Here is a 72,089-nt window from a genome sequence, read left to right on the forward strand (position 1 = left end):
AGAATTTTGAGGAGAGGAGATAATGCACGGCTGTTCCAACTGATAGAGAGTCTGAAGTTGTGCAATCTCTAATAAATATAAGTTATGTGATCTTATTGATTGTTTCGAGGTTGTCGGGTCAACTTATGGTAAGTTACATACTAATTATAGAAATTTTAATTTGTTCTTCAAAATAGTTTGATATAATGAGTTGTGCTACATTAATTCACATTTCTCATGCATAATAGTTTGTCATTTTGTCTGAATTATAAGACCGAAATTGATGATATAGATGCATTATTATTTAGCCGATGCAGTTCCATTGAGAAATTTTACATATTTTCATACTCTTATCTCTTGATGCGGGTTTAACTTTCCATATATTTTCTAGTGATGAGTTGAAAGTTAGGTTTTCATTTCAATGTTTGCAACTGGAATGGTACGTTGTAACCGTTCCGCTAAATCCTTGTGATTGTTTAGTGTTTATACGATTTCCGGTCTTCTCAAACATTGTAATTAAAACGTGAATAGCACGGAGAATAAATGAGATAACAATCAAATGATAAACTATAAAATGAATTAATGTAAAAGACAACCGTAATTTCTTATTTAAAACTTATTATACATATTGATATTCCACTTGGCATCAAAACAACTTTATTCATTACATCCAGAACTTGCTGCACAAAAAAATTCAAAGTTAACCAGAGATGTCAATGGCCTTGACCTCAGGTTTTTTCACCTCCTCTTTTAGCACAGTCACAGTCAGCACCCCATTCTCCATAGCCGCCTTCACCTCCTCCAATTTTGCATTCTCCGGCAGCCTGAATCTGCGGATGAACTTGCCAGAGCTCCTCTCGATGCGGTGCCACTTGTCGTTCTTCTCCTCTTTCTCCTTGCTTCTCTCTCCGCTGATCTGAAGAATATTCCCGTCTTCAACCTCAACCTTCACTTCCTCTTTCTTCAATCCAGGAACATCCACTTTAAACAAGTGTGCCTCCGGCGTCTCTTTCCAATCGATCCGAGCATTGGCCACGGCGGTTGTTTCTCCGGCGGAGGAGAATGGGAAGCCCTGAAATGGATCCCAAACATCCAATGAAAATGGATCAAACGCGTTGCTCCGGCGGTTGCCAAAGAAGCTTGGTATCAGAGACATTTTATGCAAAAAATAATACTGTAAGATGAACTTCTTGATATTTCGTTTCTTATTTTCGATGGGAATTTGGTTTAAGGAGCTCGCGTATTTATATGGGTGATCAGACGATTCTTGCACATTCCTGAAATTTTGAGAGCAAAACAGATTTCGGTAAAATTAAAATTTCTGTACAATTCAAACATCTTCTAGAACATACTTGTTCTTTCCATGGGCCTTGACTTTATATTTTGGGCTCATTAGTGAAGAAATTGAGTTTATATATATAGTTAAGAAATAGTAATATATCCACCTCTTAAATTTTTCTTTGTGCTAACTTTTTAGAAATTTTATTTTCAATACCACCCTTATCTTAATTACCATAATTTGTTTCAAATATTCTTTTTTTCTCTATTTCTATAACAGTTATCAAATTCCTAAAAATGTGCTTCCAAATTCCAAACATTTACTACCAAATAAAAAAAAAAAAAGGGGAAATGGCAAAAATGGACATGACAGGGGATTTAAATGCACATTGGTCCACAAAAAAAAATAGTCTTTCAAATAAATTCATCCTCATGTCTTTAGTCTAGTCTGAAATATCAATGTTATCAGAACCGAACCGGACAAAAAATCGGATAGATTTTCGGGTCACGGTTGGACCGGTTCAACCGGGTTCGACCCAGGTTTTTTAATTTTTTTAATTTATTAATTTTTTTAATTATTGTATTAATTTTAAACTTTAAAAATACAGTATTCCTATATATCTTTTATATATTTTACATGTCTTTTCCATTTTAATATCATATGACATATATCTCACTTCATTTTGTTTTATTTATATTTTTATTAACATTTTTTATATCTCTCATTTGACATGTCTCTTTCTCTCTCTTCCCACTTTCTTTTTCCTTTCTCCTTCACGCAGCAGCCCCTCTCTCTCTCTCCTCTTCCTTTCTCTCTCCTCTGTAAATCTAAAAACCTTCCTTCTCTTCTTTTCTCTTCTTTTTTTCTCCTTTCTTTCTCCATTTCGGCCTCCGACCACTGAATTCAGCTCACCACCGCCCAGATTCGCCCACCTAATATAGTCTTTTCAATCGAGATCCGTCCACCTCCAGCCTCTGACCACCGGATTCAACCCACCGCCGCCCAGATCCGCCCACATAACAGCCTTTACGGCCGTGATCCATCCACCATATACTTTTTTTGATAAAAACCGGGGTCATTAACCGGTTCGCCAGTTTCCGGGTTTCGTTCATTTTGACCCCGGTTTTTAATTTCTCCGAGTTTGGAGTTCAAACCGGACCGCCTAATTGTTGGGTCTCGGTCGAACCGGTATGACCGGCCGGTCTGCTCCGGTTCCGATAACATTGTGAAATATCCTCCATAATATATTTTTTTATCAATTCCATCCATCATACTCTAACTTCCTTAATATTACATATTGACCCCGAATTTAAACAAATATATCACATTAACCCCCATTTTAATATTTTTTTGAAAAAATATATTTTTTTTCTAAACTTTTATTTCCTGCCAGATTCCGGTGTTGACCGGGCGGTTCTCCGGCGTTGAAGTTTTTTTTCTTTTTGAAAACTCTTATTTTTCTGAAATTTTTTTCTAGCTATTTTTTATTTTTATTTTTTTGAAATTTTTTTTTCTTAGAAAACAATATTTTAATTAATATTACTGTTTTGGCTGTTAAATTACTGTCTCATACAGTAATATTACTGTTTGGGACAGTAACATTATGAATATTATTTTCCCGAATAGTAATATTACTAATATTGCTGTCCCAAACAGTAATATTATTGCATGAGATAGTAATATTACGGTCGGAGACAGTAATATTACAGTCGAAGAAAAAAAAATTGCAGGTCAAGACGATAAAATTGATTAATACATTAATATTACTGTTGGAGACAGTAATTTAACAGCCAAGACAGTAATATTAATTAAAATAATTTTTCTTAAGAGAAAACAGAATTTCAGAAAAAACAAAAGGTCAATTAACAGTTAATTTATTGTCTCCGACAGTGAAATAACTGCTGGAAACAGTAATTTAGCATCCAAGACAGTAATATTAATTAAAAAAATTAAGAAAAAAAAAGGTCAATTAACAGTTAAATTACTATCTCCGACAGTTAAATAACTGTTGGAAACAGTAATTTAGCAGCCAAGTCAGTAACAGTAATTAAAATATTATTTTTAAGAAAAAAAAAATTGAAAAAAAAATGTCAACGGCGGTTGACCTATCGGAAAAAAATTTCAGAAAAAAAAAGTTTTCAAAAAAAAAAAGTCAACGCCGGAGACCGACGGTCTGTGGTGGTGGCCGGTCAAGATTGGGGTCAAAATTGGTTAATTGCTGAAATTGGGCTAAATTGAGGTGTAAATCATGAAATTTGAGTTGAATTGGGTTTCAAGGGATTGGGGTAATTTTGGTATATATAAAAGGGTTTTCCTTATTTGCAAATAAGTTTGAATGAACTGGAAATATTTGAAACACAAAAAATTTGGATGTCCCTTTTTTAATTAAGTGCCCTTGTGATGGACCTTTTTGAGATAAACCCAAAAACAAATTGATTTTTTTTTTCGGACTTTATTTAGCATTTTCATTATTATTTTTTATTTTTTACTATTTATTTAATAAAAAAATATTTTTTCAATTTTTTTAAAACAAAAAATTGATTTTTTTTCTCGACAGGTTTACGACGCCGGATATGACTATAGTTGAATATGACTACATGTGCCTATATTAACTGTATCATATTCTTTCTTTATATTGCAATTTTTTTACATTTTCAGCTTAAAAATTCCGATTATATACTGTAGTACAGTCATGTTTACCAAATTATATAAAACAACGAAGATTCCCTATTGCTTACAAAAACAATACAATCAACATCCACACAAAAAATTACAATTTGAATCTTGTTAGTACAAGTCCACTTCAAACGAGAAGATAGAACATATTCGAATATGACTACAATCATATTCAACAATAGTCATATTCGTATATGACTACAGTCATATTCGAATATTTGAATATGACTATAGTCATGTCGCTGCTGCTGTTCAGATCTGAAACTGTATTTTCAGATCTGGAGAAAAAATAAAACTCAAAATCAAAAAATACATAAAACGATAGAAAAAATAAAGAACGAGAGGGAGGGGAGTCGACGACAATGGCGGTGGCGGCGGTGGTGAACGTAAGAGAGAGTGAAAGAGGCGGCGACGGTGGCGGTGGTGAGCATATCAGAATTCTTTTTTTTTTTTTTTTTTTTTTTGAGAAATCGAAGATAACGAAAAAGAGAGAAAGAGCCTTACATGGAACGAAGGAGGCGGTGGTGGCGGCAACGAGCGGCGACGGTGGTGGTGGTGTACAGATCAATGTGGAGACGATGGTGTAAAGAGAAAAATCGAGAGAGAACACGGGAGAAAGAGATTGTTTAGGTGGAGACGAAAGAGGAAGCAGCGGCGGTGGTGGCGCGGCGGCGGCGGTAGTGGAGGTGGAGGAATGTTGGAATTTTTGGAAAGTTGAGGGATTTAGGTGGAGATGTGAAGAAGAGAGAAGATGAAAGTGGTAGAGGTGGGCAAATAATTAGGGTTATAGCAGTTGAGGTTATGCTTGTCTTCTCACACTAGTCTAGGGGGTTTCACTAATTAAGAATGAAATTTAGGTGTAGGCAAAAGTCTTTAAAAGTCAATTGAATTTAGTTCAAAATAATTTTTTTTAAAGTTAACAAATGCAATTTAATATTTTTACTAATATTTTTTTAGGATGTTTAGTGTCAAATATTTTTTTATTCATCAATCATTTTGAAACTATAAAGTGCAAAAATAAAAATACATTTCATATATCAACATATTTCAAAATTATATTTTTTTTATTAAAATAAAATATTTTACGAAAAAATTCATTCAACTATTCCGTTATCAAGTTATCTGAAAACCATATTTTCTTCCAAATATTTTCACCTCCTATTTTCAACCAGTCACCATAAAAGATCCATCAATCGAATATTTAGTGATAAAAGTTTTTTTTTTTTGTTAAGAAAATATAGTTTTTTTTTTAAATAATCTGGTGTAATTTTATTTTTTCGCACTTTGTCCACTCGAAATTAGGTTGGAAGTTCAAGAATATAACAATTTATTTTATGTTTTGCACCCAAAAAAAACACCAATGAAAAATGAATTTTACTTTATTATTCAATTCAGGGTGCATTATGGATAATTTATTGTGTTTTGAGGGTGCAAAGTGCTATTATTATTTTTCAAGAGTGCAAAGTGTCAAAATGGTATATTTTAAGGATGCAAAACGGGATTAAGCCATATATATATATATATATGGACAAATTCACTTCGCACCCTAAAACTTTTAAAAAAATTCACTTTCACCACTACAAATTAAAAAAAGAGACGGCCCCCCCTACAAAATATATTATGTTGCACTTTGCCCCATATCCAAACTTAAAAGATTTTGTTGAAAAATAGGAGTATACTCATCAATGCTTTTATCTCAAGTCAATTTGATATCCTTAACAAGTTTTGTAAAAATATCAAGATTTTCATCAATGTCGGAATAATTACATTTTTGGTCCCTATATTGTACACCAAAATTCATTTTAGTGCTTATATTCTTTTTGCCACAATTTTAGTCCTCAAATAAACTATTTTTTTCTTTACTTTCAGTCCACCGTTTAATTTTAGAGTTACTTTGGATGGAAAAAACACCTGTGGAGCACGTGACAATACACTTCAACCCCGCTTTTTACATATATAGTTTATTAAGCTCCAATTTCACATTATTCTTACAATTTCATCCAAATCCTAATGAAATTCAAAAAAAATCTATTAAAAGGGTGAAATGACAAAAATACTCTAGGAGGGTTTTTAGCAATTTATACATTATATTTTATTCACAAATGTTATTTATTTCTTAATTTTGTATTTTTTAACCCAAAACACTATAATGAATTTGACTATACCAATTTTTTAGATGTTTTTATATTTATAAATATTATTTAGTAATTATTAGAGAGAGAGAGAGAGAGAGAGAGAGAGAGAGAGAGAGAGAGAGAGAGAGAGAGAGAGAATTACACATGTACTGTAATTGAAGAAATATTGTTTTTAGTTGTGCATACAACGAAATCAATTTTGCCTAATTTTATAAGTATTATGTTAGTTTTTATTTCATGGTGAAAATATTTTATTATTCTTTAACAATTTTAAATAGTATTTCAATTTTTAAAAAATAAAATGAAAAATAAAAAAATCAACTAAAAATAAATAATAATTAAAAAAGGAAAAAAAGAAAAAAAAGAAAAAAAGGAAGAAAGTGTGATACATCATACATTGGTCTTCTTCCGCAGCAGCACCCTCACCCCACAACCAACAACCAAACTACACCACCGATGATCAGGGCCGGTCCGGCGTATTCGGGGGCAACGCCCGCAATTTTTTCCCCCATCTTAAGCTTAATGAAATAATATAAATAAATTATTTAACAAAAACCTTATAAATAGAAGTTGGAAAAAAATTAATGTCTAGATAAAAGACTTTTCTGCAAAGCAAATGTTAGAATTAAAAAAAAAAAAATTCATATGTATTTTTAAAATAAATTTATAAGAAAGAATAGAAGAGTAAATTCTTTTGAAAAAAATAGAAGAATATTTTTTTAAACAATATTGTAGATTTATATGCCTATAAATTCAGTTAATCCTAAGTTGTAACAGCTTGAGTTGTCGAAACAGTATTTAGTTACAACTATGAACTATAATTCTTGTGTTAACACAGTTATATTCTACTGAAAGCAGATAAAAGGATACAATTTTTGTGTTAACACAGTTATATTCTACTGAAAGCAGATAAAAGGACACAAGAATTAATGTGGTTCAGACACAGTTGTGTCCTACATCCACGTGGACCTCCAAACACGGTTTCACTAGTTCAAATTTACAGTGTACATTAATATGACTTATTAAAACAATTAAGACCCCCTCTTTAATTCATTATGCCGTTCTTGTACACAACTTGAATTTCGTGTCTCTTCCAACAGCAACTCCACACCGCGTACCTCGAACTGCTTTCAGAAACGCGGTTGATCTTCCTTGAGATCTTAACAGCAAATCTGTATCTGTTGACACATGCAACGATGGCACAATCCTGCTCAGCATATTCTTGGAGTATTAATTATTTAATTAAGTACTATTTAGTAAGTTAAATTCATCATGGATAAAATTAAATTTAAATGCTAGTTATTTAAGTACTAGCCATGTTCTGGAGAAGTTGCTTACGCTCAACTCCAAATTGTCTCTCTATAGAAATGGCAATTTACTTTATCGCCAAATCTCAATTTTTACAATTAGGACATATGTAAATTTGATTTATCTTTCTTAAAAAATAGCTACATAAATATATAAAATCACCTCCAAACTCAAGTTTTTATTAATTAGTCCAAATTTATTTTGGTGTTTCTATTTGATGGGTTCGATTTATAGGGACATAAAGATGTGGGAAGATTTGTTGGTTTGTTTTAATAAGACACGTGCAACGCACGTGCACCTGTCTAGTTTCTCAAAAGTTTCGATAATTTTGGTTTTCTGTTTCGCCTCAGCGAAACAAATAGTTTGAATAGTATAATGGCGATTCGAGAAATGCTTAGACGGTCTTTATCATGTGAAAGGAGATCAAATGAAGTTCCAAAGGGTCATTTAGCAGTTTATGTTGGGCAGAATGAGAAGAACTGCGTCTTGTTATTGCGTCATCATATTTGAACCATCCTTCTTTTCAAGAATTGCTATTTCAGGCTGAAGAAGAATCCAGATTCCATCATTCAATGGGTGGACTTACTATTCCTTGCAGTGAAGAGTCATTCATTCATCTCACCTCTCACTTGAGTAGAGCTTGATGTATATATGTACTATGATGTAGAAGAAAAACACACTTGATCGGTAGATTAGTTAGTCTAACATAACATAGACTTTTCATTTCTTTTTTATTTTTTTTTTATTTTTTTAATTTTCTTGTCTTGTAAAAATATGTTTCCTTGGACAAAATTAGAGTATGAATATTGCTGATCCATTTTAAGATGAAAAATCATCTGGTTTTGATTTGTTGCTACAAATTATTTATGGACTCAATAGTTTAAATATTTCTGTTTAGTTTGGTTTTTTGATCAGTTCTATTAGTGAGGACTTACATATATTATATACATTTAAGGACTATGATTGCAATATCTATGCCAACATGCTCAGCTCACACAAAATTACGCCAAAAGGAACATATGTTGTACTTGTCTCATCAATATAACAAACGATAGTATTTGATCAAGGACTAAACTGTTTTCATAATCAAGCTGTTTTCGGCTATGCTAAAAAGAGGCGTATGCTGCTTGAATTGCAGCGGAAACACGGTATTCTTTAGCAAAAGGCGAAAAAATAGTTCAATATGCTCTCAGTACTTGCTGAGTGAACTCGAACATATTACTGCCATTTCATTTATTCTCTGGCTATAAACTATTATTTGGTTGTTTTCCTATGGAATTCATTTTCCGAGCCAAAATAAAAGTATTGGCACTTAAATACTCTTCTGCAAATTCAAATGTTGGGGGTTGCCTTTTATATATCCTGACAAGTACAGTTTAGTAGCATATAACAAGTTTTCTTTTCTTGGTTGTGGGTAAAAATAATAGGCAATATATTCATGTATCAAAGTGGCTCAAAACTAATATACATTAAAATCTTCCATAGGTATTACGATTAATTTGTGCTGGAATACAATTTGTATCCGACAAGTATCTTCTGTCTTTACAAAATATGTAAAGAATCTAGCTAACAAAAGTTATATGTTCTAAGACCATGGACATATATTACGCTCTGCTCAAGCGAGATGTTAGATCAACGAATAAATCCTCACTGCAAGGAATAGTAAGTCCGCCCATTGGATGGTGGAATCCGAATTCTTCTTCAGCTTGACATAGTAATTCTTGAAATGAAGGATGATTCAAATATGATAATGGTATTACAAATCTCTTCTTTTCACTTTCTCCGATGTAAACAGCCAAATGTCCCTTTGGAACTTCAGTTGATCATTTTTCAGCCGATAAAGACCGCCTTAGTATTTTGTGAATAGCCATCGATTCTTTGTTAAACTAAATCTTTATGAAGCCGAAGATGAAAGAAAATTAAGGAATGTATGAGAGTTTTATGAAGCAAGTGAACTAGCTATGAGAAGTTGAAAGCTGGTTGTGAATTTAGATGTGTCGTATAAACATATATATAGATGAAGTTGTAAATCCTATACCCAAATTAGCTGGATTGAGTGGTGATGAAAATGCCAAAGGATAAGTGGTGGCTGGAGAAGTTAGAGAGACAAAAGCACATGAAGAATCACATGCTTTTGTCCATAAATTAGAGCAACATAATGAATTGGTTGTCAACTGTGAGGGACCTTATATCATTCCTAACACCACCAGCAAGAAAACGTCACATTGTCCCGCTGCATTGAATGGCCTAATTAGTAGATATATCGAAAAAATAGAGATGATGGTTCAAGGGGCCGTGTTGCCAGAGTTGGTAGGATACAACATCTTCTATCACATAAATTCTTGTAGGCTTGAATTCATTTCATTTTTTAAAGACAAATCCATGTGACTTCATATGCTTATTTCTTTTCGATTGTCATAGAGCAACCACATTTACGTTGACTATTAGAGAATATTATATTATAGAAATCTCCTAATATTAGGATTCTAGTATGATTCGGTTACCTAGATTAGTTAGGATTTAGTTACCTAGTCAAACTCTATTACCTTGCAATATTTCTCTATATATATTCCATGTAATCAACCCATAACACAATGGGGGTTTCTATTCTATTACGTATTATTATTTCTCTCTTTCTCCTATTCTATTATTCCTATATGGTATCAGAGCACCAGGTTTAGGTTTTTTTAACCTAGCCGCCTTCCTTCTCCATGGCGGTGATAACCTAGCCGCCTTTCTTCTCCATGGCGGTGACCACCCAATTTTCTCCCTCCCCCATATAGGAAGAATAGAATAGGAGAAAGAGAAAAATAATATTACGTAAAAGAAACCCCCATTGTGTTATGGGTTGATTACATGGAATATATATAGAGAAATATTGCAAGGTAATAGAGTTTGACTGGGTAACTAAATCCTAACTAATCTAGGTAACCGAATCATACTAGAATCCTAATATTACAAGAGTTCTATAATATAATATTCTCAATATTCTCTAAACACGCCCCCGCAGTCGAAACGTGACGAACGTGAAGACTGGACATTCACTTGCTAGCACGCTCCCGCAGTCGAAACGAATAAACTTCAAAACGAATAAACTTCAAACGTGAAGACTGGAAACTTCAAACGTGAAGACTGGAGAGAAACCGCGAAACACATCGCTAGAGAATTCCTCTGTTGAAATATCTGCCAAATTTAAAAATAATAATAATAATAATAATAATAATAACGGGTGAGAGAAAAATAAGAACTTCTTTTTTTTTTTTTTTTTTTTTTTTTTTTAATCGAGATAGAGAGAAGAGATGAGAGAGGGGTCGCCGGCCATGGAGAAGAAGAGAGGCAGCGGCTAGAGAAGAAGAAGAAGAAAAAGATAGAGAAGATACACCACCGAGAGAGGGAGAAAATTCGGTTTGGTGGTCGCCGACCATTGAGAAGAAGAGAAGCGGCGGCTAGGTTTTAGGCCATGGAGAAGAAGAAGAAGAAGAAGAAGATAGAAAAAGAAGAAGAATAAGATAGAAAAAGATAGAGAAGCACCACCGGGGGAGGGAGAAAATTCGGGTGGTGTTCATAAAAAGATAGATAGAAAAGAAAAAAAAATAAAGAAAAATATTAGAGTACCACCACCGGGGGAGGGAGAAAATTGGGTGGTCACCGCCATGGAGAAGAAAGGCGGCTAGGTTTTCACCGCCATGGAGAAGAAAGGCGGCTAGGTTAAAAAACCTAAACCTGGAGCTCTGATACCATATAGGAAGAATAGAATAGAAGAAGAAGAGAAATAATAATACGTAGAATAGAAACCCCCATTGTGAAGACTGGGGTTACATGGTATCAGAGCCAGGCCAAATGAAAGGTCCTGAGTTCGAATCCCACCGCCACCCAATTCAAATATTTCAAGTGCAAGGCTTCAAATGTAATTCGCCTGCACTTGAGGGGGCGTATTGGAGATATTAATATTAAATGATACATTTCACTAACAGCTTAAGCTTTTGGTTGAGATGGTCATTCAATATGGTATCAGAGCACCAGGTTTTTTAACCTAGCCGTCTTTCTTCTCTATGGCGGTGACCACCCGTTTTTCTCCCTCCCCCGGTGGTGGTACTCTTAATATTTTTCTTTTCTATCTTCTATGAACACCACCCGAATTTTTTCTCCCTCCCCCGGTGGTGCATCTTCTCTTTCTTCTTCTTCTTCTTCTTCTTCTTCTTCTTCTTCTTCTTCTTCTTCTTCTTCTTCTTCTTCTTCTTCTTCTTCTTCTTCTTCTTCTTCTTCTTCTTCTTCTTCTTCTTCTTCTTCTTCTCCATGGCCTAAAACCTAGCCGCCGCTTCTCTTCTTCTACATGGCCGGCGACCACCAAACCGAATTTTCTCCCTCTCTCGGTGGTTGGTGTATCTTCTCTATCTTTTTCTTCTTCTTCTTCTTCTTCTCCATGGCCTAAAACGTAGCCGCTGCCTCTCTTCTTCTCCATGGCCGGCGACCCCTCTCATATCTTCTCCCTCTCTCTCTCTCGATTCATACACACAAAAAAAAAAAAAAAAAAAAAAGAAAAAAAAAATCTTATTTTTCTTTATTATTACTATTATTATTTTTTTTTTAAATTTGGCAGATATTTCAACAGAGGAATTCTCTCTAGCGATGTGTTTCGCGGTTTCTGTCCAGTCTTCACGTTTGAAGTTTCCAGTCTTCACGTTTGAAGTTTATTCGTTCCGACTACGGGAGCGTGCTAGCAAGTGAATGTCCAGTCTTTACGTTCGTCACGTTTCGACTGCGGGGGCGTATTAGAGAATATTATATTATAGAAATCTCCTAATATTAGGATTCTAGTATGATTCGGTTACCTAGATTAGTTAGGATTTAGTTACCTAGTCAAACTCTATTACCTTGCAATATTTCTCTATATATATTCCATGTAATCAACCCATAACACAATGGGGTTTCTATTCTATTACGTATTATTATTTCTCTCTTTCTCCTATTCTATTATTCCTATATTGACCATGTTATGTCAATATAAGAATTCATCATTTCTTTCTATCCTATATATGCAACACCATTTCTTGGTTACAAACAACAACTCCTGATCAAAATACTCTTATCTTTCTCAGCTTTCACTCATTTCAAATACCTCTTTGTTTTTACTTGACCAAAGCGGAATTCACTTCACACAAACGAAGATGGCAATCCGCCAAATTTTGAGACGATCGTTATCCAACGACAGAAGTACAGCTGAAGTTCCAAAATGGCATTTGGCTGTTTATGTTGGAGAGGGCGAGAAAAAACGATTTGTAATTCCATTATCATACTTAAACCATCCTTTGTTTCAAGATTTGCTATTTCAGGCAGAAGAAGAATTCGGATTCCATCATCCAATGGGTGGTATCACAATTCCTTGCAGTGAAGATCTATTTATTGATTTAACCTCTCGTTTGAGCAAAACATGATCGATATACATGTTTAGGAGGATCACAATTTTGTAAAAATTAGTTCTTGTTTGTTCTCATTTTGTAGACAAATATGATAGTTTATCAAGAGAAGAAAAATGTATAGAAGCACAGAGTTAGAGTATAAAATCAATGAACCATTTTAAGAAGCAAAAGTATTGTGTGGTTTGAGTTGAAAATACTAATTCCATATGAACTCAACAGTACGTTCAAATCAATCTTTATTAACTTGCGTTTTTTTTTTTTATCTTATCAAGTAGGGGAATTTGACAACCACCCCGAACAGAGCATACAATATTCCCCGGGCATGGAATCAGCCATTACAGACGACCCAAAAGCGTTTGTTCTTACAGAGGTGTCTTTTGTTCGAACTCTCGAGATTCCATGGAAAATCCCATACGTACAGTTGTGGTAGCTGTAGATCTCAATCGATGCAATCGGAAGTAAAATTAATGCGGTAAAGTGATCTCGACTCAGAGTACAAGGGGTGGAAAATGGATTTTGCCTTACATTTTATCCACATGTTAAAAAATAATAATTTAATTTAATTACAAGCAAGCTTTAAATACATAATCATGAATCTTTCTACTTAACAATGACAAAATTAAACATGAATTATTGGGACCATGGTTCGCCGGAACGCAATGGGGACGGACCTCCTGTTCCGGATTCGGTTACGGAGAAGAATTGTATTGTGAAGTGGTCCCCATAGCAAAAGGTTCTGTCTAATTTTGCCGTTTGTGGATTTTGGATGCACAGTGGATGGAATTCGACGCTAGAGAGTATTTGCGAAGGAGTACCGATGATTTGTTCGCCTTTTTTAGGAAATCAAATGGTCAGTTCGAGGTATGTGGATGGTGCTTGGAAAACCGGGATTAAATTGGAGAAGTGTTGGATGGAGAGATGTGTGTCTTAAGGAGAAGATTGATGTTTGTGTGAACTCGGGTTGTTCTTCATGTGTGGCACTTGATGGTTTGGTTAATCTCATTTCATCTTTTGTTAATGGTCAACCACGTAAGACCAAATTAAGAAAAAAAATTTATGTTTGGATAATTACAATCACTCTTCTGAACTATGTATTGTTTTACATGTTCAGCCTAACATTATCGAATTTACCTATTGAAGGGAGTTTTTCGTAACACAATACGTAACTAAGAGATAGTTGTAATTATCCAAACAAGAGTCATTTTTTTCATAATTTAATTTAACCTCAAAGAAATAGTGGTAATTTGCCCGTAAAATAGCCATAATAAGTTCCCATTGTTTTAGATCTAAAGAAAATACCCCTACAACATATATGGCTTTAAGCGACGTAAGAAAACCGTCGGGAGTAGTTTTCCCGACCGTTTTAGACCGTCAGGAGACCGTCGAGAAAAAAGGCGTCGTATAAAGTTTCATGAGTAAAAAACCCGTCGGGAATGTTTTTTTCCGACCCTTAAATAACTGTAGGGAATACTTGTACATTTTTTAGAACTCTTCTTTTTCTGCCAATTGTAATCCAATTCCCTGAATCTTGTTGCCATCAATTGTTGAATATAAAAAATCGAAGACAACGAAAACTAACTGGCCAATACTAAATAAGTATTTACATCTTAAGATGCCAAATATATATTGCAAATTCCAAACATTTGCTGGTTTATCTAAATTTCCACAAAATATAGACAAACTTTAATAAAATTTGCAAGTGACCGTCATAAATACGTGTTTATACAACGGTTCTAAAACTGTCGGGTAAACAAAGGGTCGTAACCCCAAATTGTTGTAGTGATACTGATATAAGAGTTTAGAATCTAGAAATGATTAAATGAATTAATGTGAAAAGCAACATGTATTATTTATCAGTTCGGCTTTATTCCGGAATTTCTATTGTCACAAAACCCAAAAGAAATACTCCCTCGGTTCCACAATAACTATCTTTTTTTAAAAATATTTTTGCTCCATATTATCTGTCACTTTAGATTTCCAATACCGCATTAAATGCATTTTTTCCTGTTTTAACCTTATTAATTCAACTATAAATATTAACTCTCTCTTATCACATCATTAAATAATCAAGGTTATTTTAGTCTTTCTAATATATTTTACCTAAAATGAAGACACATTTATTGAGCTTCTTAATCCTTGTGCAAAACTAAAAACGACACTTAATAAGGAACGGATGGAGTACACCCCAAATATACGCCATTGCCATTGATTATTCATTTACGACCAATCAATCCAAAAATCAAAGTTAACCAGAGATGTCAATGGCCTTGACCAAAGGCTTCTTCACCTCCTCCTTGGGCACAGTGACAGTCAGCACCCCATTCTCCATAGCCGCTTTCACCTCCTCCAATTTAGCATTCTCCGGCAGCCTGAATCGGCGGATGAACTTGCCGGAGCTCCTCTCGATGCGGTGCCACTTGTCGTTCTTCTCCTCTTTCTCCTTGCTTCTCTCTCCGCTGATCTGAAGAATATTCCCGTCTTCAACCTCAACCTTCACTTCCTCTTTCTTCAATCCAGGAACATCCACTTCAAACAAGTGTGCCTCCGGCGTCTCTTTCCAGTCGATCCTAGCATTGGCCACGGCGGTGGTTTCTCTGGCGGAGGAAGGGAGATTGGCGACGGCTGAGGAAAATGGGAAGCCCTGAAATGGGTCCCAAATATCCAATGAAAACGGATCGAAGACGTTGCTCCGGCGGCCGTTGCCAAAGAAGCTTGGAATCAGAGACATCTCTGCAGGAAATAATACTGGATGGATGATTTGGTGGTTTATGAAGAATTTGATAGTTTTGCAGATAACTCAGTTTGTAATTTTCGATGAGATTTGGTTGAAGGAGCAAGCGTATTTATATGGGTGATCAGATGATTCTTGCACATTCCTGAAATTTCGAACATCTTCCAGAACATACTTGTTCTTTCTTTGGGCCTTAACTTTATATTCGTGGGCTCATTACCGAAGAAATTGAGTTTTTGTGTATATATTATATAGGGGGCAAAATGCACTTTGCCCCCTAAAAAAACTCATAATTCGGACTTTCCCCCACAAGAAATCAAAAAAGACACTTTCCCCCTTCCAAATTGTGCCCCAGTTGCACTTTGCCCCAAAATTCGAATTCCGATGTATTTTTCACCGAATTTCAAATGTCTCCGTTCACTTAAGGGATATATACGTCATTTTAGGGTATATATGTTTTTCTTTTAAAATTTTCACTTGATTTTAAATTTCTCCAAGTTATATTAAATTTATATTTTTCCATTTGTTTCTTTAAGTTGCAATATTATTAAAACTTTATTAAATAATAATGAAAATATATGTAACATGAATAACAAATATGAAAATATTTTTTGAATTACGCAAAGTTGAATATATTGCATTAAAAACTATAATTTGTAAATGAAAAAAACTAAACAAACAAATAAAAACTTTCAGGGAAAAATACATTTTGCACCCTTCAAAAATTTCAAATGGATGGAAAAGATGATTTGACGCATATACCCCTAAGTGGATGGAGAAATTTGATTTGCGGTAAAAATATACACCATAATTCTAATGTTGGGGTAAAGTGCTACTGGGACAGAATTTTGAAGGGGGTAAGTCTCTTTTTCGGTTTCTTAGGGGGGAAAGTGCGAATTATGAGTTTTTTAAGGGGGCGAAGTGAGTTTTACCCTATATATAGGGCAAATGGCAAAGAGGGACATGACAAGGGAGTTAAATCCACATTGGTCCAGACAAAAAATAATCTTCCAAATACATTCGTCCCCGTGTTTTTTGTCTAAAATACCCTCCATAATATAATTTTTATCAATTCCATCCATAATGCTCTTACTTCTTCAATATTACACATTGACCCCAGATTTAAACAAATATATCACATTAACCCCTATTTTCATAATTTTTTGAAAAAATAATTTTTTTTTTCAAATAATTTTTTTTTAATTTTTTTCCGGTTAAATTTCGGCGTTGACCGGGCGGTTCTCCGGAATTATTATTATTATTTTTGAAAACTTTTTTTTTTCTGAATTTTTTTCCGGACGATCAACCGCCGTTGATTTTTTTATTTTATTTCTTTTTAAAAAAAAATCATACAAAAATTATTTTAATTAGTATTACTTTCTTGGCTGCTAAATTACTGTCTTCAACAGTAATTTAACTGTCGGAAACAGTCATTTAACTGTCTTAGATAGTAAAATTAGTGTATCTGACGTTCACTTTTTGTTTTTATTTTATTTTGTTTCTCTCTAAATTATTGTATTAACAACAAAATTATTGTCTAAAATAGTAATATTTAATACCAAAACAGTAATATTACTTATATTACTGTCCCAAAATAGTAATATTATTGTCCCAAACAGTAGTATTACTGTCTGAGACTGTAAAATTACTGTTTGAGATAGTAATATTATTAATATTACTTTCCCGAACGGTAATATTATTGTACCAAACTGTAATATTAATGCATGAGACAGTAATAGGTTGGATACAGTAATATTACGGTCGAAGACAACAAAATTGCAGGCCAAGACGATAAAATTAATTAATATAGTAAAATTACTGTCTCAGACAGTTGAATTACTGTTGGAGATAGTAATTTAGTAGTTAAGACAGTGATATTAATTAAAAAATATTTTTTTTAAGAAAAAACAAAATTTCAAAAAAAAAAAAGAGTCATTGACAGTTAAATTACTGTCTCCGAGATTTAACTGTTGGAGACAGCAGTTTCGCAGCCAAGATAGTACTATTAATTAAAATATTTTTTTTAGAAAATAAAATAAAGAAAGTCAACGCCAGAGACCCGGCGTATGACCTGCCGGAAAATGACAACTCAGAAAAAAAAAATTCAAAAAACTTCCAAAAAAAAAGTCAACGCCGTAGACCGGCGGTTTACCTGCCAGAAAAAATTCAGAAAAAAAAATTTGGAAAAAAGAAAGAAAGAAAAACTCAACGTTGAAGACCGGCGGTCAACGGCGGCTGACCGCCTGACCGGCGGTCTCCAGCGGTGGCGGGTCAAAATTTGGATCAAAATTGGAATAATGGTCAAACTTAGTTAATTTGTGAAATTTGGCTAAATTGGGGTGTAAATCATGAAATTGGAGTTGAATTGGTTTTCAAGGAAATGAGGGTAATTTTGGTATATATAAAAGGGTTTATTTGGGATAACCCCCTTGTTCATATTTTCTAATGAGGTAGATCCAATTAATTTTTCCCTTTTTGAGATACACCCAAATTTGCCAACTTGGCAAAATATATTATGTAATTTCCCTTTAATATTTTGTTTTATTTTTTAACGGTATTTACTTCCTTAACTACGTGATATGAGATTGCTGATACGTTGCCTAAAATCACGGAATAAAATTACGTGAGTATATTGGCGGTTTCTATCAAATCTTGTACAACCGGTTTTGAAGAATTTATCCAGCGTTTCATCGTTTTCCATCGAATTTGAAGATAGAGTCGGATTTGAGCGTTCATCGTTTTTCATCGTTTTCAATCGGGTTCGGATTTGAACCGGTTTTGAAGAATTTATCCAGCATTTCATCGTTTTCCATCGTTTTTTCACCGGCGTGGAAATAGGTTCGGATTTGAGCGTTCATCGTTGTCCGTCGTTAAGCGGGTATGAATGTGTTTTTTTTAGTTTTTTTTCGGTTTTTTTTTCGTTTTTATTTTTCGCTGTATTTTTTCGTTTTTATTTCGCTATTTTTTCGCTGTATTTGTTTTTAAGATTTGTGTTGATACGTTGATTATATTGGTAGTAAAGTAGATCGTTTCTTAAAAAAATTACGTCGTCACATATACATCCTTATTTTGGCTGATGATGTTTGTTTGGAAGAGGATTCACAGAGTTAGCAGAGGATGGTTCACGCAGTCGGACCAGAGTTGTTTTATATGAGTGTCGTAGTTGGTTTACGCAATAATCGAGAGTGATAGTTGGTTTATTTGTTTATAACAGTTGATTTTAGTGTGCTCGGTAGTACATTGAAATACATTTTCGTAGTCTTTTTCAACTGATTGTATGGATTATGCATTTTCAAGTTTATTTTTGATGATGTTAATTTATTGTCATTCAAATGTATTTGCAGTCTATTTAATCATTTTTAGTATTCATGATTTGCAGTTGGTTTCATGATTTTAGGTTCATATGATGCTGAAGTTGTTATTTCTGATGATGATGGAACAGGGGGTGGGGGTGAACTAGTTGGAGCCGTTGATGCCACTGGAAGTGAGGTATTGAATGCAGGCTTTGTGCAGTTTTTCGAAGAAGAAGTCGACTGCATTCCTGATGATAGCGACGATGACATAAACTAAATGAATTCAAATGATTCCGATGGTTGTTATTTTCCAAACCACCCTAAGATTTGATATGTTTAATTAATGTCGTGTTTACGATGTAATGGCTCGGTAACTTCGGTTAAGTGTTAAACCGTTGTAATACAGTAGTATACTATTATGAATACCGTATGATACTACCATTATCATTTTATTATACTATTATGAGATTATTAATGTACTAGAGTTTTTTAACTCGACATATTGGTTTGATTGTGTTATGATGTGTTTTAAGTATTTTATCAAAACCCTAGATTGAAATTATGAGATTATTAATGTACTATTTTATTGGTTATGTTGGAATTACTTTACGTTGGTTTTGTTCTCAATGTTCTTGTCATTTCAGTGGTATATTGTTTGTAACACAATTTCATATCACTACTATAACCGTAATATACTATCATAGCAGATTAATGTACTATATTGAAATTATTAATATACTATGTGGTTGAATAATACGGGATCCATATTCGATTAACGAGATCCATAGTCGAATTAGATCAATGAGATAGTCTATTACATGATATGGGGTAGTCTAACAATATTAAAACACAAATCCGCCGCCATCACTTATCAGATCTAGGATTTTGTTGATTCTTCGGCCCAATAGTCAAATAACTAAACCCATAGTCGAATTAGATATATGGGATAGTCTATTAAATGATATGAGATAGTCTATTAATTTTAAAACACAAATCCGCCGCCGTCACTTCTCAAATCTAGGGTTTTGATAATTCTTCGGCCCATAGTCGATTAACAAGATCCATAGTCAAATTATATCAGTGGGATAGTCTATTAAATGATATGGAATAATCTATTAATACAGATGTAATTCGACTATGCATCTCGTTAATCAACTATGGGCCGAAGAATTATCAAAACCTTAGATTTGAGTAATCCTAGATTTGAGTAACCCTAGATTGGAGCAGTGACGGCGGCGGCGACGGCGGCCAACGACGATATCACTCCTAAATTGATTGTTACGACCTTGGAGGCGGGAGCGGCGGAGGTCTTGGTCGTTTTTGGCGGTCTTGGAGGTGGAGGTGGTCGGATGTGGTGGTGGTGGAGGACTAAGCGGTGGTGGAGGTGTTGCTTATGGCCAATATCGTTGATATCGTCGTTGGCCACCAGCGACAACAGTGACGGAGGTGGCGGCGGTCGATTTATCCAAAACATATCAACATATCGATTGATGATAGCATTCAGCGAGTGGCGACGACGTACCTACGGCGGCTTGGTCGGAGTGCAGAAAATCGTCGATCCACGCCGTATAAATTTCTGGTTTTGGGAGGTTTGCAGATTTTTGGTAGTGGGTTTGTGGGGATAGTGTTTTAACGGGAAAATAGGGAGGGATTTGATATTATTTCAAAAGGTAAAGTAACGGGATTTGTGGGATTTGATTGAGGGTACTTATGTAATTTAGAAAAGTTTGGGTTTTTATCAAAATGGCAAATTTAAGTTTGGGTCTACCCCTATTATTTGAATGTCTAAGGGGGTTATATCTAATAGACCCTATAAAAAGGTTTACCTTATTTGCAAATAAGTTTGAACGAGCTGAAATTATTTGAAAGACAAAAAAGTTGGATGTCCCTTTTTTAATTAAGTGTCCTTGTTATGGCCCTCTTTGCCACTAACCCTATATATGGACAAATTGCACTTCGCCCCCTAATAATTTCAAAAATTCGATCATTCCCCGTACAAATTAAAAAAAGGAGACTTTTCCTCTTGCATTATATCTTTATGTTTCACTTTGCCCCAAAGTCAAACTTCCGGCGTATGTTTGTGCTAGAATTGACGAAACTCCATCCGCTCTGGTATTGCCTTCATTTTAGTCTTCCCACCAAATCCAAACTCTAATATTATTTTATTTTCACAACAACTGTCAAACACTACACTCTCATTTCACCAAATTATTTCAAAACACAAAATTAGGGATTTTACTTCGGGAATTATGAGAATCTTTCATTGTTTCTTCGATTAAAAAGCTATCCCGATGGCCCGTCACAAGGGTTCATAAATCATGAGAGAATGAACATGTTATGATTATTGGGCCAATCCAGTGGGCGTACAATTTCTTTACCTACTGGCAACGAGCCCAATATTGAAGATAACTACCACCGAGGCCCAATCACCTTCAAATAAGGTTTGGGCCCGACAATCTCAACTAATTAAACTTCAGCCCGATCAGTGAGGTATAAATAAATGTTTTAAGTCATTCCTTAAGGTACGTTCATTATCCGAACCATACAACTGCTCGTATTCTCTACGATTTTGCTATCCGCACACCTGACATGAGCGTCAGAGGGGTTTCCGTCAGACAACCCCCGACTTAGTTTACGTGTTCTCTGGTCGCAGGTATCTCAAGGTCATCAAGCTCGTGAGCCAGTGATCCCCTATGTTCTTCCAGCTCTACTACTTCAGGTGATCTAATTCTAGCATCACTAGAACACAAAATTGGACACAAGTAATGTGTTGCTTCAATTCGATTTTTTTTTTTTTTTTTTGAAATTTTGGGAGAGAAAAACCCTAATTTTTTCAATCCTCATGTGTAAAATTCATGGGTTATATGTAGGGGTGTGAACGAGCCGAGCTCGAGCCGAGCTCGCCTCTTTTGGCTGGCTCGAGCTCGAGCTCGAGTTTATTTTGTCGAGCTCGAGCTCGAGCTCGAGCTCGTCGAGTTCTTCTTTTTCTGGCTCGAGCTCGAGCTCGTGTTAATTTTGTCGAGCTCGAGCTCGAGCCCAATCCCTTTTTTTTTTTTTTTTCTTTTTTTAAATATTATTTTATTATTATTTTATTATTAAAAAATATTTTAAAAAATTACAAAATAAACACAAAATTGTGATTATATATTTTTTTAATATTTGTATTTATTTCTATAATATTTTATATTATTATACATTTTCAAATAAAAGTAACATATAAAAAATAAAAAAAATAAAAAAAATAAAAAAATATTATTAAATCCGGCTCGCGAGCCGGCTCGCGAGCTGATGAACAACTAAAATCGGGCTCGAGCTCGGCTCGTCAGAAAGCTCGAGCTCGCGAGCTCGAGCTCGAGCTCGAAAACCTCGAGTCCGAGTTCGAGCTTTTTACGAGCCTAGTTATATGAATGGGAGTTTAGTTGGGTATGACAAATTACATATATACCCTGAAATGGTGGCAATCCCCTCTGAGTGGATGGAGTTTGGTCAATTTCGGTAAATAAATACGCTAAAAGTTAGACTTTGGGGCAAAGTGCAACATAAATATTTTTGCAATGGGATGTCTCTTTTATTAATTTATAGGTGGAAAGTGCGAATTTCTAAATTTTCAAGGGAGCAAATATATATATATATATATATATATATATATATATATATATATATATATATAAGGACAACATGTTATTCCCCCTAGAAATTTTACATTTTCGCACTTCCCCTCCTAAGGACATCTCTAAAGTGGAGAGTTAAAATCATGAATGCTATATCTATTATATCTCATCAACAATGTTATAGCAACTCAATTTTTACTATCTTCACCAATCATATTATTTATATTTTAGCATTTTATTATATATTTTTTTTCTTATTTAAAACAAAACTTAAATAATTAAACACACACACACACACACACACACACACACATATATATATATATATATATATATATATATATATATATATATATATATATATATATATATATATATATAAATATATATATATATATATATATATATATATATATATATATATATATATATATATATATATATATATATATATATATATATATATATATATATATATATATATATATATATATATATATATATATATATACCAAATATATTATTTAAGCCCACTTATTCAAATCCCCATCACGTCTAACTTGCCCTCATCTTCTATTTCTCAACTTCGTTATGTTCCTTGAAAAAAAAAAACTTTGTTATCTCCCACAGTTGCACTGATAGCGGTTAAATTGGCACCCACGGCAATCGTTTAGCATTTGACAACTTCTCTCTCATCTTAATTTTCAAATTGGATATCAATTAGAAGTCGATTGTGTAAATTTGGTAATGGATTTGATATTCATGTTTCTTAAATTTTCATAGCAATTTAGCCTTCACGATTCGCTTTGGAATTATCTTCTGAAAGTGGGGGAAAAAATATTTCAAATTTTCATCTTAAATTTCTTTGGTAGCAAATTTTCACTCAACGCGTTTAAGCCCCATCAAATTTTCTGGCCTCGCACTGTATGTATGTATGTATGTATGTATAATATTATAAAAAAAATGTATTCTACAAATAGTTTTAATCAAATATACATATATCAAAAATACAAAATATAAAACAATTCAAGTTTTAATAACCATAAAAAAAAGAGCTCATTGCAAATACCACCCCTGTGTAATCTCTAATGTCAAATTATTATTTATTATAAAATGTAACATAAGCAATTAAAAAGCATATAAAAACACTATAAAAAAAGCATACAAGAACTTTTAATATTACAATATATATTTAATTATTTTAGAGAGAAGTTAGAGAGAATTTAAGTAGCAAATTTTTTTCTTAACTTATTTGTGGGATTTAGTAAATTTTAGTGTGGGATTTAGTATGCCCCATTTTTTTTTTCTTAATAATTAAAAATAAATACATAATATTTACAAAATTAAAGTGATTCTAAAATTTGGTGTATTATACTCTACTAATTGCTAAAAAAACCCTAAGGACATTTTTGTCTATTCACTATTAGTCAAAGCCTAAAATTAAAAAGGGTGCAGTGTGCTTCGAAAATGTTAACAGAGGGGGGAGTTAGTGAGTTTTTTTTATCACAGAGGGATATTTGGCAATTAGAGATTACACATGGGTGGTATTTGCAATAAGCTCATAAAAAAATAATAAATAAATAAAAACCTGACTTAAATAACAAATAAAAAATACACAATTTATTTTGGTTTTCACAATCATCATAGTTCCATAACTGACTTATTTGACTTTAATTATTACTATTATTTGTGGGATGGGGTCATGTAATATTTAAATGTTTTATTATATACCATACGTGAATAGTAGCATGTATATATACTAGCTCCATCTTAAATTTTAGGTGGTGATCAGCATGATTTTGAATTCATAAATGGTAAAATTGTAAAATTATAGCATTTAGCACTCCAAACACCATATGGTTGAAGATGCTCTAAAAATTAAAAAACGAGACAACACCCCTTTGGAATATTGTTTTTGTTGCACTTTGTCCCAGACTCCCAAAAGTCAATTTCCGAGGGGTTTTTCTGCCGAAATTAACGTTTTTCACTCTTTATCGGCGGCTGATCGTGATTCATCAGTCGCAATTCTCCCAAGAGCTATCCCGGAAAATTCATAGACCCAACGAAAATCTTGGAGGTAAACCATAAAATTCACATAAGAAGCTCTAAATTCATAATCAGATAGAATCCCTTCGCCATTCGAGACAACAGAATAGTATTTCACCTTTGGAAAAGTGAATCCTGACTCTGGAAAGAAAAATCTTAATTTTCTATGCCCCAATTTTAGATTTCGTGTGTTAAAACAATAAAATAAAATTGGAGATTTCGGATGGGCAATATAAAATTACATAAATACCCCAAATAAGAAAACTGAAAAGTGTCGATTCCCATGAAAAACCCACCGAAATTAGTTTTTAGGGGAAAATGCAACCAACAAAATATTTCAAAGGGGGTCTGTCTATTTTTTTAATTTTCATGGGCAAATGTGCGAAAATGGAAAATTCCTAGGGGACGAAGTGCATTTTTTCCATATATAAATTTGATTTTGCCTTTTTATATAGGACAAATGCACTTCACCCCTATAAATTTTCAATTTCTGCACTTTTCCTGTAAAAGTTGAAAAAGGGATACTTCACATTTGAAATACTATTTTGGTTGGACTTTGCCCCGTAAGCCAGTGTTTTGAGGGCATTGTGCAACAAAAATAATATTTTAAAGGGACAACGTGCAAAATTACCTATAGTGAGTGAAACACGAGTGTTGAGAGAGTTCATCCTCAGTGAGTTTTAGGTTTTAGGAGGGTTGGATGAATTTGAGTGATTCTAGTCTGATCTAGAGTTTGTTGGATGTAAGTGAGCTTTGTGCTGTTTGTTGGTACCACCGCCGGTGGTATTAGATCGAGAAGTGTGACACTGAAACTGAGCCGTGATCTAAAAGCTAGACTTTGTCAAAAATGAGTTTGTGTTTGTTTTCCTTCAAACAGATACCAACAAGTGAGCTTCTGCAGAACGCCATACTCTCGAGGGTATTTGCAAGTGAGCGATTCTGAGTTTTTGTAAGCGACAATCATTGTATAGGCAGCTGTTGTTGGTCCTTTCCCCGAACTCATTATACACTATGCAAAACAGAGTCGTCTTTTTGGTCACTCGGAGGAGGATCGGGAAGGAGAAACGTATTGATACACACATGCCTAAGTTGTCGCATCTCCCAAATTTCGCATCGGTTAGGGAGAGGAATTGTATTGTGAAGTGGGCCCCACAGCAAGGGATAAAGTACGTTTTGTGTCTTAAGGAGAAGATTGGTGTATGTGTTTGTCAAATCAATCGAAGCAAGTGCAATAAATTTCAAAACTATGCGAAACAGATCCAAGAGTTTGAGATGTCGAAATGCATGAATGTAAAAGACAACCGTAGATTTCTTATTCAATAGCTATTGTTATACATGATGATGATGATATTTCACTTGACAACAAAACAAGATTATTCATTATTCATTACAACCACACAAACCAAACCAAAACTTGCTGAAATACAAAATTCAAAGTTAACCAGAGATGTCAATGGCCTTGACCTCAGGTTTTTTCACCTCCTCTTTGGGCACAGTCACAGTCAGCACCCCATTCTCCATCGCCGCCTTCACCTCCTCCAATTTAGCATTCTCCGGCAGCCTGAATCGTCGGATGAACTTGCCGGAGCTCCTCTCGATGCGGTGCCACTTGTCGTTCTTCTCCTCTTTCTCCTTGCTTCTCTCTCCGCTGATCTGAAGAATACTGCCATCCTCAACCTCAACCTTCACTTCATCTTTCTTCAATCCCGGAACATCAACCTTGAACAAGTGTGCCTCCGGCGTCTCTTTCCAGTCGATCCTAGCGTTTGCCACTGCGGTTGTTTCTCCGGAGGAGGAGAATGGGAAGCCCTGAAATGGGTCCCAAACATCCAATGAAAATGGATCGAACACGTTGCTCCGGCGGCCATTGCCAAAGAAGCTTGGTATCAGAGACATTTTCTGCAAAAAAATAATACTGTATATATGATGAACTTATTGATTTTGATAGTTTGCTGATAATTCGTTTCTAATTTTCGATGGAATTTGGTTGAAGAAGCACGCGTATTTATATGGGTGATCAGAGGATTCTTGCACGCACATTCTTGAAATTTCGAGAGCCAAACGGATTTCGGTACAAATAATTCCAACATCTTCTAGAAAATAATAAACTGTTCTTTCCTTGGGCCTTGACTTTATATTTTGGGCTCATTTCTGAAGAAACTTTTGTAGCCCAATCTTACTGCAATCCATCTGAATCACCTTATGAATTAATTTCGGGGTTTTTTCTATTTCATTGATTTCATATATTTTATTTGTAGTAATATATATTGTAATGGGAAAATTTCAGTTTTCGTCCCTCGAATTTGCACTGATTCCACATTTGGTCCCTCATATTACAAAAGTTCAATACTTTTAGTCATTCCCGACAAACATCCGTAGCAGTGCATTTCACTGACTTAACTGACGGACTCACAATAAATTGATGCAAATGACCAAAAATGTTAAATTATTGAAACATAAGGGACCAAATTCATTTTTTTTTGTGAACATGGGACAAAATGTGAAATGAGTTCAAACTTGAAGGATTGAAAATTGTAATTTTTCCCATATTGTGATGATCCAGTTATGTTTAGATTTTGTCAAAAGAATAATTTAAAATATAATTTAAAACGAGAAAAACGATCACAAAGCTAAAAAAAAGTACAATATTTCTTACCCCATTGTGTTCTTCGACCTGACAATCATCAATATTAATGTCTTGTGTGTCCATAATGTCCTCCTTAACAAGTTTTAGTAAGATTTGAGGGTTTTGTTTGATGAGGGTTTTTGGAGAATATGAAAGAGTTTTTTTGGAAAAAATGTGTAGAATGATAGTGAAGAAGAAGAGGTGAGATAATTACACTTTTGGTCCTTCATGTTTGAGCCGATTCTACTTTTGGTCCACTTGTTCCAAAGTGAACAAAGTTCACCTCCATGTTTCCATTTTATACACTTTTCGTCCACTCGGTCACATGGACGTTAGAAACTAACAGAAAACACTATTTCCGGGGTAAAAATGAAATTTAATATTATTTTGGGGCTACAAAACAATTATCAATTCAAAGTACTATTTGTAATGAATTTTTTTTATAATATTAAGTATAAACAAAATGAATAATATTTAATTTTCACAAACAAAATGCAAAATATATAGGAAGCTGACAACTGATTTTTAGTTTAATTTGATTGCTTGAATTTAAGGGGTCAAGTTAGGATTTTAAACAAGAGTTTGCAGATTGTGAGAATCTCTGACTTGATTTTTATAATTTACTTAATTACAGTTTGCTAATTTTCGAGAGAATGCAGCCATATGTTTCAATTAGATTTCTCTCTCTGTATTGTTTGTTTTTTGTAGTTGCTGGATGGCAGAAAATATAGGCATTTTTTATGGCCACGAAGAGCGAAAGCAATTAAGTCAGGTCTAACGCTAGCTTTTGATCATGTTAGTATGTTCATTATATAAACTCTATTTCCTACTTGTCGTTCTAAACTCATTTGCTCGGTTTATAAAAAATAAAGTTCTTGGAATGGTTTGATATATCTTACGCCATTTCAATATATTTTCATAAATATATAATGAGTTAATTTTGTTCAGCCTTGCTACCTAATTTCAATTTTTTATGCCGACTGAAAACTATATGATGAACTTTACAGATTAGGGGATTAAGATCAAAGATTGGCAACAATAAAGGGCCTGCTCTATGTATCGAAATGTTCTGTTTTCACCCAGTAAAGATATTGGATTGCTAGTGACAATGTGCTTATATCCAGGTATTCGTTCTTGCTTAATTTATTCACGGTGAAAATAGCATATACTATTTCGTTGGTGTTTTTATCCATAGTACTGTTGGATATATTGCGGAAATATATGAACAAGATTAACAAGGAAATAATTGAGGAGTACGTATCTCCTACATATTTTACTCTTGCTAATACATGTTGAATTACAAAATATAATCTTACACCTATTTATACTAATCTAGGCATAAGTACGTAGTACATGCATCATATTAAATATATTCATCATGAATCCTAGATATGCATGTGGATACACTTCTAGAAAGTGCATTAATTCCAACAAGTACAAGCTGTAGCTTTCTAGTGTGCCTCCGGCGTTTTTTTCCAGTCGATCCGGGCGTTGGCCACTCTGGTTGTTTCTCCAATGGGAATCCCTCAAATGGGTTCCAAACATCCAATGAAAATGGATCGAAGACGTTGCTCCGGCGGCCGACATGATCTGCAAACGAATATACTTGAGCACTTTGTTTGATAGATGAAGATTTTGATAATGTTCTGAAACTCTGTTTCAAATTTTCTATAAAACTTGATTGAGGTGAAGATTTTGATAATGTTCTGAAACTCTGTTTCAAATTTTCTATAAAACTTGATTGAGGGGCACGCTTATGCTTACTTATAATGGGTGATCAGATATATGATTCTTGCACATTCTTGAAATTTTCCCTAGTATATAATACCTATTATTAAATATACATGGTTTTCGATTTTCTCATTCGCAGAAGATGCTGAATTTAAGCTCAAATACTAACAACATCGTTTTATTTTTCGTGTTTTTTTTTTCTTTCGGAATCTTATATATAACACAAAATGTGATTCATCTCTATCGTCGAGTAGTCAATATAATCACAGCCTCTTTTATGCTGCTTTAAGTGGGGCTCTTTGTGGGACTCCTTTTCTACTTCGCTTGCGCATACTAATTTTCTCCATAGCTTGCGAGCTCTTTGTGTCCGCTTCGATACCTTTACGTTTCTTGCTCTCTTCATTGACTGTGGTCTTTTTATCTTTTCCGTCCGTTAATGGTGGGGTGCCCGGTTTAATATTAGCCATCTCCTGGTCTACATCATTATTCTTATTCTGTCAAAAAAAAAAAAAATAAGAAGAAAAGAAAAGTTTCAAATTTAGAGATCAAAGAGATAAATATTTTGTAAGAAAATAAAAATAAAAATAATGCCAGCTGCATATACCGCCTTGCACGCAATGGAACAAAAGGAATAATCTGGAGATATCAGCTTTGATTTGCATGTCAGACACAAAGCATCATCGTGTTTTGATTTCGGTTTTGTGGCTGACTTGGTCTTCGTCCCTTCACTGCGTTTGGATTTAAGGTGAAAAATAACCTTGCCATTAATCTTGTATCGTTGAATATCTGATACGTCCCAATACTTTTCCATGTCACTTTTTTTAATTGCTGCCCTATCTGAAGCAATGCAAACCTATAATATAATCAAGAAAAATGTATCAATTCCTTCAAGAACATGAATTAAACTTTATCAAGAAAAAACAAAGAAAATTCAATCAATTAGAACATGTACTAATTCCATCAAGAAAACGAAGTAAACTCATCAAGAAAAAAAAAACGAGGAAAGTTCGATCAAGAACATGTAAGAAAACAAACTAGTCTCATCAATAAAAACCAAAGAAAATTCAATCAAGAACATGTACTAATCCCGTCAAGAAAACGAAGTAAACTCACAAAGAAAAAAACGAGGAAAGCTCGATCAAGAACATGTAGGAAAACGAACTAGTCTAATCAAGAAAAATCGACGAAAATTCAATCAAGAACTTGTACTAACCCCATCAAGAAAACGAAGTAAATTCATCAAGAAAGAAATGAGGAAAGCTCGATCAAGAACATGTAGGAAAACGAACTAGTCACATTGTTGAAAAACCGACGAAAATTCAATCAAGAACTTGTACTAACCCCATCAAGAAAACGAAGTAAATTCATCAAGAAAAAGACGAAACGAACTAGTCTCATCAAGAAAAACCGAAGAAATTCAATCAAGAACTTGTACTAAACCCATCAAGAAAACAAAGTAAATTCATCAAGAAAAAAACGAGGAAAGCTCGATCAAGAACATGTAGGAAAACGAACTAGTCTCATCAAGAAAAACCAAAGAAAATTCAATCAAGAACATGTATTAATCCCATCAAGAAAACGATGTAAAGTCATCAATAAAAAAACGAGGAAACTTCCATCAATAAAAGAAATTAATAACATCAAGAAAAAGGAATAAAATTGGGAAAAAAACAAAAGTAAAATTTTGCGCGATCAATACTCAAAAAGAACAAAAAAAAAAAAGGACAAAAAAATGGCATAATGAAGAAGTATAATGTAAAACTGAACTAATGATGAACTTACTTTCAAGATTTGATCATGGTTTTTGTGTTCGTTGGACTTTTCTTTCCAGCACGTGTCGCAGAAGGGTTCGCACATGCAAACTCCACAGTATCTTGTACAGTACTTATTTACGTGTTTCTTGCAGTTTTCTCGGTAAAATTTAAGATTCAGCCATGGTGGTAGCCACTTCGGAGGTCGCCGTGTCTTCATACTTCTCCGGTTTAAGCAGAAGACGATTTTTTTTTTTTTTTTTTTCTTCCTTTTTTTCGTTGGAGAGAGTCCGTATATGTAGGCCTCTTTATTAAGTTAGGAGTATACAACTTTCGTATATATAGGATTCTTTATACATGGAAATTCTTATTTCCTAATGCAAACCTAGTTAATATAAAATAGTGGTTTTTATGAGAAGGTCCCTCAATCTTTATTTTTCTACGTTAAGATGCTTTATTTCTTGGGTCTATTAGTGAGACCCCTTTCAATGTTTATTTTAATACAATTAAACCCACTTTGTTATTTGCATTTGAGAGACCCCTAAAATTTTCATAAACCCATTATATTTTTACATTATTTCAATTTCTCTCCCCTCTTACCCACTATATATATGATTCTATTTTCTACATTTTTTTTCTATTTGATAAATTTATTTTTAATAATGTTTTTTTTTTAATAAATCGTCATTTTTTTCTTAGCAATTTACCATATCATAAACAACTACAAATTACAATAATCAACTACAATTTGTTTTCCTTTATTTACTAAAATCATCATCAACTACAAATTTTAATAGATAATCAACTATATTTTATTAGATAATAAACTATAATATTAATGCACATACAATTGAAACTATTGTGAAAATGAGCAGAAGACAACTATCCACCGCCCATCAACCCATGTCTGCTGCTATTTTCGATATTTTTTTTTGTTAATATTATTTTTATACTGTTTAAAAAAACTTAATAATTGTTTCGTTTTTAAATCATTTTTGTTTTCTCTTCAGAATTTGTAAATTATAATCAACAACAAATTCCAATAACCTACTACAAGTTACAGTAAGGGCTCGTTCGGTTACCTATATTGGATTAGATTGGATTACATGAGATTCAATTAAATCCCTACTGACTAATTAATTATTTAGTTAGTGGCATGTTCGGTTTCTTAGATTAGATTTTCTATTAAATTTGTTAAAATCAGTTATTACATATGAATTGTCTATAAAACCACTTAGTTTACAATAATAAAATATAATTTTAAGGATAAAATTGTACTTTCCCTTTTTAGTCACCCCCTATTAAATTAATCTCAGGGGGTGGGGTGCTACTAATTTAATGAAATAGTAGCATTTAATAGCGGAATTTGAATTTAGTAGCGGGTTTGAAAAAGTGTGAATCTTACCAACCGGACATGCTATTAGCCCCTACTTATAGTTAGTACAAATTCTAATAACCAATTACAAATTCCTGTAATCAACTACAATTTTTAATATGAATATATTTTGTTACAAATATTTTTTTATTTTATTTTTTCAACAGAATTACTAATTCTAATGATCTACAAATTTCGGTATGAACTACGAATTATGCAACCAACTACAAATTCACGTAACCAACTACAAATTCTAACAGAACGACTAGAAAAAAAAACAATAATTACAGCAAACCCTAAGTAAAAAAAACTATAAATTATAACAAAAACAACTATAAATATCACCCAATTCCAGCTATAAAATTTAAATTAAAAACAACTATTTAAAAAGGCTACAAATCCTATCAAAAAGGACTTTGAAAGACAAGCAATTCCAGCAAATCCTAACTTTGCCATGCAAAAATGACTATAAAAATTCCAGCAAATCCTAACTTTCACATACATAATGCAAATAGCAATGGTTTAGTATGAAAACATGTTGTAGTCCTAGATATCCCATAATCCCGCGTGAGAATGCAATTCTAAGACCAAAACCCTAGATCTGCTCTTTTCCCATCGACGAACCGTCGCGACCATCCTCCATCGCCAAGTCGTCTGCGTCATCACGGATGATTCTACAGATCCAGCAACAGCGGCGAGAACAGTTGCGGTGTTGTTCGAGAGAAGCGCCGAAGCTTGCATCTCATGGTTGAGGATACGAAGTCAGGACGCCGAATTGTAGAGGCAGGAACGATGGATTTAGTGGAAGAGAGCGGTGGCCGCAGTGGAAGAGGGAAGAGAAAATGGGAAATAGAGAAGCGGTGGCGGTGGTCAACATAATAATATTATTGTATTACACATTAATTTATTATGTAACATAGTGATTTTGTTGTGTTAATATTACTGAGTTAGATAGTAATATAGTAATATTACTTAATTAAAACAGTAATATAATTAATTTTACTATCAATCACAATAATATTTTTATTGTTTTTACCGATGCCAAAAAATGTTTTGTAAAAATAAAAAATAAATATTTATATAGATTTGCAAATTCGTGGAAATGACCAAACGTGTCAAATTATTGAAACATGAGGGACCAAATGTGTTTTTTTGAACATGGTGGACCAAATGTGTTTTTTGTGGACATGGTGGACCAAATGCATAATCCTTACAAACCTGAGGGATGAAAACTGTAAATTTTCCATAATTTAATTGCCGCTTGTTTCTTGTTGAAGTTCACATTACCATCAATTTCGTCCCTGACTTTTCTTAACATGGTTAGAACTTTCGGTATAGTTTTCTCATAACTCAACAGAAAATTGTTCTATACCATTGCTACTTTAAGAGCTTACGTTCGTGAAATGAGCTCTATAGTGCATAGAACTAATGGTACAATGAATAATATACGCATAAAAAAATTAAAAAAAATGTATTTATTGAAAATAATAATAAAAATAATTTCATAAATTAGTAAGTTATTAATTAATGTATAAATTAATATATATATATATATATATATATATATATATATATATTAATTTATCAATAAGTTAATATTTCGCTAAATTAATGGAATTTTGATGGTCCCAACTGTATAAATTTACAGAGGTTTAACTGTATATTGAAATTGATTGTCTAGTTATCGAAAATAAGGTAACACATAATTTTGGGCGTATGACAAATATGCCCATGACAAGGGACTTAAATGCACATATGTCTAGACAAAAAAAAATCTTGCAAATAAACCCATCCCCATGTCTTTTGTCTAAAATACCTCCATAATATAATTTTTATTAGTTTCGTCTAGAGGTAGAGATCGGACGGATCGGATCAGATATTGTCCTTTCGTGAATTTTTTGATTTTTTTCGGAACAACAAAATTTATTCCGATTCCTATTCCGATTTTTATTCAGAATTCAAGAACGGATTCCGATTCCAATTTTTTAGGAAATTTGAAAAATCGGAACATTCGGAATTATTTATTTTTTGGATTTTTCGGCGCCGTGCAACATTAGAATGAGGGGCAGCGACTGGGCTGAGGCGTTGGTCCGCCGGAGCGAATGAAGGGTGGTGTAGGTGGTGCTCGGCGGAGAGAACGAGGGGCAGCACTGGCGGTGCTATGCGGATAGAAAGAGGGACGGCTCAGGTGGTGCTCGGTGCTCGACGATAAGAACAGTGGGCAGGGCTGGTGGAAGAAATAGGAGATTCCACACAGAAAAAAGAATGCATGGTGGTGGAAGAAATGAGAGATTCCATAGGGAAGAGCATGCAAGACCGGAGAGAATGAGAGAATGATAATGAGTTAGGAATTGGGGTTTAAAATTCACATTACCTGAGAAGACAATGGGTTTGGGCTTTTGCTAAAGTGGGCATAAAGGGTTGATGTAGCATATTTCTTGAATAATAAAAATGTAACTTAAAATATATAATTATTAATAAATAGTAATAATTTTTGGAAATTTTTGGAATTATTCAGAATTACTTTTGGAAATTTCAGAATTATTTTTGGATCGGAATTCGGAAATTCTGAATATTTTATATACAATTCCGATTCCGATCCAATTTTTTCGGAAAATCGAAAATTTGGAAATTGGATAATAAGAAAGGGTTCCAAAATCGGAAATATTTGGATCGGAACTGGCGGAAATCGGGAATTTCGTTCCGATTTCCACCCCTCGTTGCATCCATTATACTCTAATTTCATCAATATTACACATTGACCCCGAATTTGAACAAATATATCACATTAACCTCCATTTTCATATTTTTTTGAAAAAATAATTTTTTTTTCAGAAAATATTTTATTTTTTTATTTTTCCGGCCATATTTCGACGTTGGCCGGGCTGTTCCCCGGCATTGAATTTTTATTTTATATTTTTTGAAAACTTTTTTTTTGAATTTTTTTTTCAGTCGGTCTTCGACGTTGACTTTTTTTTTGTTAAACTTTATTTTTTCTCTCTAAACTACTCTGTTAACAACAAAATTAGTAATATTACCATTCCTAACAGTAATATTATTGCATGAGACAGTAATATTACGGTCGGAAACAGTAATATTACGGTCGAAGACAGCAAAATTGCAGGCCAAAACGATAAAGTTAATTAATACAGTAAAATTATTGTGTCAAACAATAATATTACTGTCTCAGACACTTAAATTATTGTCTCCGACAGTTAAATTACTGTTGGAGACAGTAATTTAGCAGCCAAGATAGTAATATTAATTAAAATAATTATTTTAAGAAAAACAAGTTTTGGAAAAAAAAAATCAATGACGGTTGACATGCCGGAAAAAAATTAAAAAAAAAAAAAGAGTTAAAGGCGAAGACCGGTGGTTGACCTACCGGGAAAAAAATTCAGAAAAAAAAAAGTTTTCAAAAAAAAAAAGAAGTCAACGGCGGTTGACCTGCCGGAAAAAAAAATTGGAAAAAAAAAGTCAATGCGTGGCGAGTCAAAATTGGAATAAAGGTCAAAATTGGTTAATTGGTGAAATTGGGCTAAATTGGGGAGCAAATCATGAAATTGGAGTTGAATTAGGATTTCAAAGGACTGGGGGTAGTTTTGGTATATATATAAGCATATTTTCCTCATTTGCAAATAAGTTTGAATGAGTTGAATTTATTTGAAAGACAAAAAAGTTGGATGTCCGTTTTTTTAGTAAAGTGCCATCGTCATGAGCTTATATGTCATTTGCTCCATATAATTTGCATCATAACTTTTGCATTTTATCCCGATTAGGCTTGATTCAATTTGCACCAGAAAGTTCGCAGAAAACCCTACAAGGCTACAACCATTTGCAATTTTTTTAGATTCATTTTACATCATAGTTCATACTGTCGGGAAATTTTCAAACAAGATGAATATATGATACATGTCAAAAACAAAAAAAAAATGGTCCTTAAATAGTTAACTTCAAATGGATTGGTATTTCCAAAATTTTCCTTCTGGAATCCAAAATTCATAATATTAGTCCTGTAAGTTTACTAGTAGAGAGTTTTAGTCCACCCTATTTTAAAATCAGAATTTTAGTCATGTAAGTTATAAGAAATTGGGAATTTGGTCATATGACCTGCTATAACAGGTAATGTGATGGTTGATTGAATGAGTTAGCATTTAAAGTATAAAAATAAACATTTTAAAATTAAATTAGGTGATGTGGCTAATGAGTTGGACGATTTTGGAGGGAAATAAAATATACCATCAAATTATTTTTTGATTTGATGAATTAAATAAGCATTTCTGTAGTAACTATTTTTTAGTTAATATTTTCTAGTTTTCAATTGATAAAATAATAATTAACTATATTTAATTACTCGTTATGGATATTTGTTACTCTTGGTTTGATAGTGTATTTAATATTTGAAGGCTCTAGAATACTCTTTTGGTACATTAATTTACTGGAGTTTTGGTTTTTTTTTTTTTGGTTAATTCGTAAATGTGTATTTGGTTTTTTATACTAATTATGATTGTGCGTGTTATTTAATTTTACAACAAATTTTAATAAAAGTGTTTTTTTCATATTTTTTGTCGAATTTGATTGTTGGTTCAATTTCCTTGTAATCACTGAGTATAGATTAGTAAAGCAATGAAATATTTAGATAAATATGAATTTAAATACTGTTTATGAAATAAAACTAAGAAATATTAATTAAGGGATAATTAACAAGAACCCCCTCATGTAGGAAAATGAGTTAAGAAAACACCTCCTCCCAAAAATAATTAGAGAAAACTCCATTAGCTAATATTCCACCCATGTGATATTTTTATAATACCAAAATTACCCTTAAATTGTCTATTAAAAATAAACTAGTATTTCACCCGTGCGTTGCACGGATGTCAGTTTCAAAATGAGAAAATTAAACTTATGTAAATGACTATCTCTTTATAACAATACCAATTCAAGTAAAACAAAATGAAAGGAAATAAAAAACATAAACTTTATCTCTTAATTTAGAGTTGCAACATATTAAATTAAGTTAAATATTACAAATAAAAAAACATAAAGCGCGCAAAACACGATATCAAGATTAAGTGAAATCATTTAAAACATATGGTATAACTCTATTTCTTGGATTGCAATCTACTACACCATGTGAATCTTTTGCAAAATAACTGAGGTAACAACAAACACGGTAGGAGAGAAGTAACACAATAAATATTCAAATAACCTGCAAGTTTATCACTAATGACGTTCAATTAGTGATGCACATTACTCAAACAACAATAAAACTTATAAATAAAGAGATATGATGTATACGCCACTACCAGTACCGATACCAATGTTGATACCAATACCGATACCAATACTGATACCAATACTGTTACTAATAGTGATATTAATTCGATTAATACTAATATTAATACTAATACTTATTATACTAATAATAAATACTAATACTATTACTAATACTAATACTAATACTAATACTAATACTAATAATAATACTAATAATACTAATACTAATACTAATACTAATACTAATACTAATACTAATAATAATACTAATACTAATACTAATACTAATACTAATACTAATACTAATACTAATACTAATACTAATACTAATACTAATACTAATATTAATACTAATAGTGATACTAATACTAATATTGGTAATAATACTGGTACTAATATTAATATTAATACTAATACTAATAATAAAACTAATACTAATACTAATATTCATATTAATACTAATAGCAATACTAAGAATAAGACTAATACTGATACTAATACTAATAATAATATTGATACTTACATTGGTAATTATAGTGATACTAATACTAATACTAATATTAATACTAATACTAATACTAATACTAATACTAATATTAATAATAATAATAATAATAATAATAATAATACTAATACTAATACTAATACTAATACTAATACTAATACTAATACTAATATTAATATTGATACTAATACTAATACATATACTAATATTAATACTAATACCGATAATAATACTTATATTAATACTGATACTGATACTAATAATAATACCCATACTCACACCAATACTAATACTAATACTAATACTAATAATAATACTATTACTAATACTAATATTCATATTGATACTAATACTAATACTAATACTAAGAATAATACTAATACTAAGAATAATACTAATATTGATACTAATACTAATACTTACATTGATAATGATAATTATATTGATACTAATATTAATACTAATACAAATACTAATACTAATACGAAGAATAAGACTAATATTGATACTAATACTGATACTAATAGTGATACTAATAGTGATATTGATACTAATATTAATACTAATTGTAATACTAATACTAATACTAACACTAATACTGATACTAATAACAATAATAATTCTGATACTGATACTAATACTTATACTCATACTGATACTCATAGTAATATTATATTAATACTGATAGTAATACTGATACTGATATTGACATTAATACTGATACTCATAGCAATATTAATATTAATACTAAAACTAAAACTAATACTTATATTGATATTGATAATGATACTAATACCGATACTCATACTGATACTCATAGTAATATTAATACTAATATTGATACTCATACTAATATTGATACTCATACTAATATTGATACTCATACTCATACTGATACTCGTACTAATATTGATACTAATATTGATATTGATATTGATACTGATACTGATACTGATATTGATACTGATACTGATAGTGATATTAATATCGATGCTGATATTGATATTGATATTGATATTGATACTGATATTGATACTCATATTGATACTGATATTGATACAAATGTTTATACTGATACTGATACTAATACTGATACGAATACGAATACTGAAACTAAAACTGAAACTGGTACTGACACTGATATTGATACTGATAATGATACTGATACTGATACTGATACTGAAACCGATACCGATACCGATGCCGATACGGATACTGATGCCGATACTAATGCCGATACCGATATTGATACTGATACTGATACTGATACTGATATTTAGACTAATATTGATACTGATATTTAGACTAATATTAGTATTAATATTAATACTAATATTAATACTAATACTAAAACTAATATTAACAGTAATATTAATGCTAATATTAATACTAATACTATTAGTAATACTATTACTAATGCTAATATTAATACTAATATGTTAATATTGTTAATGTAAATGCTAATGTACATATTCTAGTGCTAATACTAATTTTAATGTTAATATTAATATGCATGGATATACTTATGCTCATTATAATTGTAATACTAATATTATCCAAATCCTTATCCTATTCCTAATCCTATTCATAACACTAATCATGATCCTAATCCTAATCATAATTCTAATCCTAAACCTATTTCTAACATTAATTATAATCCTAATAATTTTACTACTAATAATACTAATGTTAATGCTAATGTTAATTCTAATTTTAATTCTAACCATAATCCTAATCCTAATGCTAATCATAATCATAATACTAATACATGTCACTAATTGTAGTACTGATCAATATTCATAATCTTAATTATAATTTTAATACTAATATTAATCATGATCCTAATTAATCCTAATATTAATTCTAATGTTATATTAACCCTAATTACAACTCGAATCCGAATCCTAGTATGAATACTAATACTAATTCAAAGAATATTAATTATAATTATAATTTTAATACTAATCTTAATCACAGTCCTAATTCTGATTTTGCATCAATGTTTTTGCTATTATCTATTATTTTTTATAAAAAACAATTCTATTCAATCTCGCAACTTTTATATCTAATTCCTTATGTGTGGTACCTGAAACATCAAGAAACACATATTAAATATATTAGAAATTAATATTTAATTATATTATCAAACTGACATTAAAATTATTTAAAATAATATAAGGGTATAAGCAAACGTTAAGACGTGAAAAGAACGAATCGTTGTTAATAGGATAAATTACGAAAATCCACATTAAATTAGGCTAAATTACAGAAAGCACCCCCACTTATCGGTAATTACCAAAATCCCCCAGATGATTGTTTATGTCTTACACGACCCCCTTATGGTGTGATTTTTTACGGAATCGTTTTTATTCCATGTAATATCCCAAATTTTGTGGATTTTACCCTTGCAGACGTGACATTTCTTTTATCTTACTTTTTAAATACAAAAATTACCCTAAGGGGAGGTATTAGTAATACTAAAAAGTTGTGAAGATGTTATTTAAGAAGAATAAATATTTCGTGTAAAGACAAAGTTCCCCTACAGGGTAATTTTTGTATTTAAAAAGTATCATAAACAAATGTCGTGTGCAGGATAGAATCTGCATTTTTCAGGGAATATTCCACGTAGTAAAAAAAAATTGCTTGAACAATCATACCGTAAGGGGGTCGATGTAAGACGGAAACAAACATTAGGAAAATTTTGGTAATTACGAATATGATATTAAATTAGTAAAAAAGATAAACATATTCTCTGGTCATGTTCAGGTAAAATGTATAATATCAAATAATTTATTCTGCAATATTTTTTTTATATAAATCCAAGTTTATGAATTAAAATACAAAATTTTCGTAACACCATCAATCATATAATTATAATAAGTGAAGATTTTAAATTGAATTTAAATAAATTTAAATTAAATTAATTACTATTAAAATTAAATTAAAAAATAAAACTATTTAAAGTTTCCAAGAAAGTTGATATATTTAGAACATTTTATAAATGATATGATATAAATATATAATAAAATAATTTAATATCTTTTTAATTTTGGAAAATGGTGATATGTTTTTTGATGATTTATTTCCACCAATCAATTTGCCACATGAGATGGAATTGAATACATGTCACCAATTGAAATTGACAAATGTCAATCAATTAGGTGTGGAATTCAACTTTTATAGATTATATAGATTAGGTGTGGAATTCAACTTTTATATATTATATAGATTATATAGATTATATTATCAAACTGACATTAAAATTATTTAAAATAATATAAGGGTATAAGCAAACGTTAAGACGTGAAAATAACGATAATCGTTGTTAATAGGATAAATTACGAAAATCCTCATGAACTTAGGCTAAATTACGGAAATCACACCCACTTATCGGTAATTACCATAATCCCCCAGATGCTTGTTTATGTCTTACACGACCCCCTTATGGTGTGATTTTTTACGGAATCTTTTTTATTCCACGGAATATCCCAAAAATTGTGGATTCTACCCTTGCAAACATGACATTTCTTTTATCTTAGTTTTTAAATGCAAAAATTACCCTTAGGGGAGGTAATAGTAATACTAAAAAGTCGTGAAAATGTTATTTAAGAAGAATAAATATTTCGTGTAAAATCCCCCTTAGGGTAATTTTTGTCTTTAAAAAGTACCATAAACAAATTTCGTGTGCATGGTAGAATCTGCATTTTTCGGGGAATATTCCACGTAATAAAAAAAATCCGTGAAAAATCATACCGTAAGGGGGTCGATGTAAGACGAAAACAAACATCAGGGAAATTTTGGTAATTACGAATATAATATTAAATTAGTAAAAAAGATAAACATATTCTCTGGTCATGTTCATGTAAAATGTATAATATCAAATGATTTATTCTGCAATATTTTTTTTATATAAATCCAAGTTTATGAATTAAAATACAAAGTTTTCGTAACACCGTCAATCATACAATTATAATAAGTGAAGATTTTAAATAGAATTTAAATAAATTTAAATTAAATTAATTACTATTAAAATTAAATTTAAAAATAGAAACTATTTAGAGTTTCCAAGAAAGTTGATATATTTAGTGCATTTTATAAATGGTATGATATAAATATATAATAAAATAATTAAATATCTTTTTAATTTGGAAAATGGTGACATGTTTTTTGATGATTTATTTTCACCAATCAATTTGCCACGTGGGATGAAATTGAATACATGTCACCAATTGAAATTGACAAATGTCAATCAATTAGGTGTGGAATTCAACTTTTATATATTATATAGATGCTATTACCAATACTATGTTAATATGCTAATCCTAATATTCTGATGTATACTAATGCTAATGCTAATATGAATATGATAATCCTAATGCTGATGTTAATCATTATTGTAATCCTAATATTATCCAAATTTTTATCTTATTCATAATCTTATTCCTAACACTAATCATAATTATATCCTTATCCTAATCTTAATTATAATCATAATCTTAATCCTAATACTAATCATAATCCTAATACTAATACTAATAGTAGTACTAATCATAATATTAATACAATCCTATACTAATATTAATCATAATCATAATCCTAATCCTAATACTAATACTAATTCTAATTTTATATTAATCATAATTATAATTTGAATCGGAGTCCTAATATTAATACTAATACAAAAACATATATTCAATATATTAGAAATTAATATTTAATTATGTTATCAAATTGACATTAATATTTTTTTTTCAATATTATCAGTGTATAAGCAAATATTAACACATAGAAAGAACAATAATCTTGGATAAATTGCAAAAATCACCCTAAACTTAGGCTAATTTACGAAAAGCCCCCACATGTCGGTAATTACAGAGATCACCCTAATGTTTGTTTATGCCTTACATGATCTCCTTATGGTGTGATTTTTATGGAATCTTTTTTATTCCATGTAATATCCTAGAAAATGTGGATTCTACCCCTGCAACGTAACATTTCTTTTTATCCTATTGTTTAAATAAAAAAATTACCCACATGTAGGGGTGAGCAAGTCGAACCCATCAACCCGGTACACCCGTCAAACCCGTGAAAAACCGCCCCGTTGGGGCCGGACGGATAGATTCATCCAAAGGATTGGGTCCTAAAATGGTGAAGAACCGTGAGTTTTGGTCTTAGATGGGTTCAATTTTTTTTAATACCCGTGAAACCCGTCCCGCCCCGCCATACAAAACGACGTCGTTTTGCTTACATTTTATAGTATAATAAATTAATAGTATTAATGAATAAATAAAGTATCTCTAGTGTATCAAATACATAAATCAACTAAACTATAATTGTGGAAGTAATAGCTTTAAAGATTAGGCTTTTGAGATCCTACACCGGGTGAAATACACCGGGTAGATCTCTACCATTCATATACACACAAACACACACACACACACCCACATTGGTATGTGTAGATCAACGGTAAAAAATCACCCGGTGTAACCTTCACCGGGTGTAGCATAGATAAAACCTAAAGATTATGAAAATCCCTAAGAAAATGTTGGAAAAACGATATATACAACGGTCAACACACGGCAGAAAAAAAAAGGAAGAAAATGGTGTTGAATGGAGCTGAATAGCGTTGGTTATGCTTGAAAATGCTGTATTTATTTTATTAAATTTTATCTTTTAAGTTATGAATTAGTTACTTTTAGTTTTATAGTATTTTTTTATTTTCTCTTGACATTTACATTATTTATGTTTGGTTTGAATTTAAGATTTTAGGTTATTCATTTTAGTTTCTAATTATTCTCTCATAAAACTTATAAATTATATATATAAAAAAAAATAGTTTAGACGATAACGGGTTTCGACCCCTGAAGGTTGGGTCCTACTACAAACCCGCCATGGACCCGTCTATCGTAAACCCGTTATAAACCCACAAGTTTGGTTCTTCAAAATCAAGAACCGTTGTTTGACGGGACGAGGGCGGGTTTTGATAGAACCCGCGGGTTTATGTCCCGCGCACACCCCTACCCACATGGGAGGTAATGGTAATACTAAAAAATTGTGAATGTGTTATTTAAGAAGAATAAATATTTCGTGTAAAGTCTCCGAAAAGATAAATATCAAAATTAAATATTAAATATCAAATAAATATTTGCAAACTCATTTTGATACTTTTGGGGATGAAATTGCTCTAAATATGTACCTAATAATATATATCGGTGTTATAGTGGAATATAGTATATAGTACATATACGATCATTATATATCTTAAACATACCAATTGATATTTTTAATCTTTGGTATTAAATAAAGCGAATAAACTAATTTAATACCAAAAATTTAGAATAACATTGTTATGTTTTGAAATATATAAAATAGGTTTGTTTATTTGTTATCAGTTGATTAAACTTAACTTTTATTATTCAATTTATTAGTATTATGAGAAGTTTTTTTTAATTAGTATATAATTAGAAGTGTCAAAACAGTTATAAATTATTACTTTTATTATTCAATTTATTAGTATTGTGAGAAGTTTTTTTTTAATTAGTATATAGAAGTGTCAAATCAGTTATAAAAGTTATTGTCACTGCATCAATGAATAGAATAGAAAAATTAAAACATTAACATGAAATTCATTTTCAATATGGTAAAAAAATTGGTAGTTTATTGTACACACCGCGGGAGAAAAAGACAGTGTGAATTACCGCAATATAGTAAATTCAAACATGTATTTTTTTTATATACATATAATACTAATATATAATAAATTAGGAAAAAAGAAAAGACATATTCTTTCATCATGGTCATATATATAAAATATATAAAACCAAATTATTTAACCTACAATATTTTTTAAAATCCATATCCAACTTTATGAATTAACATACAAAATTTCTGTTACAACAGAGTCATGCAATTATAATGACTGCCATTTAAAATTTTAAAATAAATAGACAACGACCATATAAGAAATGTGAATTTAAATTTCACGAATCACAACAGTAATAATGGACACAAATCATGTCATGCAATTCACATAACATTGTTTATATTAATTGTAGATAATTAAATAAGTGTTATATATATATATATATATATATATATATATATATATATATATATATATATATATATATATATATATATATATATATATATATATATATATTAAAAGAAATATATATGGACACATTTTTTAATTTGAAATTATTGGAAAATAATTAAAAATCCGGTGAAAAAAAAAAAGAGAGGAATAAAATGGAACAAAAAATCCGGAAAATAATATGGTAAATAAAAGTCAATAAAGTCTATTATGAGAAATGGACATATGACTTCCTTATTGGTAAGATTTGATGATCATTTTTATAATTAATGAGAGGTGGATTAATGATAATACTACCTAATTATGTAAATGACGTGGAATGTAAATAATAGAAATTGATGACATGTTTTTTGATATTTATTTTCACCAATCAAATTGACACATAGGATGAAATTGGGGACATGTCACATAATGAAATTGACAAATGTCAATCAATTAGGCATGGAATTCAACTTTTATATATTATATAGATAAGTAAAATCAATTTCCCCGTGGAGAACTCGTTCTCTTCTTCGTCAGTCTCCTGCAAACTGGTCGGCAGAGACGGCGCCCTGTTCAAGGTGTTCGCCGGTGCCCGCCTCTTGTTCGACGATTTGCCTCTGAGAGAATCACTCCCCTTTTTCGCCGGTTTCTGATCCTTCCTCGCCGAGCTCGACGGATCCGACGGCGCCCTGATCAGACTCCGCCGCGGCGGCTCGTCTCCCGCCGACAGTTTCTTGATTGACTCGTAGGTTTCTTCGTATGATTTCTCCGGCGAAGCCTCTTCTTGGCCGCCGTACACGTTTGATGAAGAAGAAGAAGAAGGTGAAGAAAAAGAAGTGCAGGAATCAGATAAACTTCTCGGCATTTTTTATTTCCTCTGCAGCAAATTACCAAAAAACCAGATATCTTCAAGTAATTCTCCAGGCTCAACCTTCTCAATATCTTCATTAATTTTTAAGATCCATTTATGCAAAAATAAAATATTATTTAATAATAAATAAATAAAAGTTCTTGAATTTAACTTTTTTTTTTGGGTGTTTTTAATCACTTTTTGTTTTTTGTCACAAGAAAATGGAGTTTGGGAGAGTTCTTGAATTTATCTGATGATTATATATGTATGGTGGTTATCTTGATAAGGTGGTGCGAGTTGTGATTTTATTTATTTATTTGTAATAAAAAACCGTTATAATGTCAAAGTAAGGTGGTGATGGTGTGTTGTGGCGGCGGTGTGGTAACGATGGGGAGGCAGATTTAAGGTTTTTTGGTGGATCGGGCGGAGGACGGCGCCTGTAGAGAATTTCGCGCATGTTAAAACCTTAATCGACTATGTACATGTTCATAGTCGATTAAGCTAATCGACTATACTCTGGCAGTCGATTAAGGTTGATCGACTCCAATTTTTTAATTTTTTTTTGAACTTTTCGTTTATTGATTCCAATTGTATAAATCATTTATAATATTTGTATATTTTTTTGTTTTTGTAATATATAGTTGATTTTGTATTTTTTTAGCAGTTGTGATTTGTTAGTTTTAGTAGCAGATTCTTAATCGACTATGCTTCACATCATAGTCGATTAATATACCTGATATAGAAAAAAAAATAAAAAAACAAAAAAAAATTAAATAATTTCCTTAATCGACTATGGAGCATAGTCGATTAAGGTTAATCGACTATGCTTCATAGTCGATTAAGGAAACTGATACAGAAAAGACGGGAAAAAAACGGAAAAAAAAAAAATTGCTGAGCGCGTGACCCAGTGATGATGTGGCGGGCGGGGGCAAAGCTGGAAAACATAATGGCTGAAAATGGGTGTGGGCTTTTCTCAAATTGACTAAAATATTTTGGGCATTCCTCTATTAAGAAAAATAGTGAGGGGGTTTTCTCAAAGAGCCCCATTAATTAAACATTAGTTAGTATTATTTCCTTCATAAAAATATAATGGTAGATTTTATTCAATGATATACTGATGTTCTTTATTAAAAAAATATATCAGAAAAATAAATATATAAATTAATATGTTAAATTGTTTCCCATTATTTTGGTGAATTTGACATTAAAGATCAAATTTCTCTCCAAAACCATAACTTATTAGCCACATCACCTAATTTATTTTTAAGGGTCCATTTGATATACACCCCCGCATATGAAAAATATATAGGAATAAGTCCACCCCTAAAATTCTTCCTTTGAGATACCCCCTAGAGAGGCAAAAGTACTATTGTGCCCTTAAATGCAATTTTCGCCTAACTGCACTCAGTAATTTTGCCAGCTGCATTGAACACTATGGCCAACTACATTTAGCATTGATAGACCTGCATTTATCATTATTATATATTTATTTAATATAAAAATATAAATTTTTATTTATTATTAATATTTATATATATATATCCTCTTTCGTGTATTTTTATTTATTTTTTATTTTTTATTTTTTTATTTTTTTTATTTTTTTATTTTTTTTATTTTTTTAATTTTTTTTTAATTTTTTTTAATTTTTTAATTTTTTAATTTTTTAAGTTTTTTAATTTTTTTTAATTTTTTAATTTTTCCAATTTTTTGATAAATTTACTATATCGAAATTGACTACACATGACTATAGTATATCACAGTCATGTATAGTTATATATAGTCATGTACTGTCTTTTAACACAAAATTATGGTAAACCATTGATTATATATATATATATATATATATATATATATATATATATATATATATATATATATATATATATATATATATATATATATATATATATATAAAGAAAATTACAGCAACAAATAAATTCACATTTTGAATCTTGTATTATAAATCAATTAGTACCCAACAAAAAAAAACTAAAAACACAATCATCAAGATCACTATACATCAGAAAAACAGCATAACTTGTATATAAGTATATATTACTATATGTAACTATACATGACTATAGTCATCTATAGTTATATGTCGTTATCTATACGACTAAATTTGACTTAAATCCCACTTTTCAACACGAGTACAACTTATTTTGAACGATGAACACAAAGTCCACTCCGCAAAAACTTACTACATAGTAATTCAAACACCAAGACCTGCGAAAAAGAAAAATAGTTAACAAACAATATTTTTTTCTTCAAATTTGAATCTACACACACTATCACCTACTGACATACATACACATCACCAGCATATACTCCTCACATAACTCATACATGACTACATGTTAGTACATAGCTTATACATAACTATATATTACTACACGTGACTATATATGACTACATGTATATGACCACATGTGACTATATATATATATATATATATATATATATATATATATATATATATATATATATGCTATTTGCATTTCACTCGAAGCTCCATAATTTATTCAAGAACATTCAAGACTGTATAATACGAGGATTTTAGAGCAAACAATGTCGAGAAAACGAGCAAACTGCAGTATGTCTATTGTTAAACGAAAAACCAAAATTCTACGATGCAGCATATCCAGTATTATACTCAAATTATATGAACACGATTTAAAATTTAAAAAAAAAAAAAAAAAAAAAAAAAAAAACACAAAAATACATTTATATTGATTTAGGGAATGACAAAACATTTTGTACAGTATGAAATCTGCAAACTTCAGAAACAATTTGCATATCAACCCTCAAACTAAAAATTATTCAAACATTTAGTCCATGTACACACATCAATGAAATAAAACAAAACACAAACCCTCAACAATCCCTCACAATTCGTACAGACACGCACACACTCACACACACACTGACACACACTCATACGCACGCACTTTCACTCCCCTCTGTACTTTTCCTTCCCCCAAGTAATTGGTAATTAAAATCACCCCCACACAGAGTGCTTCAAAGTGTGTGTGTGTGTGAGAGAGAGGAGAGAGAGAGAGAGTCTGAAGAAAGAGATGAAGCTAGATATTACTACTATCAATTTCAATTAATGACTCACAAATTAAAATAATTCAAAGCTTCAGGTATCAACTTTCTGATGCGTAAACACGCAGGCAACAGAGAATTATCCATAGCTTGAGATTTGAAATTCAAAGACAGAGAAAACAAATGCAGCTTAAACAATTAACAAAAATTTCACACAGATTACACAAAATAATACAAACAAAACACGAAAAAAAATCATGAAGGGGGTTAGCTTTTCGACGGCGTTGCGGCTGCGTAGCGGATGGTGGAGAATTTGGCTTGCACTTCTTCTTTCTCTTCATTGTCGGAGCCAGATGGCGAGAGAGAGTAAGAAAGAGGGGGAGATGAAGAGAGAGGGAGAAACGACGGTGATTGAAACGTATGTGTAAAGAGAAAGATTATGGCATATATTAGATTTAAAACTAAAAGGGTAAAACGGGTACGTCAAGTTGTCCAGGGGGTTTCACTAATTAAGATCAAAATTTGGGTTTTTGACTAGGGCTGAAAATTTTATTGGACCTCCTCATATATATTTTCAAAATTAGGGGGTTATCCCCTTATTTTTAAATCTGTTTATTTTTAGGGAAAATGAGGGATAACCCCTCATTAGGTAAAATAATATAGTACGGACCCAATTTATAATTGACTATTTGTAGACAAACCCATTTAATATTTTCTTAATTATGTGACCCCCCTAAGCTTATGTTAATGCCCATTATGCCCTTTTTACCATATTTTTCTCCAACTTTCTCTTCCTTCTCCTTATTTCTCTCATATCCGTCATTTTATATTCTCCATTAATTTCTCTCTCTTCCTTATTTTCCTCAATTTTGACGTGTTGTACTTTTATTCTTCTTATTTTTCTCTCTCCTCTCTCCTATATTCTATCTCTTCTCTCCATTATCTCTCGTCTCTCTCATCCCCAATTTTCTCTTTTCTCGTATCTTTTTCTTTTCTTCTTTTCTCTCTCTCTCTCTCTCTCTCTCTCTCTCTCTCTCTCTCTCTCTCTCTCTCTCTCTCTCTCTCTCTCTCTCTCTCTCTCTCTCTCTCTCTCTCTCTCTCTCTCTCTCTCTCTCTCTTCTTTCTCTTCCCTCAATTCCTTTCTTCTCGTCTGTTTTTGTTTCATTTTTTCCCTCTATTTCTTCTCACTACTATACTTTTCTTCTATATCTGATTTTTTGGTCGTTGAAATCAATTTATTTTCTACTCTATGAAATTCTTGTTTTCATCGAAGATGAGATTTTTATCATGAGTATTCAATTTTATAACACCATAGTATCTTAAATTGAAAAATAATATAGTGAATTAATGGAAAAATTATAGTTGACTACCATTTTTTTATAATTGACATTTGAACAATTATAGTTGACGATGGCAACAATATAGTTAACTACCATTTTTGTATAGTTGACTTTGTAAAAATTATAGTGGACTATCTAATTTTTATAGTTCACTTTGGGAAAAATATAGTGAGTTACCCGATTTTATAGTTGACTCTGAGTGTAGATGACTACAATATTTTATTTTTTCGACAATACTGATATTTTCTTTGTTTTGGACTCTGATAAAACAAATTTCATAGGAAACAAATATTTATGAGTCAACAAATAGTGCGACCATAGATCTGTAGATCTAAAAAACAATTGTGTTTACAAACTCCATTTTTGAGTAATCAACCATGGAAGAATTCCGAACCGTCGAATTTCATAGCAACCTACCTTTATTCGATTTTTTTGATTTCACTATGTTTTTGTGTCTGCTTCTCCTCGATTCACACGATTGTGAATTTTTTTTCAACAAATGTAGAAAACTAGGGTTCCATAGAAGGCCGTAGATCATGGGCAGATTTTAGCGAATTATTGGGAAGATATTCTACATATTGCCGTGATTTAGGGGGGAGAGATTTTTTTTCCTATGAATATTTGATATGAATCCCGTAGTTCAGATAGATGGCGGGGGGGCTGATTTCTAATAAAAAATATGAGGGTAGTATTGGTATGACACTAATTGAGGGGTTTGACTTATTAAAAATAATGAGGGGTGGTTAGTTCTAATATTTTTCTTAATAAGGGGGTTATGTCTCATTAACCCTTATTTTTATATACCAACTATCACATTACCTGTTATAGCAGGTCATAAGACCAAAAATCCCAATTTTTTTAATTTAGAGGACTAAAATTCTGATTTTGAAACATGGTGGACTAAAACTCCCAACTAGTAAACTTAAAGGGCTAAAAAACTCATTTTGCCTAAAAACTATCAAGGTTTGTCGAAAAAGCGTCATGAAAAATGTTCTTTTGACAATTTCCGGCAAAGGGGCACCACTCGAGATAGGTTTTTGTATGTATTGTGCGTGAAAAGTGTTAAGAGTTTAAACGGGAATCAAATGATTTGAGGAGAGGGCGTTTGTCAAATTTCCAAGGATTGAATTAAATATTCTGAAACTTTCATTTTAGAGCAATTAAAAATTTTGGAGTTATTTTGTAATTTCAATTTTTTGATTTAAAGAGTATTTATGTTTTTTCACGTCAGAACACACACCCTCAGCTGCAGAATCAGCTCATGCAGAAAAGGATAAGCCGTTAGGGGCCTTATTGGCTTTAACTAACTTTCATAGGGGGGTCCGTGATAATTTCTTTAACACAAGAGGTTTCTTAGCAATTATAGATTAAACAAGAGGGGTTCTTTCAAAAAATCCTTTACTTAATTGGTCATATAAGGGATGACCAACTAAGTAATAATCATTAGGTTGAGTTTGTCACACATGGTTAGCAGGTCAAGACCACTATTAGCGGATAAGTTTTGGATCGAAAAAATCGAGACCAAAATTCAAAACATAGACAGGGGCCAGGGGCCATTTGTACTACTATACTCTTCCTGCGATAATAACACCGATGATTTTGTAGTGAATTAAATTTTTAATTATATTATTTTTTAGGGATAACTAGTGAGAACCCCCAAACTCATTTACTTGTATTAAGGTGGGTATAACCACTTTTCAATATTAGTGAGACTACCCTAATTAATTAATTAATTAATTAAATAAATATTTATTAAAATTTGAAGTAATTTCTCTAATTTACCCTTCTATCAATAATATATAATTTATTTTTTTCACCTAAAACCCTAACCACATAAATTTGTTCGTCTTTTCTCCTATTCTCTCTTCTTTCCACTAACCTTCGCCTCTCCACCTACGCGGCGCCGCCGTCACTCCGCCAAAGCCACCCCACTTTGTCACGATCGGCACCATGGTACTTACATATCTCATCTTCCTCCACTAACCCCTGCAAATTTATTCTTATTTCTTTTTTTTTTTTCTCTTTTTTTTTGGCGTTAATTAATCCCGTTGCCGCCGACGCCATGCCCACCGCCATTTGTCCCCTTCACCTTCGTGCACATAGCCGCTTAGAGTGAGTTTTGTAGTCGTCAAGGTGGAACACGGGTTGGAGAATAATTTGCATCTCTGATTTTCAGGATACAACTTGGACGAATTCTCAACAAACCAATTAATGTATGGAATTTCATATGAGTAGATCTGGGGTCCGGATCTAATATATTAAAAAAAAAATAGTTGAAAACATCTCATTTCGTGAAGATTGATCGCATTTACTGTTTTGAGTTTGGTTGGATTTAGTTTATACAACGATATACTTGTTTCGTTTCTTTGTAGTTGATTTCGAGTTTTGCTTTTTTTTTTTCTAGTTGTTTTCGATAATTTTATAGTTATTTTTCGATAGTTTTATAATTGTTTTTGATATTTTGTAGTTCATTTCTACAATTTATAGTTCATTTCGTTAATTTGTAGTTGTTCTTATTTTTTGTAAATTTGTTATTTGTAGACCATTATTTTTTAAATAGTTGTTTTGAAGTTTTCTAATAGTTGATTATGGCTGAAAAAATAACAATTAATTCTGTAAAAATAGTTTTATTGTAATAGTTGTTTTTCAGTTAAAGAAAAGCCAAAAAAAAAAAAACAATTGTTAAAAAAAAGCCAAATAAAACGGAAAATTAATATTAAGAAAAATGAAATAAAACAAAACGAAATTATGATTGATTTCAGAATTTTTATAGTTGATTCTGAATAAAAAACTGAAATTAAATAAAAAATATTTAAAATATTTTTTAAATAAAAAATTTAAAGAAAAACATTGTTTAAATTTATTATTGTTAGTTTTTAAATAAAATAATAATAAACAAAAACTTGTCTAAATTATATATATATATATATATATATATATATATATATATATATATATATATATATATATATATATATATATAGGCGCCATTTGATATACACCCCTAGAATGGAAAATATATAGGGATAAGTCCACCCCTAAAATTCTTTATTTGAGATACACCCCTGGAGAGGCAAAAGTACTATTGTGCCCTTATTTGTAAATTTTAACCAACTGCATTCAGCATTATAACTAACTGCAGTCCACACTTTTAGACCTGCATTTATCATTTTTCATATTTTTTAATAAAAAATTATAAATTTTTTTTTTATTATTATTTTTTATACGTACCCTCTTTTTGTGGTTTTTTTTAATTTTTTTAATTTTTTTAATTTTTTATTTTTTAATTATTTTCAATTTTTAATTTTTAATTTTTTTTAATTTTTTTTAATTTTTTTTTAATTTTTTTAATTTTTTTAATTTTTTTAATTTTTTTAATTTTTTTAATTTTTTAATTTTTTTAATTTTTTTTTAATTTTTTTTTTTTAATTTTTCATTTACTGTACTGAAATTGACTACACATGACTATAGTATACCACAGTCATGTATAGTTATATGTAGCCATGTACTGTTTTTTTACCACAAATTTATGATCGATCGATTATTAAAACCGTTGATTATATATATAAAAAAATCATCTATACCAATAAAAAAATTCAAAATTTGATTCTTGATATTGTAAATAATTTAATATCTAACAAAAAAGTGCAAAAAAAACACAATCATCAAGATCACTATACATCAGAAAAATCACATAGCTTGTATATAAATATATATAACTACATGGAACTATACATGACTATAATTATCTATACGACTAAATTTGACTCAAATCGCACTTGTCAACACGAGAACCGCTTGTTTTGAACAACGAACACAATCCACTCCACAAAAACTTACTACATAGTAGTTCAAACACCAAGACCTGTGAAAAAGAAAAAGAGTTAAACAAACAACGAATTTTGCTTCAAATTTAAATGTGCACACACGCACTATCACCTACTGGTATACATAGATACTCCCCACATAACTCATACATGACTACATATGACTACATGACTACATAGTTTATATATAACTATATATTACTACATGTGACTACACCATATATTACTGTATGTTACTACACGTGACTATATATTACTATATATGACTACACCATATATTATTGTATGTTACTACACATGACTATATGGGCCCTTTTGGTTGGAAGGTTAGTATAGATAGCTATGGATGGGATATGGTACACTTGACTAAATTTTTGATTCACAGTGAGTAATCCATTATTTGGTTTGAGTTATGGGGGAGAAACTAATAATACCTGCATTAATAATATCATGTTTGGTTTGGGTGATAACACAGTTTTCTATGAATTTGTTAGGTAAATTAATGGTTTGCCCCTTTTGATACATATATTGACTAACTGTTTGAAATTCATCCAGATTGAGAAGAATAGAGGTGAGAAGGGAGGATTTATGTCGTTGCAGTCAATGAGTTCGAGAATCGAGAGTGGCTTTGGCAGTGAGAACAGCATATCTAGTACTGGTGGTGGTTTTGGAGGTGGTTCTGGCTTTGGAGTGAATACTGAAGTGGAATCTTTCTCTTCTAAGCCCAAAGGTTACTCTTTGTTTCTGAATCTTTCTTTGAATTCGGAAGTAAACGTGAAGTATTGATAGTAAATATTTAAATTGCAATGTGTGTGTTTCCTTATCTCTTTCCTTCTGGATCTCCATGATTAGGTCGTGCACCGGCATCTGCTTCAGCTCCATCAAAGGGTCTTGGTATGCAGCTAGGTAAAACACAAAGGGCCAACCAATTTTTGGAGTCTCTCAAAGCTGAAGGTGAAGTAATTGCCGAAGATGTGAGACCAACTAGTATCGGTCAAACAAAAGCAGCTGCACCACTGCCAATCGATCCCGTCACATTAAGGCTCTGATTGGTTCATGGATTTCAAAATAAGGAAAGTGAAAATGCAAAGGAAAAGGAAATCAAGGACTTTTGAAATCTCAATTGTGTTTGGTTCCTAGGAAAAATGGTGATGAAAATAATTTTTGGAATATCATTTTCCATAGTTTTGTTTGGTTCCTAAAGAAAACGGTCTGAAAAATATCAAGGAAAACGAAAATAACAAACAAACGGCGACGAACATATTTTGTTCATCGTTATAATTATCACAGATTTCCATTAAAAAGAAAAACAGAAAACTTTCACACATTAAAAATAAAAATAAATAATTAAATAAAGAAATAAAAATATTAAAAAAAAAAGAAAAGGAAAAAGAAAAAATAAATTGTGAATTAATAATGGAGAAATTCTCCACCTGATTGCTGGCAAGAGTGGAAATCTATCAAGACCAAGTTGGGCAATTGGAGACGAGAATAAACTCATCTCTAATTAGGTGGTGGAGAATGGTGTTGGGCTCATGACTTCTCAAGTAGATGAACGATTGTGAGGTTTTTTGCGGCGGTGGAGAGGTTGCTGGTGGTGGTTGACAGTGTTGAGGGTCTGGTGGTGATGAAGGCGGCAGCGATTGGCGGCGTCAAGGGTTTGGTGGTGGTGATGAAGGCGGCAGCGATTGGCGGCGTCGAGGTTTTGGTCGTGGTGATGAAGGCGGCAGCGATTGGCGGCGTCGATTGTGCTCTTTGATAACTCGAACCGCAGGAGATTTTACCTGCAAAAAACTAGGGCACGGTGGAAGAGAGAAGAAGATGAAGAATGTACTATTTATACCTATTAATTTTGTAATTGATATGTTTTCTAAGGCTATTTCCGACATTTCACACGGCCAGCTAAAAGGGATACAATACCTGATAATTAGTCAAGCCAATTTTGGCTTGACTACTAATAATTCAAATGGGAGATTAAAACGGTGGACCCATCAATCAAGGATGGGTTTGTCAACTGAACCAAAAATTGTACACAATGGTACAACAAATCCCATCCCTTGTAATACCCCAAACCAAAAAGGTCCTATATGACTACATGTATATGACCACATGTGACTATATACATGTATGTGACTTTATTTGTCCCTTCAAGTACCTGACTTTGTTCTCCAGGTGATACGAGACAACTTATATTATCAAAATCAAATTACAAACAGAGTATGCTAGTCATTATTCTTCGTATAACCAAAGGTCAAAGATCAAAGCAAGTTGAAGTGGAACACCATAGATAAAATAATAGTTGAAACACACGTAAAGTAGTCACCTATTTCATTCTCGATAAATAAAATATCAATATCATATTACCAACAAAATATTCTCATCACGAATCTACATATACTCCCAAGTATAAAAAAAAAAGTAAACAAATCATTTGAAGACCAATAAACAGTGATTCAATATATTAAGAAGCACATTAAAATTCATTACCTTTTCTATGCCTTCAATGGATGAACAGTCAGTTTTGTCGCACCACCACCAGGAACAAGTTTCGAGTTTTTTTTATTATATTTCTTGCCACAACAATCGCGTTTTATGTACAAGTCGACTCCTAAAATTAAACTCACAGCTTCACACAAAAAAAAAAAAAAAAAATTAAAACCAAAACTCAAAAAATAACTGCAAAATTCGATGATGGTTGTACAAAAAATACTTTGGTGAACTCAAAAAATACCTGCAAAATTCGAATTACATTACATGAATAATACAAAAAAACAATGAAAAACACTTTATTGATAAATTTACTTTGGTGAACTATAGTCACATGTAGTTATGTCTTCTTGTTACTGCATATGACTAGATATGACTATGTAGTCAACTATAGTCACATGTAGTTATGTTCATCTTGTTACTATATGTAACTATATATGACTACACGTACATGACCACATGTGACTATATATGTATATAAATAAAATTCATCTACACCACCAAAAACTTCACAATTGAATCTATATAAGATGATGAATAGAACAATGTGGTTGAAAAAATATATATTTACTTACTGTAGTGAAATTCTATCACAGAAAATCATTTGCTTTGTTGTATGTTCTTGAAACTGAATTAATGAGATGACAAATAAAATCAGATAATAAAAAGTGAGAATCAATTTTAATTAAAAAAAAAAAAAACAAAATTTTACATATTAAATAACAATTTATATTGCAAATATCGATTGAAAATCCACACTAGGTGCATATGTTACTTTATGTTACTACATATAAATATGATCATGCATAGTAATGTTCAATAGTATAATCATTTTTATATTATTGAATGTTGTCCAAACTCATTGCCATACACTCTGGTAAACATTTTTATACACTCTACTAGGGTAAAAATTTACCTAAACATCAAACAGACAAGTTACCACAATGAACACACAAATCATTTCTCAAATAATCTTCACCAATTAGAAACCACAGGTTCTATAGTATGTGTCATGCGCAGTAATGGTATTAATAGTGCATTTAGATGGTATTGACACAGGGTACTCGAAGTACTGTCCCGAAAGCATTTAGTCCTAACAAGAGTGTGATGTATGATGTTTGATGGTTCTGTAGTATATGTCATATGTAATAATGGTATTGCTCTTGACTTCGGACGGTATTAACACAGGGTACTGGAAGTATAATGTTTGATGGTTTTGTAGTATGTGTCATACGACACAATAGTATTGCTAGTGCCTTTGAATGGTATTGCTAGTTAATTTGGATGGTATTAACACAGGGTACTAAAAGTATAATGTTTGATGGTTCTATAGTATGTGTCATATGCCACAATAGTATTGATAGCGTCTTTGAATGGTATTTCTAGTGCATTCGAATGGTATTGACAAAGGGTACTGGAAGTATAATGTTTGATTGTAATGTAGTATGTTTCATATGCAACAATGGTATTGCTAGTTCATTTGGATGGTATTGAACGAAATTAATAGAAGTACTGGTAGTGGAACTTTATAGTACGTTGTATTTGTTATAATTATTGTGCTTTTATGTGTATGTAATTGCAGGAATTGATGTAAAAGAAGATAGCATCAAGCTAGCAATAGGCTGCAGGTGCTCACCGATCGCTTTTCAAACAACTATGGAAGGTGTGAAGAAGCTAAAGAAAAAACAACATTATGAAGAACTGAAGAAAAATCCCTTCTATCACTACATGGACATGCCTAAAATAAACCACAGCTTGCATAGGGTTGCGTCTCTCATGCAAGCGTACAATGTAAAAGATCGGGCTGCAATACGAAGGCGTGTCAAACCTAAGTATTGTTGTTTAATTAGTGAACATAAGAGTACGGTAAAGTTAAGGTTATTCATGAATATAGTATGCTTTATTTACCAAGTAAATACAATGTATAAGCTGGTAAAGTTCGAGTTATTCGTCAATATAGTACGCTTTGTTCCTCAAATAAGTATAATGTAAAAACTGGTAAAGTTCGGGTTATTCGTGAATATAGTACGCTTTGTTCACCTAGTAAGTTTAATGTATATACTGGTAAAGTTCGGGTTATTCGTGCATATAGTACGCTTAGTTCATCAAGTAAGTACAATGAATATAAAAGCAAAGTACATGTTATTCGTGAATATAGTACGCTTTGTTCATTCATAAATTATATGTCTGCCGTTCATATAGTATTGTTACACTCTATATATTATTGTGGGGCCAATGCATCCATATTATCGTATTTTAAGACACAATTCTTCATTTTAAGACTATTAAAAATGAATAGAGACAATGTGGGAGTCGATCAACATCGATTATCGTAACATTTCAGGAAAATATTAGTTTTTCGTGAATGCACATGTGAAGTACAGGTTATTCGTGAATGTAGTACGCTTTGTTCATCAAGTAAGTACAAAGAATACACATGTGAAGTACAAGTCTAGTATTGACAAGGTATCTTCGAATATACTAGAAAGTATTTGTTGTTCATTTTTATTGTATGCTTATATTCTTTATACAAATTCAATTCATCGCAAAATAAAGTACCATGTGTTCAAAAGGTAAGTACAATTCATCGAAACATATAGTACGATGTATTCAATGGAAAAGTGCGAGTAGAGCTAACCAATAGTATTATTAGCTCTACAACAAAATGACAAATTGTTTATGGCACAAAAACACTTTCATCTCTTCATGAAAAAGAAAAAAACACAAAAACCCTAAAACACTTCCACTCCCAGATTTTTTACAATAACGCTACACAAGCAGACAAACAAGCTGCAATCAAGATTCCCATCATGCTGCCTGCATCCATGAACCCATTGAGCTTTCGATTGTATCTCCAACCCAGACCTTCTTTTAATCAAATTTCCAAGCGGATTACCCTCAATTTCCATCGATTGATCGCCGCTTTTGGTTTAAAAAAAATTTAAAAAATGGATTACAATAGAGTGGAATCCAAATAACAATGTACATGAAAATATCATAACTAGTTAACAATGAAAAATTCTAATGTGCACTGATTCCCTACTGTCTTCTCCATTATATGATACTAAGTTTTCCCACAAATAGTACTAAATTTACCTATCACCCATACTGTCCGAATAACGGTTACGTACTGTCTTCCCCATTATATAATACTATGTTTTCCCACCAACAGTACCAAATGTACCTATCACCCATACTATACGAATAACGGTTATGTACTATCTTCCCCATTATATGATACTATGTTTTCCCACCAACAGTACCAAATTTACCTATCACCCACACTATACGAATAAGGGTTACGTACTGTAAGTACCATACGTCCATACCATAATTATATTAGCATGATACTATTACATGTCATATTTTACACTATGTATCACACGATAATTAACATCCATAAAGAAATTCATTTCAGCAGTACAGAAAAGGATGGAGACCTACCAGCCATCGGTGCGAACCCTCTTTCCACGCGAATTAGCTCGAATCACGACAATATCGTCCACACTCATCTTCATTATCAGATGCAATGCAACCATATTCTCCACATCTTCATCACTACCCAATTTCACATACAATCTTTCTCGAGGAGCCAAGTATTGGAAGATCAGTGCATTTGGATGGATATGATTCCACTTGTTGATAATAGCACCATATATCTCCATTAAGGTCGAATTACTTTTGATGTAAATAATGTGAAGTTGATCTTTGTATCGACAACTTGCAAGAATCACAGTGGGCACATCATTAGGTACATCATTTGTAATCATTGTGGGGTGGGTGGGTTTTACAGTGGTTTTTTCGTCGGAAAAAAAAGGAAATCAAATGAGAGAAAGAGAGAAGAAAGAGAGCAGATGGAGAAGAAAGAAAGAGAAGATGAAGAGAGAGAAAATGAAGAGAAAGAAAAGGAAGAGAGAGAAAATGGTGAGAGTGAAAAATAAGAGAGATAATATAACAAAATATATTAAATTTACATTAGGGACTGATCTGCATGTTAGACGCGTGAGTAGGGACCGATTTGCTTGGGGAAACTACCTAGGAACTGATCTGTGTTTTGTGTTTTGGATTAGGAATTTATCTGTAGTTTCCCCATCTTATAATGAGTAAAAATATGAAATAAACTCATTATCTAAAAACTCAAAAAATTAATTCTAAGATTAAGAGGGTGTTTGGCTAAGCTTATAAAATGTCAAAATGAGCTTATAAGATGTTTTAGAGCTTATAAGCTCTTCCATAGTGTTTGGTAAATTTTTAGAAAAAGATCTTAATTTTTTTTTAAATAAGTTGTTGGAGAGCAAATAAGATCTTTTTAAATAAGTACCTCTACCCCACCTTTTTATTTAAGACTTTTTAATGAGTAAAAATAGGAAATAAGTCCATTATCCAAACACTCTAAAAATTAATCCTAAAAATAAGATGTAACAGCTTATCAACTCTTAAAACATCTTATCAGACGTAAGAGCTTATCAGCTGTTTAAAATAAGCTTAGCCAAACACCCTCTAAGATCTAAAAGCTTATCAGCTCTTAAAACATCTTATCAGACGTAAGAGCTTATCAGCTGTTTAAAATTAGCTTAGCCGAACACCCTCTAAGTCTTTAATAACAAAAAAGAAGTTTAAAATAATAAGTAAAAAAGTACTTTAAATTCTTCTGAAACGCCATTAGCCTACTCAGGGGCGTACCCATGCATATAGCGGCCCCCCCCCCCCCAAGAATTTTTTTTAGGGGCTATTAGCGAACCCCCTAATATATTTTTTAATTAGGATGAGTTCAATCCCTTTTTCCTTAGTAGTGACAAGTCCAGCTTTTCTCGTATTCCAAATTTACCCTCCCTACTATTCACTATCGCTATTTTAATGCATTTTTTATGGGTTAATATTGGAGACACCCCTCAAACCAAACCTAATTAAATGTGAGGGATAACCTCAAATAAAATATTTTAATTAAATTCTTAGTTGATAATAAAATTTGACCAACATCCGTTTATTTTTATTAAACCCAAAAATACCCTTATATTAGACCTAATAAAAATCAACCTTTCCTTCTCTCTTTTTATTTCTCTATTTCTCTCTCTCTCTCCCTCTCTCATCCGCCGCCACCATCGTCTTTTCTCTATTTTTTCAATTTTTCATCACCCCCACCATAGCCTTCTTTCTCTCTTTCTTCATTGACCCAACCCTTCCTCTTTCTTTCTTTCTATCTCTCTTTTTCTCTATTTTCATTTGATTTGGAGGTATTAGTTGTAGAAGTTTTTTAGATCGGATCTTGGTATGGGAGTGGCAAGCGGCGGGCGGCGGTGGTCGCTTGGGGCGGTGGTGGTTTTGGTCGCTAGGAGCGGCGAGCAGCAGTGATTTTGGTTGTTGGGGGCGGCGGTGGTTTTGATCGGTAGGGGCGGCAGGTGGTGGTGGTTTTGGTTGTTGGGGGCGGCGGTGGTTTTGGTCGTTCGAGGTTTAGCGGTTTTCGTTGCTGGGGGCGGCGAACGATGGTGGGTTTGGTCGTTAGGGGCGGCGATGGTTTTGGTCGTTGGCGTCGGTGGTGGTTTTCTTCGATGACGACAGTAATTTTTTTGTTAGAATTTGATGTTAGGTTTGGAGAAGGGGAAGGCTAAGTAAGATGGAAAGTGAGACATAGAGGAAGAGGACGAGGTGGAGGTGGAGGTGGAGATGGAGGTGGTGGTGGTGGCGGATGTAGGGTTTTATATTGGATGAGTGCAATTGACTACGAATGTCTACGAATTACTATGAGTGTATACGAATGGGTAGCGACTAGGGTTCAAAAATGAGAATATGTGACTACAGATTACTATGGTTCCTATAGGTGTCTATATTCGACTACGACACGATTTTTTTTTTTGAAAACATTCACAAGTTTTCAATATCTAAATTATAGTATACCGTAATACACTATAGTATACCACAGTACACCATAGTATTTTAAAATCTGATGTTTTATTTAACAAAAACGAAAAAAAAATGTAATTTTCAGTAAAACGTTAAAAATAAATAAAAAAATAAAGTTGTTTATAATAATGTAAAAAAAATGCTAGAGTGAAAAACGAAAAAATAAAGACTACAAAGTCTATAATAATAAAATAAAATATGTTAGATCAAAAAATAAGATATTAAATGCATACTAAAAAATGATAAATGCAGGTTAAATTTACTAAATGCAAATTTCGAATTTGTGACTGGAAGAGCATTTTTTAAATGAATTTAATAAATGATGTTATATATGGGAAGAATAGAAGAGAAGAAAGAGAGAAATAATAATACGTAATAGAAACCCCCATTATGTTATGGGTTGATTTACATAGAATATATATGAGTTTGACTAGGTAACAAAATCCTAACTAATCTAGGTAACCGAATCATAATAGAATCCTAATATTCTATAATATCTAATAATATAATATACTCTAATACGCCCCCGCAGTCGAAACGTGACGAACGTGAAGACTGGACAATCACTTGCTAACAGATGCGAAGCAAATGTTTAGTTTGACTTGTCATTTAGTTCTATTTAGTTTTGTCACGAGGGACCTATATCTTGAGCCCTTTTTTTTTATTTCTTTTAATTACAATTTTTGGTTATTTTTTTTAAATATTTATTTTTTATATTATTTTTTAAGTCATTATTTTTTAATTGTCAGTTGTTGAGTTTTCAAATTAACTATTAAATTTCCGAAAACAACTATAAAACCTCGCAAATCAACTACAATATTTCTTAAACAACTGCAATTTCATTTTTTTTGTTGGCTAATTTTTTCATAATCAATTACAAAAATACGTAAAACAACTATTATTTTTTTCGTTTTCCCCCAAAATCAAGTATTATAAGATAACTCTAAGGACAACCAGAATAGTGGTTTAAAAATAGCAGGTTTACCAAAAATAAAAATAACTACAAATAAACGAAATCTACTGTAAAAACATTAAAATCAACTACGAGATTGAAGAAATTCATTACAATAAATCGAAAACAACTACAAGAATTGAAAACAACTATAAACTAACGAAAACAACTATAAATTATCGAAAACAATTATAACATGTTGAAATCAACTATTAAACTGCTCCTAAATTACCCTGTAATAAATTACGAATTCCTGCAAAAAATAGTCGAAAAGAAATCAATAATAGCCTGAAATAAAAACTGCAAAACGCATTTGGGATACTCTGAAACCCTAGGCACGAGATCCATCATTGACCTTTTCTATTCCTTCACTTTTTCTTCTGCGCTTTTGTAGAGATATGTCGTCGGCGTCGAATCTAAACTGAAACGGAGGAGTGTTGGTGGTGGGTCGATAATAAGGGGTCGGGCAACAATGGGGGCGCGGTTGTGGCTTTGGTTGACAACAACGACGGCGCCAGTGACTTAGATAGGGAACCACGGGGCGACGGTGGCTGGGTAGAGAACGCCGCAGCGACGATGGTTAAGGTAGAGAGCGGTGGAGGACGAGCAATTCTAAATCTCTGGTGGAAGACATGGAGAAGCGGCTGTGAAGAGAGAATAGAGAAGCAAGAATAGTGCAGAGAATAAAATTAGGGTTTCACGTAATAAAAGATTAGAAAATATATGGCATGTGAGGACAAATTAGGTATATATTAGATTATTAGTTTGTTGGATGTTTATTTAGTTAAATAACAAGGGTGTCCCTAATATGGAAAAAGGGAGTGGATCCATTCTAATTATACCTAATGAGTGAGGAGTTGTCACTAATAATCCCTTTTCCTTAACTGTTTATTTTTTATTTTTTCTTTTATTATTTATGTATTAGTTAATGCATTTATACCCCCAAACTTTTAATTTTGTACACTTTAATCCAAAAAACGAAAAACACAAAATATTCTCTTAACTTACCCGTATATTTCAGCCCCCAAGAAACCCCCCCGAGCCTACTCCTCTTCAATGTCTATGATCTCAAGAGTCGTCTCATCTTTAGGGACCACTAAAGGACCAAGAGCCAGCTCCATAGAAGTAGCCGCCTCCACAATATGGCCACTTTAATAGTAGACGGCTCACTCAACTCTAGCACGTAGGCCCAATCAGTTATATAACATCTTGCAAGTCTCCCTCATCTTGCGTCGGCACATACGAAAAACATCTTCATAGAAGTTTTCATAAGGTAAAACTGCATTTTTTTGTGAACTCCTAAGCCTTTTCACTTCCTCGAGAAATTGTTTCCCTTATTTGAATGCTAAGAATAGAGCGCATATTTGTTGGCTCTGGCGGATAAAACCATCAGTCTACGGCCACCACTCCCGTTCCTAGGATTTCGGGGGCCCGAGGCGAACTTCGTAGACATTGTTGAAATGGGGCCCCCTAGTTGGGGCAACGATTTTTTTTTTTGTGGAAATAATATGGCGGGGTAGGTTAAAATGTTGGGGGTTCGGGGGCATCGCCCCCGATTTTTTCTAGAGGTAATCGTGAAAAAAATGCCAAATTTTAGTAAAAATATCTATAGGGTTTTAAACATAATATTTTTTATTAAACATAAAATACGCCTAATAAATTTATAAAAGAGTGTGAACTAATTAAACAAAACAATAATGGGGGCAACAAATTTATATTTATAAAATATTATCGAAAACTACTTTTTTTTTTAATTTTGGTATGCCCCTCACCCATAGTATATTTGATTCACGGTAAAATTTAGAATTTGCTTAAAACTATTAACTAACATTTACATTAAAATAAGTGCATACTATATTTTATGGGACAATATATTAAGATGAAACAAAACTATAAAAATTTAAAAGATCTAAGAAACAAATAAATAGGCAAAATAGGCAAAATTAATATATGTTAGTATTTCAAATAATATAGTTATGACTACTAGTACTACTTGAAAAAAAAGTAACATAAACAAAAAGAAAGATTAATCTTTTACTATGAAAAATTTGATTTGAATTCTTAATTTATATTACAAAATATTTAAAAAAAAGAGTTTAAATTATTTATATGGTTATAATTTCTTTTAATAAGGGCCCTTAAATATATATTATCAACAAATACTAATATATAAGCACTATTTTTTTTAGAATTGGGGGCCCCTAAAATTTGTAAAAAATCGGGGGCCCTAGGCGACCGCCTTGGTCGTCTTCCCTCAGAACCGGGTATGTATTAGCGGATAAATGTTTGATCGAAAGAATCGAAACTGAAATTCAAAACATCTTCGTGCGATGATAACACAAATGATTTTGTAGTGAATTTAATTAATTGATTAATTTTCAAATAATTTCTTATTTATTATTAGAGTAGCATCGATTTATTTTATTTTTTTCCCTTGGTAAAATATTTATTTGAAGCCTCACTAATTTTTGGAATAAAAGATCACAGAAGAAAAAACATGAACTAACGCAGTAGTAGAGAAAATATGTAAAACACCATGAACACAAATTCAAACAATTTTACAACTGATAAAAGTAGAAACAAGAAAATGCACTTCAAACTTGGGATACATCACAATGTAACATTAAGTACTTATTCAATTAGAAGACAAACAGACTTGAAACATTAATTCAGAATAATTAAGGATCGATCGAATAATTAATTACTAATTAACCAGAGATGTCAATGGACTTGACCTCAGGTTTCTTCACCTCCTCTTTGGGCACGGTGACAGTCAGCACCCCATTCTCCATCGCCGCCTTCACATCCTCCAATTTAGCATTCTCCGGCAGCCTGAATCGTCGGATGAACTTTCCGGAGCTCCTCTCGACACGGTGCCACTTGTCGTTCTTCTCCTCTTTCTCCTTGTTTCTCTCTAATTATCTGAAGAATATTCCCGTCCTCAACCTCAACCTTCACTTCTTCCTTCTTCAATCCGGGAACATCCACCTTGAACAAGTGTGCCTCCGGCGTTTCTTTCCAGTCGATGCGAGCGTTGGCCACGGCGGTTGTTTCTCCGGCGGTGGAGAATGGGAAGCCCTCAAATGGGTCCAAAACATCCAATGAAAATGGATCGAACACGTTGCTCCGACGGCCATTGGCAAAAAAACTCGGAATTAGAGACATTTTCTCTTTCTGCTGCAGATTAATTTGTTCGATGGACGAAGATTTTTGTAACTTGTTAGTGCTGAAAAAAGTCGCAAATAACGCTTGTTTAATTTATACAGGTGGGAAGACGATTCTCGCCCTTTCATGAAATTCTAAACTCAAACCAATTTCGCTAATCTTCCAACATCTTCTAGAAAATTCTCTCTCACTGGGCTAATGCTATGGCGCACCCGTTTACATTGTTTCAACTTTTTGTTTTTAATAATTAATATTAAATATTAAAGAAGAAGCATACTTTTCCTATATTAAATATGGAGTTTAGGTACTTATGATTAAACTCATAACGGAATAAAAATAATTCAGGGAAGATAAAACTATGGTTAGAGTCTTCAAACTTTTCGTTAATACTTCTTTGCTCTCAAAATCGGTCTAAAAAGATGACTCCTCATTGTGTGCTTGAGTTAGTCTTTTATAAGAGGGGCAATTTGCTATACGTTCTCCTGTAAGAGATTATATGTGTTAAAATCTATCTAATAAACTCTAATTTCCAGCAGATTTTATTATTTGTAATTTGTCAAAAGTACCCCTATGAATATATGGTAAAAATAAATCCTCGAAATCAAATCCCCTATTTTTCTCCCTATTATACTGCAAATCCAAAAATTAGAATTGCAAATCTCTTGATATCGATTTCTTCCCTGTTTCTTCAAAACCAAAATCTCCACAAATTCTGAAGCCTTCCATAGGTTTGGGTGTCTGAGTGTTAGCAATTTACAAGGTCGTTTGCAGTTTGCCTTCATTCTGTTTTCCTTCGTTCGATTTGTTGTTTCCCAATTTGCCTCGTGTCGTTTGCTGTTTAGAAATTGTTTGTTGTTCGGTAACAACTCAGGTTGTAAAAAACGCATCACCGCTACGAACGCCGCGCCACTACCGCAGTCGTCGTGTCCGCTTATGACTCTGTAAAATGCAAATAGCAAACTAAGAATTAAAACATCACATTATTGAATTTAAAACAACAAACTACCTATGAATTCGCCAAATGCAAACAGCAAACCGAACAAGTAAAAAAATCAGCATCATCTAATTACAAACAATAAAATGAAAATATGATATGCAATATTTAAATGCAAATAATAAAAATAAGAATACAAAACAAAAATATCATACATATCATAAAAATGCAAAAAACAACAATAAAATTATAAAAAAAATATTCTATCAATGCAAAAATTGCTATTTGCAGTTTGCAACAAAATCTACTGTTATCGGTTGCAATTTGCAGTTTATGTTTAATGTTGCAATTTGATTTTGTTGTTTCATTTTTTTTTTTTTTGTTTTTTTTGCTATTTATTGAACCAAAATCAATTAGAAATACAAACATACATTATAAACTCACTACAGATAAATACAAAACGAGAAAAAAAAACTCACTTTGTGCAAGCAAGGAGCGATTTATGTTTGTTGTCCACTTTCAACTCTCTCACCGAAAAATCATCTAATAATGTAAAGCTCCCATTTTTTTTTTCTTCTCTACAACATAATCCAAAAGAATTCGAATTCCAAAGGGAAAAAAAATCGAACAGATGTAATCGAGAAAGGGTTTAGAGAAAGAAAAAAGTTGATCGGAAAAAAAAAAATCGAAAAGGTGTTGATCGAAAAGAAGAAAAATCAGAAGAAAAAAGCGAGAGACACGAGATTGAAAGGAAGAGAAAGATGAGAGATTATATAGGAAGAAAGATATGTAAGATTGGAGAGAGAGGGAGTGATATATGAGATTTGTTTTCTTATTAATTGAGGGTGCTTATGTCCATATATTAATTGTTTTATTTTATTTATATTATTTTTTTTGTGATAAATGACCTATGCCTATATTCATCTACCAACTAGGATCTCTACCTATATAAGTCCAGAATAAGGGGTGTTTAGCCAATTTTCCCTTTATAAGATGGAAAAATTGGGGAAACATGCAGTTTCCTTGTGCAATTAGAATTTTCTTACTGCGCCTCTCGACCTGCTTGGACGGCCGTCTGGATTTTTAATTAAAATCCCAAACGGCCGTCTCAAATCCAGAGACTTTCTTTTTTCTTGAAATAAATTCGGATAGCCGTCTGGGCTTCAAGAGTAATTCTCGGACGACCGCCCGAGTTCTTGTCCTGACTTTTGGCTCCATTTGTTGTCCACATTTTCTTCTAAATTGCAGTTTTGACCCTCAGTTTGTCCCAGAAACACTAATAAATCAAAACTTTAAGCACCAATTATCAATAAAATACACCAAAAGCTCAAATTAAAAGATATAATTAAGTGCAAAAATATACATTTAACATCCCCTTAGTAGAGTGAGCGCCAAAGCCAACTCAAACATGGGTTCAAGAGTATTCACTTTTGTTGGAGAAATTGATCACCTCTATAATAAAAAAAAAAATCTATCTATATAATATATAAAAGTTGAATTACACCCTCAATTGCTTGACATTTGTCAATTTCAATTGGTGACATTATTCAATTTCATCCCATGTGGTAAATTGATTGGTGAAAATAAATCATCAAAAAACATGTTATCATTTTCAAAAATTAAAGATAATTAAATATATTTTATTATTTTATTAATATATTTATATCGTACCATTAATAAAATGCTCTAAATATATCAACTTTCTTGGAAACTCTAAATAGATTTATTTTTTAATTTAATTTAAATAATTTATTTAATTTGAATTTAGTTAATTTCAATTTAAAATCTTCCCTTATTATAACTGCATGATTGGTGGTGTTACGGAATTTTGTATTTTAATTCATAAACTTGGATTTATATTAAAACAATATTACAGAATAAATTATTTGATATTATATATTTTACATGAATACGATTAGAGAATATGTTTTCTTTTTTACTAATTTAATATTATATTAATATTATCTGATAAAAGTAAGATACATGTTCGAATTTACTATAATGCGAAAATTGGGACATTTTTGTTTCCGCCATGTGCATAGTAATATACTCCAAATTATTTACCATATTGAATATTATACTACATTAATTTCATGTCATTGTTTTAACTTTTCTTTTTTCTTCACCGAATTCAGTGACAATAAATTTTATGATTGATTTAACTTTTTTTAATTATATACTAATTTAAATACAAACTTTCTCATTATTATACTAATGCATTGAATAACATAAGTTAAGTTTAATCAATTGATAAAAAAAATGAATTGATTTTATATATTTCAAAATATAACAATGCTATTCTAAATCTTTTGTATTAAATTCGATTATTCACTTTATTTAATCAAAAAGATTAAGAATATCAATTGTATTGTTTAAGATGCATTATGATCGTATATACTATATATTGTATTCCACTAATAAATATTTCACTATGTTTCTGATAAATATAATTAAGTACATATCTAGAGCACCTCCAACCCAAAAGTATCAAAATGAGTTTGCAAATATGTATGTAATATTTAATATTTTATTTTGATATTTATCTAAATGTATTTGCTCCAACCATAGGTATTAAATGATACGATCGGTAATTAAAAATAATTAAATTGATTTATATATCTAATTGTCATATGTCATTTTCTAAATAGACACCGAGGTGGTTAAATCCATAACTCATGTTTGATATTTTATTTTGCATGATGTATTTTTACATTCCGAAAGATGAAATATCAAAATACAATTCTCATTTCATAACTCTATTGAAATTAAAAATTACTGTTTTTTAGTATGAAAATGGTTTATAACCCCACTCGAGTTGCTCTTACTTTAAATAGTTTACATTTACAAATACAATATCAATCGACAAATCAGTAGTTTCTACGATCCATTTTTAGTTACAAACTCAATAAGATATTTTATATTACATAAAAGACTACAATTATATGAGAGTAATTGCATAATTATGTGTGTCTTTTCAAATTGCGAATGTTTTGATGCAATATTTTGGCTATGGATAGAAAAAAATATCATATATCAGAGTATACCAACAAAATGTTATCTAACAAATACCAAATTAGTGGTTATCATTTCATTTGGTACGATATTGGTAGCATATCGAATTTATACGAGATTTACTATAATCCATTATAGTATGGGTAAAGATATAGGCAACCTATCATGGGAAAAATTATGTTTAGCTACAAATATTCTGACTAATTTAAAAAAAATATATATTTTAAACCATATGAAAATAAAAATATTAATGTAGGGTATTATAGCGTAAATAATTGATTATTAAATATTTTAACACTGTATATATATATATACCACTATATTTTGGTATCGGAATACATGAGTTCTTTTGTCTAACTTATAAGTTATGTAATAAATTAGCAAAATATTCTTAATTTTTCTAGTTTCCCATCTTATTTAATAAGATATATTTATTTTGTTAATTTCCATTTTTTAAATATTTGTAAAATAAAATTATTTATTTTATAATGTTTATAAGAATCTAATATCGATTCTATATTTCTATATATGTTTTTTTTAAATCATAATATATTCTACTGATTTACACAAAAATTCAATTAATTTTTAGTTTTCTATTTATTATTTATATAAGCATTTTATAGTGGCTTTTGTTTACTTGAAATTTTATCTATTTTCATTAGCATCTGCCTTTATGTTAGTTTCTAACATATGGTCATACGTGTAGATAAATTTAAGTTGCATATTAACAAGGATAAATTACGGAAACCCCCTAAACTTAGGCTAAATTAAGAAAAACACCCCCACATATTCGTAATTACCAAAATTCCACTAATGTTTGTTTCCATCTTACATCGGCCCCCCTTACGGTATGATTTTTCATGGAATTTTTTTTATTACATGAAATATTCCCCGAAAAATGCCGATTCTCCCCAAAAAATTACCCTCAGGGAGACTTTACATATAATCTTTATTCTTCTTAAATAACACCTTCACATTTTTTTAGTATTACCGTTACCTCCCCTGATGGTGATTTTTGTATTTAAAAAGTAGGATAAAAGAAATGTAACGTCTGCAAGGGTGGAATCCACATTTTTTGGGATATTACGTGGAATAAAACAAATTCGTAAAAAATCACACCATTAGGGGGTCGTGTATGACATAAACAAACATCAAGGGATTTTAGTAATTACCCATACGTAGGGGTGTTTTTCTTAATTTAGCCTAAGTTCATGAGGACTTTCGTAATTTATCCTATTAACAATGATTATTGTTTTTTTTTTACATCTTTAACTTTTGCTTATACCCTTATAATATTTTAAATAATTTTAATGTCAATTTGATAATATAATTAAATATTAATTCTTAATATATTTAATATGTGTTTGGATGCTTCAACTACTACACATAAGGAATTTGATATAAAGGTTGCGAGATTAAATAGAATTGTTTTTAATACAAAATAATAGATCATTGCAAAGAAAATGATGAAAAATCAGAATTAGGATTGTGATTAGTATGAACATTAGAATTATGATTATAATTAATATTCTTTGAATTAGTATTAGTACTACAATTAGGGTCATGTATTAGTATTAGGATTACGATTAGTATTAGGATTAGGATTATTATTAGAATTAAGATTAAAATTAGGGGACAATTAGTGAAACCCCCTATAGCATTTTTTTAATAAGAATGGATCCAGCCCCTTTTTCCTTATTCGTGATAGGTCCAGTTTTTCTCTTATTCCAAATTTACCCTCCTACCCACTACCAC

At 31.7% G+C, this 72,089-nt stretch overlaps 5 protein-coding genes, 1 long non-coding RNA gene, 1 other non-coding gene and 2 pseudogenes across 7 annotated transcripts; 2 read left to right on the forward strand and 7 right to left on the reverse strand.

The window, feature by feature from the left end:
* Positions 1 to 564: 564 nt before the first annotated feature.
* Positions 565 to 1,191, reverse strand: LOC105960444 (18.2 kDa class I heat shock protein). Its single transcript, XM_012984617.2, has one exon. It carries the CDS (start codon positions 1,133 to 1,135, stop codon positions 680 to 682), a length of 456 nt encoding a protein of 151 aa, XP_012840071.1. The 5' UTR covers positions 1,136 to 1,191; the 3' UTR covers positions 565 to 679.
* Positions 1,192 to 8,464: 7,273 nt separating this feature from the next.
* LOC148770085 (U5 spliceosomal RNA) lies at positions 8,465 to 8,581 on the reverse strand. Its single transcript, XR_016031940.1, has one exon. It is a non-coding gene; the product is annotated as a U5 spliceosomal RNA (small nuclear RNA).
* A 190-nt stretch (positions 8,582 to 8,771) lies between these two features.
* LOC148770086 (auxin-responsive protein SAUR20-like) lies at positions 8,772 to 9,380 on the reverse strand (annotated as a pseudogene).
* Positions 9,381 to 12,463: 3,083 nt separating this feature from the next.
* On the forward strand, positions 12,464 to 12,991 carry LOC148770087 (auxin-responsive protein SAUR21-like). Its single transcript, XM_088819817.1, has one exon. The coding sequence runs from the start codon at positions 12,546 to 12,548 to the stop codon at positions 12,810 to 12,812; it is 267 nt and encodes an 88-aa protein (XP_088675943.1). The 5' UTR covers positions 12,464 to 12,545; the 3' UTR covers positions 12,813 to 12,991.
* A 1,634-nt stretch (positions 12,992 to 14,625) lies between these two features.
* LOC105960445 (17.3 kDa class I heat shock protein) lies at positions 14,626 to 15,746 on the reverse strand. Its single transcript, XM_012984618.2, has 2 exons — positions 14,982 to 15,746; positions 14,626 to 14,706 (listed from the first exon to the last, which is right to left on the reverse strand). The coding sequence occupies exon 1, from the start codon at positions 15,523 to 15,525 to the stop codon at positions 15,043 to 15,045; it is 483 nt and encodes a 160-aa protein (XP_012840072.1). The 5' UTR covers positions 15,526 to 15,746; the 3' UTR covers positions 14,626 to 14,706; positions 14,982 to 15,042.
* A 10,021-nt stretch (positions 15,747 to 25,767) lies between these two features.
* On the reverse strand, positions 25,768 to 26,581 carry LOC105960447 (18.2 kDa class I heat shock protein). The gene has a single exon (XM_012984619.2). The coding sequence runs from the start codon at positions 26,372 to 26,374 to the stop codon at positions 25,916 to 25,918; it is 459 nt and encodes a 152-aa protein (XP_012840073.1). The 5' UTR covers positions 26,375 to 26,581; the 3' UTR covers positions 25,768 to 25,915.
* Positions 26,582 to 53,643: 27,062 nt separating this feature from the next.
* On the reverse strand, positions 53,644 to 57,068 carry LOC105960346 (uncharacterized). Its single transcript, XR_001173015.2, has 2 exons — positions 56,371 to 57,068; positions 53,644 to 53,921 (listed from the first exon to the last, which is right to left on the reverse strand). It is a non-coding gene; the product is annotated as an uncharacterized LOC105960346 (long non-coding RNA).
* LOC148770088 (uncharacterized) lies at positions 54,443 to 55,537 on the forward strand. The gene is made up of 2 exons (XM_088818915.1): positions 54,443 to 54,613; positions 54,736 to 55,537. The coding sequence occupies exons 1-2, from the start codon at positions 54,472 to 54,474 to the stop codon at positions 54,930 to 54,932; spliced, it is 339 nt and encodes a 112-aa protein (XP_088675041.1). The 5' UTR covers positions 54,443 to 54,471; the 3' UTR covers positions 54,933 to 55,537.
* An 8,768-nt stretch (positions 57,069 to 65,836) lies between the features above and the next one.
* LOC105960347 (17.8 kDa class I heat shock protein-like) lies at positions 65,837 to 66,388 on the reverse strand (annotated as a pseudogene).
* Positions 66,389 to 72,089: the final 5,701 nt, after the last annotated feature.

The sequence above is a fragment of the Erythranthe guttata genome, chromosome 6, assembly GCF_056151865.1.
Source record: "Erythranthe guttata isolate IM_541 chromosome 6, IM_541, whole genome shotgun sequence".
NCBI classification, from domain to species: Eukaryota; Viridiplantae; Streptophyta; class Magnoliopsida; order Lamiales; family Phrymaceae; genus Erythranthe; species Erythranthe guttata.

Excerpts from the sequence above, each read along its gene's own strand:
- LOC148770087 (XM_088819817.1), top strand. The coding sequence starts at position 12,546 with ATGGCAATCCGCCAAATTTTGAGACGATCGTTATCCAACGACAGAAGT.
- LOC148770088 (XM_088818915.1), top strand. The coding sequence starts at position 54,472 with ATGTCGTTGCAGTCAATGAGTTCGAGAATCGAGAGTGGCTTTGGCAGT. Across the intron at positions 54,614-54,735 it reads TTTCTCTTCTAAGCCCAAAG|GTCGTGCACCGGCATCTGCT; the intron begins GTTACTCTTTGT and ends CTCCATGATTAG.
- LOC105960444 (XM_012984617.2), bottom strand. The coding sequence starts at position 1,135 with ATGTCTCTGATACCAAGCTTCTTTGGCAACCGCCGGAGCAACGCGTTT.
- LOC105960447 (XM_012984619.2), bottom strand. The coding sequence starts at position 26,374 with ATGTCTCTGATACCAAGCTTCTTTGGCAATGGCCGCCGGAGCAACGTG.
- LOC105960445 (XM_012984618.2), bottom strand. The coding sequence starts at position 15,525 with ATGTCTCTGATTCCAAGCTTCTTTGGCAACGGCCGCCGGAGCAACGTC.